This window comes from Trichosurus vulpecula, chromosome 9 (genome assembly GCF_011100635.1).
Source record: "Trichosurus vulpecula isolate mTriVul1 chromosome 9, mTriVul1.pri, whole genome shotgun sequence".
Lineage (NCBI taxonomy): Eukaryota > Metazoa > Chordata > Mammalia > Diprotodontia > Phalangeridae > Trichosurus > Trichosurus vulpecula.
Genome location: NC_050581.1, coordinates 119,841,830 through 119,913,450, shown reverse-complemented (window position 1 = coordinate 119,913,450; position 71,621 = coordinate 119,841,830). Strand labels below are relative to the sequence as shown.

At 45.9% G+C, this 71,621-nt stretch overlaps 1 protein-coding gene across 1 annotated transcript; it reads right to left on the bottom strand.

Moving 5' to 3' along the window:
- Positions 1 to 38,291: 38,291 nt before the first annotated feature.
- Positions 38,292 to 71,309, bottom strand: SLC38A3 (solute carrier family 38 member 3). The gene is made up of 16 exons (XM_036737968.1): positions 71,183 to 71,309; positions 52,744 to 52,935; positions 52,511 to 52,592; positions 51,904 to 52,019; positions 47,971 to 48,044; positions 47,720 to 47,812; positions 47,228 to 47,309; positions 45,286 to 45,368; positions 45,068 to 45,126; positions 44,560 to 44,733; positions 44,290 to 44,369; positions 43,103 to 43,203; positions 42,601 to 42,725; positions 41,684 to 41,828; positions 40,967 to 41,070; positions 38,292 to 40,738 (listed from the first exon to the last, which is right to left on the bottom strand). The coding sequence occupies exons 2-16, from the start codon at positions 52,851 to 52,853 to the stop codon at positions 40,634 to 40,636; spliced, it is 1,533 nt and encodes a 510-aa protein (XP_036593863.1). The 5' UTR covers positions 52,854 to 52,935; positions 71,183 to 71,309; the 3' UTR covers positions 38,292 to 40,633.
- Between the last annotated feature and the right edge of the window lie 312 nt (positions 71,310 to 71,621).

Below are 71,621 nucleotides of genomic sequence, written 5' to 3'. Positions count from 1 at the left end.
AACCATAGGTTCTAAGTCAAGGGAAGAGGAACCAGCTAGGCCACAAAGCTGTAAATTCCCCAACTAGATTGTGATCTAAAACCAGCACTATCTGGGTACATAGGAGAAGCTTAGGAAAAACTGCTTAATTGATGAAAGAAGTGGAAGTGGATATCTAGGCATCTTCAATCTATCATCACAATCTTCATCAATCCTAAACCAAGCAACACAAGGGATAGAGGTGATGGAGCTATTTCCAAATGGTAGCAAAATAAAAAGACTAATCCCACGTGTATTAGATGTGTTGATCTTGAGATGCCTATAAGAAACCCAGTTTGAGACATCCAAAAAGCAATTGGTGACGAAGGACTGGAACTCAGGAGAGAGTATGGTTGGATATATAAATATGGGGATCATTTACACGGATGATAATTGAATCCATGGCACTGATGAGATCAACAAATGAAGATAGTATATAGAGAGAAGAGAATCAGTCCCATGATATAGCCTTAGGAGATATCAATGGTTAGTGGGCATGACATGGATGAAGATCCAGCAAAGGAGACTGAAGAGTGGGCAGATAGGAGGAGAGTAAGGAGAAGACAGTGTCACAAAAATTTAGAGGAGTTAGTATGCAGGAGGAGAAGGTAATCAATAGTATTAAATGATGCAGAGAGGTCAAGAAGGATGACCATTGAGGAAAAGGTATTAGACCTGGCTAGTGATATGATGGGTAACTCTGAAGAGGGCAAATTCAATTGAAGTAATGAGAAGCCATACTACAGAAGGTTAAGAAGACAGTGAGAAGAGAAATGGAGACACTTAATGTAGTTTCTCCAGTTGTTTAGCCAAGAAAGGGGAAAGAGACAAGAGCTAGCAGGAATGGTTGGAGAGAGGTGTGTTTGTAAGTGATAATGAAGGAGCTGAAGATTAGAGATAGAGTAGTGGTGATAGTAGAGACAATCTGCTGAAGATGGGAGGGGATGGGATCAAGGGTATATATAGAGGGTTTGGCCTTAGTGAGAAGAAATGTCATCTCTTCATCTGATAAAAACATGAAGAAGGAGATAACCAGGGGAAGATGTCTGAGTGATGTGAGATGAGGAAGAGGGGAGAAGAGGGAGCTCTCAACCAATGGATTCTATTTTTTTCCAGGGAAATATAATGCAAGATCCTCAGCAAAGAGCAGATGGGGGTGGGGGAACAGATGCCCTGGGAGGCTTGAGTAGAGGTGAGAAGGTTTAGAACAGCTGTGGTGGAGAGTGGGATAGCAAGTCGATTAGGGAGAGCAGAATGATTTGATTGCGGCTGTGAGGGCAGTAAGTTGAGATTAGATAACATAACTTTGTAGTGGATCCAATCAGCATGGTTTTGTGATTTTAATTTAACTCCACTGGGCCTCAGATGACTAGGACTGAAGGAGGAAGATGGTAGGAGTAATCCAGGGTTGGGGTTTGGTAAGGCTTAATAATCCATAGGACAAGGGGCAAGGAATTAGAGAGAAGAGTTGAGTTGAGATGATTCACTAAGGGATCAGGATACAGAAGGGAAGAGAGTGTAGCCAGTGTGCAGGGGTGATGGTCTGGGATCCAATCCCAACTCCAACTTGAACCATAACTCCAAATCCAGTCTTATCCCCAAACCCTGTGAAATCAGAATCCCAATTCCAACTTGAATCTTAACCTCAACTCTAACCCTACTTCTAACTCTAGCTCCAAAATCCCAATCCCAACTCTAGCTCTAACCAAAACTCTACCTTAATCCTAGTAGCAACTTCCCTATTCCCCACTATAATCTAACCCCAACCCTCTTTGACCTTCCTTGCTTCCAATTCCCCCAGTCTATAGCAAACAAACATCTTCCTACCTCCTCTCCCAGAGGAATTTGGGAAGGAAAGTATTGCTGGGAAACAGGATGGAAGATCAGCAAAGGACACCCCAGAGAATGCCTCATACCTTCCAGAAGCCAAAGGTGATCCATTTTTTTTTAGTAAATATGAACCCTGCAGGTCCCACTGGGTTGAAATGTGTTGAGAAAGAAGTATGGTTTTGAGTCAGACACTCACTAAATCATCCCCACTGTCCTCAAGGCCTATGCAGGGACAGTAGTAGTCTTGGTTGGTACCATTTCTTGGTTTCCTAAGCACTCCCCTGTCAATGAGCCTTCACCATCCATGCTCCTAGCAACCACTATTACAGTTCAAGGTTGCCCAGCAACAGAAGATATCTACCAGGCACCTGTATTTCTCTCCTCCAAGGTACCAGCACCATGGACTGCTCCCAGTTCCATGTATATTCCGTTGTTGGAGGGGAAGAAAACTATAGAATCTTTTGGCATAGGTTTAGACTTGGAGGGAGCTGGGGGATCTGTGAACGTATGTGTGGGTTTGGGGAGAAGGGTGGAGGACTTTTCAGCACAGAGTCAGGCTTGGGGGAGAATTCTGAAAGAAATGTAAGCAAAGGGTCAGGCTTGGGAGAGAATTCTGGAGGACCTGTTGCCACAGTGGTTCTCTAACTTGTTAGATATAGGACCCCTTTACACTATTACAAATTATTGGGAAGCCCCCCTCCCACAAACAGCTTTTGTTTCTGTGGGTTAGAGCTATCAATAATTACCCTAATAGAAATTAAAACATCTTAAAATTATTATGAAAAATATTTTGATCTCATGATCACATGACCCCTGAAAAGATCCCAGGGACCCCTAGGGAATCCCTGGACCATACTTTGAGAATTGCTGGATAATGTAAGACCTGGGGGAGAATGCCAGAGCAGCTGTTAACAGAGATTCAAGCTTAAGAGACAATTTGGAAGAATCTGTCCACACGAAGTCAGACTTGGAGGAGAATTGGGGAGGATCTGTTTGCAGGGATTTAGGCTTGCTAGAGAATGCTTAAGATATCTTTCAGCACAGGGTCAGGCTTAGGAGGCGGGGATGCTGAAGGATTTGTTAGCACAGGCTTAGGAGCAAGTTCTAAAAGCACATGTTTGGTGAATCACAGGAAGAAATGATTCTTGGGGCTTTAAAATGGAGTATGAAAATCTTGGGTCAAGGCCACAGAACCACAGGGCTCCCTCAGTGCCAGGCTAGAAGCAAAGGCATCATCACTTGACTGGCAGCTGTGTCAGGGCCATAAAACTTTAGTGACTGCAATACTTTTCAAGATGTCCATTCTTTAGAGTTCTGAGTATGGTTGGAATACTTAGAATTTTGAAACTGAAAGTGCTAATAGCCTTTCTCACTCCGAAGAATGTAAATGGATCAGTATTGCTCACTGTTGAAAATCCATAGACACATACTTGTTTATGCATAGCTTCATTTATAAGGATATCCAGCTCTAAATACCCATTAGACAGCTGATGGTGCAGGATTGGAGCGGAAGAGATACACAAAGCCTGGAAATATAGATCTGGAAATCATCAGCTTAGAGAGGCCAATTAACCCATGACAGATGATGGAGTCTCTGAGAGTAGAGCAAGAGAAGAAAAGATAGTTCATCACAGAGTCTTTTTTGTTCTTTCTTTTAAATAGTATTTTTTTCAATTATATATAAATGTAATTTTAACGGTCATTTTTTATATAAAATTTTGAGTTCTAAATTTTCTCCCTCGTTCCCTCCCCTCCACCCTCACTCAGATGGTAAGCAATTTGATATAGGTTATACATGTGCAATCATGTAAGACGTATTTCCATATTAGTCATGTTGTGAAAGAAGATAATAGAACAAAAGGAAAAAACCATAAAAAATAAAGCAAAAATGTATGGTTTGATCTGCGTTCAGGCTCCATCAGTTCTTTCTCTGGCTGTGAGCAGCATTTTCTATTGTGAGCCTTTTGGACTTGTCTTGGATCATTGTATTGCTAAGAAGAGCAAGTCAATCATAGCTGATCGTTGTACAAAGTTGCTGATACCATGTACAATGTTCTCTTGGTTCTGCTCACATCACTTTGCATTCCAGGTTTTTCTGAAATCCTCCTGCTCATCATTTCTTATAGCACAATAGTATTCCATTACATTCACATGCCACAACTTGTTTAGCCATTCCCCAATTGATGGACATCCCTTCAATTTCCAATTATTTGCCAACACAAAAAGAGCCAGCAGAGAGTCTTGTTATACACTCAGAGTTAAGGGGCACATTCGGTAAAAGAGACTGAGTAGGAACAATCAGGTAGGAGAACCAAGAGACAGCAGTGTCAAGATAACCCAGAGAGGAGAGAGTTTCCAGGAAGAGAGGTTAGTCACAGTGTCAAAGACTAGAGAGGTCAGGAAGGATGAAGGTTGAGAAAAAAAAAACATCAGATTTAGCATTTAAGAGATCATCGGTAACTTTGGAGGGAGTCGTTTCATTTGAGTGATGAGGTCAGAAGCTAGAGAGCATATATTCCTATGTCGTTAGTATTTTGAATGTGAGAGATGCCTTAACCTCCCTAGAATCCCAGCATGGCACTCCCTCTTTCATTAGAAAACTCACTTGAACCTTTAAAGGGAAACAGCCCATGTGCTTGGGCACCTGGGAACACCAACTCTTTGATGGCCAGGCCATGGCACCAGCACGGGCACGCTTTGGTGACACACAGGTTGAAGCCCACAGGGGCATGTCAGATAGTTATAATTGACCCCCCAGGGTCCCCTAAAAGCCAGGAGAAGGTCTTGTGTTGTTCTAGAGGGCCAGCCTTGTACAGAGCAAAACAAGAGTGAAGTTTGGGGGCTTGTCAGGTTCTCCCCACTGGCCTCATTAAGTCTCCTTCATTAATGCCCTGGTTCCAGGAATTAAAGAAGTATCAAAAACAGGGGTAATTAAGCTGATGCAACCTGCAGAATAGTCTATACTGATAACACATCAATAAAGGTATGCTGGAGGGAAGGCAGGATGGATCCAAGAGGGCACTGAGGATTAATCCAGGCAGGCTTCAGGTGAAGAGGCCTCTGGGTGAAGTGGAAAGAGCCTTGGCCTTGGAGTCAGAAGGCCTGGGGTTCAGCTCTAGTTCTAATACTGAACAGCAGTGTGATCTTGGGTTGGTTACTTAACCTCTTTGTATTTCTGTTCCTTCCCCTGTAAAATGGAACCAGAAATACCTCTATTTCCTAAGGTTATTGTGAGAAAAGTGCTTTTCAAGCCTTAAAGCATTATAGGAATGGGACATTATCATTATTATTATCAGTAGACTGCTACAGTAATAGCAGCTACTACTACTACTACTACTACTACTACTACTACTACTGCTACTACTGCTACTACTACTACTAGTAAGATAACTAGGTGGTATGGTGGGATAGAATGCTGGGCCTGGAGTCAGGAAGACTTATCTTCTTGAGTTCAAATGCAGCCTCAGACACTTGCTAGCTCTGCGACCCAGGGCAAACCACTTAACCCAGTTTGCCTCAGTTTCCTCATTTGTAAAATGAAATGGAGAAGGAAACAGCAAACCACTCCAGTATCTTTGTCAAGAAAACCCCAAAGGGGGTCATAAAGAGTTGGACACAGCTGAAAATGACTGAACAACAATAACACACACACACACACGCACACACACACACACACACACACAGAGGTAGGATTGAAATTTGGGTCTTCCTGACTCCAAGTCTAGCCCTGTATCCATTACTTCATCCACTTGCCAGTTCCCCCTCCCCAATTAATTTGTATTTAGTTCCAGGGTGGAGAAGAGAGCTTGTGATTGGTCACAAGGGAGTAGGGGCCCTGGTCACAATTCCAGGGTTGAGAGGAGCACTAGTAATTGTGGCCTCAAGGGTTTACCCAAGGGGTAAAGACCAGCTTGCAGCCCAGGAGAGCAGTGACCTCACCTCTCTCAGGATAAACCAAAGTCAACTGCAAGTTGCGTCATCATTTCCCTGATGCCATGGTCCTCTTTGAAAACGAAGGACAAATACAACCGCAACCTTAGAAGCCCCGAAAACTTGCAGATCCCCAGAAGTAGCTCTGAAAACAGGAGCACAAAAAAGCCTGAAGCTTGGTGCAGTGCTTCCCAAACTCTGGGTGAGCAGAGGCCGCTTTAACATAAAATTCAAAGTCAACCAACAGGCTGGAAAAATGAGCAAACAATAGCAAAAAAAGAACTTAACCATAAAAAGGTACTGTGGTGGCAGGGAAGACATAAACTTAGTAGAAGACAACGATGTGGAAATAGCTACAAGTAAAGGCTCAAAAAAGTTGCTAATTGGACGTAAGCCCAGCAAGAATTCTTGGAAGAGTTAAAGAGATAAGAGTGGTAGAGGAAAAACTGGGAAAAGAAATGAGAATGATGCAAGAATATTATAAAAAGAGAATTAACAGCTTGGTAAAAGAAAATACTGGATAAAACAACACCTTAAAAGATAGCACTGGCCTAATGGTGAAAGAGGCACAAAAATTAACTGAAGAAAAGAATTCCTTAAAAAGCAGAATAGGCCAAATAGAAAAGGAGGTACAAAATTCACTGAAGAAAAGAACTGCTTAAAAGGCAGAATTGGCCAAATGGAAAAAGAGGTACAAAAACTAATTGAAGAAAATAATTCCTTAAAAATTAGCATTCAGCAACTAAAAGCTAAGGACTCCATGAGATATTAAGAAAGAATGAAACAAAGTGAAAAAGATGAAAAAAGTAGAAGAAAATGTGAAATATTTAATCAGAAAAGCAACTGATGTGGAAAATTGATGGAGACAATTTAAGAATTATTGGACTACTTGAAAGCCATGATTTTTTTTTTAAAAGAGCCTAGACACTATATTTAAAGAAATTATAAAGGAAAATTTCCCTGATATCTTAGATCCATAAGGTAAAATAGAAATGAAAATAATCCACTAATTACCTCCTGAAAGAGATTCCAAAATAAACTCCCAGGAATATTGTAGCCAAATTCCAGAACTCCCAGATCAAGGAGAAAATATTGAAAGCTGCCAGAAAGAAAAAATTCAAATATTATGGAACCACAGTCAAGATCATATAAGATTTAGCAGCTTCCACAGTAAAGAATCAGAGAGTTTCGAATATGATATTCTGGAAGTCAAAGGACCTGGAATCACAAGCCAAGAATAACTTATCCAGCAAAGTATAGTCCTTCAAGGGAAAAAAATAGATATTTAATGAAATAGAGGACTTAGAAAATTTGACATTCAGACAGAAGACTCAAGAGAAAGTAAAAAGGTAAACATAAAAAATCATAAGGGACCCAATAAAGTTAAACTTTATATTCCTATATGGGAAGATGATACCTATAACGTTTAAGAACTTTATTATTATTAGGGCAGTTAGAAAGAATCTACATAAACAGAGGGCATGGGTATGAGTCAATTATGTTGGGATGATCTCCCTGCAAAAATGTAGGGGTGAGAATGAAGAATGCACTGGAAAAAGGGGGAAGGGAGAGATAGAATGGGGAAAATCTTTCTTTATTGTAGAGGCAAAAATGGAGGTGGTGGTGGCGGGCAATACTTGAACCTCACTCTCATCAGAATTGATTCAAAGAGGGAAGAATACACACACACACACACACACACACACACACACACACAGAGTTAGTTGTATATAGAAATCTATTTTATCCAATAGGGGAATAAGAGGATAAGCGGATAAGAGAAACTGGGGAGGGGGAGTGATAAAAGGGAAGAGAGATGAAGGGAGGCAGTGGCTAGAAAGAAACAGCCTTTTGAGGAAGGATAGGATAAAAAGAGGGAGAGAAGAATAAACAGATGAAAATAAGATTGGGGAAATGCATATTTAGTAATCATAAATGTGGATGTGAATGGGATGAGGTCTGCCAATCCATGAAACAGAAATGGATAGCAAAATGGATTAGAAACCAGAATCCAACAATATATTGTTTAAAAAAGACATGAAACAAAAAGACACACACAGTTAAAATAAAGGGCTGGAGCAAAATCTCTTATGCTTCAGCTGAAATAACTAAAGCAGGGATAGCAATTATGATTTTAGATAATGCAAAAGCAAAAGAGATAGTCAGGGAAACTACATTTTGCTTAAAGTTATCATAGACAATGGAGTAATATAAAAAATTTTTACAGCAAGTTTCTCTTTACAGCCTCATCTCTCAAATATATAGGGAACTGAGTGTAATTTACAAAAATAAGAGCCATTCCCCAATTAATAAATGGTCAAAGGATAAGAACAGGCAGTTTTCAGAAGAAATTAAAGCTACATATAGTCATATGAAAAAATGCTGCAAATCATTATTAATTAGAAGAAGGCAAATTAAAACAACTTTAAGATACCACCTCGCATTTATTAGAAATGACAAATGGCGGAGGGGATGAAGGAAAATAGGTACATTAATGAATTGTTGGTGGAATAGTGAATTGGTCCAACTATTCTGTAGGACAATCTGGAACTATGTCCAAAGGGCTATAAAATCATGCATACTCTTTGACCCCACAATACTACTACTAGGTCTGTACCCCAAAGAGATAGAAGGAAAAGAATACGCACACACTCACACATATTTATAATAGCTTGATGTGGTGGCAAAGAATTGGAAATTGAAGGGATGTCTGTCCATTGGGAATGACTGAACAAGTTGTAGCATATGATTGTGGTGGAGTACTATTGTGTATGATTGTGATGGAGTACTGTTGTGCTATAAGAAACGATGGGGAGAAGTGGTCTCACAAAACACATGGCAAGACCTATACGAAGTGATGCAAAGTGAAATGAGAACTGAGACATCCTTGTGCACAGTAACAGCAATATTATACAATGGTCAATTGAGAATGACTTGACTGCTCTGAACAATACAATGATCCAAGACAATTCCAAAGGACTTATGATGAAAAAATGCTATCCACCTCCAGAGAGAGAACTAAGGAACTTGGAGTACAAATTGAAATATGATTTTCTCTCTCTCTTTTTTGTGATATGGAAATATGCTTTGCATGATTTCACATGTGTAATTGCTATATTATTTGCCTTCTCAGTGAGTGGGGGAGAGATGAGAGGTAGAGAATTTGGAACTCAAGTTAAAAAGAAAAGAATGTTATACATAAATAAATAATAAAATTTTAAAACACACAAAAAATAAAAATAAGAGCAGAGTAGAAGAAAAGAAAAAGAAAGGGCAAACCAGTGCAGGTCAGAAATGGGGCAGGTCAAGGTTTCTGTGCCAATCAATGGCACTGGATCTATGACTATCCTCTGTACTTTCAACCTGGGCAAGATAGAGAGAGCCGATCTTTAACAAATAAGAAAACAAAACACTTTGACGCCTCATGTTACACCTAGAGCCTAAAAGGGAGAAATAGTAGCCAGGCTCTGGGGACCTGAACTGTTAGTGTGATTGACCCCAGGGTCTGTGTTATACTTGTAGTGCTAACCTCTTAGGGTGCAGGAAAATTCTTGTAAACCCAGCATGATACAGAAAGGTAAAACACTGATTTATTATTACTACTAATAAGTCAAATGAATTCAACCCACCAAGAAAGGATTTAGTTAGAAAAATAGTTGAATCTAGGTGATTTACAGTGATAATAGGACCCATTCCTACTGAAGCTTTTATTTGACAAAATTCCCCACAATAACCTAGAGAGTTAGGTGTCACAAACAATACCATTCCCATTTTGTAGATGAGGAAACTGAGTCTCAAAGAGAAATGATTTTTCCCACAATCCCCTAGCAGGTAAGTATTGAAGCCACAATCCAGCTCATGACTCAAATTCCAAATTCAGTTCCCTTTTTACTATGACATGGATCTATAACTAAACGAATGTAGAGAAGTAGAAAAATTATATGCTATATAACAGTGCTAACAGTGTTACCTTGTGGTCACTTATTCTCTCTAAGCCTCAGGTTTCCCTTCTGTAAAATAAGGAGGTTACGTCAGATTGGCTCAGATGACAGAAAAGGAAAATGACAAGTGCTAGACGGGATATGGAAAGATAGTTACAAAGATGGTGGAACTGGTGGAGCTGTGAATTGGTCCAACTATTCTGGAAAACAAGTGGAACTTTACCCAAAGAGCTATGCCATCTGACTCAGCAGTATTGCTACTAGATCTATACTCTGAGGAGATGAAATAAAAAAGAAAAGGACCTGGTACAAAAATATTTATAGCAGCTTTTTTGTGTGTGTGGTGGCAAAGAATTGGAAACTGAGGGGATGACCATCAATTAGGGAATGATTGAACAAGCTGTGGTATTTGAATGGGATGGAATAGTATCATGCTGTAAGAAATAATGAAGGTTGAGTTCGAGACAAACCTAGGAAGATTTATATGAATTGATGCAAAGTGAAATGAGCAGTACCAAGAGAATAATCTACGTAGTAACAGCAATATTGTGAAGATAATCAATGGTAATTCTGATCAATTCAATGATCTTTCACAATTCTAAAGGACTCAGTATTCACCTCTAGAGAGAGAACTGATGGTTTGAGAGAATAGATGGAAGCATATTTTTTTCCTTTCTTTATTTTTCTTGCTTTATGTGGTGGCAAAGAATTGGAAATTGAAGGGATGCCTGTCAACCCGGGAATGGCTGATAAAGTTGTAGCATGTGATTGTGATGGAGTACTATTGTGTATGATTGTGATGGAGTACTACTGTTCTATAAGAAATGATGGGGAGGGGTGGTCTCAAAAAACGCATGGCAAGACCTATATAAAGTGATGCAAAGTGAAATGAGAACTGAGAGATCATTGTGCACAGTAACAGCAATATTATACAATGGCCAACTGAGAATGACTTGACTACTCTGAACAACACAATGATCCAAGACAATTCCAAAGGACTTATGATGAAAAAATGCTATCCACCTCCAGAGAGAGAACTGATAAACTTGGAGTACAAATTAAAGTGTAACTCTCTCTCTCTCTCTCTCTCTCTCTCTCTCTCTCTCTCTCTCTCTCTCTCGATATGGAAATATGCTTTGCATGATTTCACATGTGTAATTGATATATTATTTGCCTTCTCAGTGGTTGGAGGAGAGATAGGAGGAAGGGAGAGAATTTGGAACTCAAGTTAAAATGAAAAGAATGTTAAAAATAAATAAATAATGAAATTTACAAACAAAAAATAGAAGCAGAGTATCTGGGGGGAAAAAAGAAAAAGAAAGGGTGAACCCACGCAGGTTAAAAATGGGGCAGGTCAAAGTTTCTGTGTCAATCAATGGGACTGGACCTATGAGTATCTTGTTAATGATTTAGAGCATTTTTTTCATATGACTATATATAGCTTTGATTTCTTCTGAAAACTGCCTATTCTTATTTTTCAACCATTTATTAACTGGGGAATGGCTCTTATTTTTATCAATTTGACTCAGTTCCCTATATATTTGAGAAATGAGGCTGTAAAGAGAAATTTGCTGCAAAATTCTTTGATATTACTTCATTTCTATGGCACCTTTGGTACCTTGGTGAGTTAAAGGAGGAGGGGTCAGGTGAGGTGGAGGATGAATATGGCCAATGCACAAATATGTTTTGCATGACTTCATATGTATAATGGGTATTGTATTTCTTGCCTTCTCAATGGGTGGGGAGGGGGAGAGGAAAAAAATTTGGAAATGAAAATTTAAAAAAACAAAAATTAAAGTTTCTAACACACACAAATGAGAGGGACTGGATTACATCATCTCTAATGTTTAGTGGCCTGCAAACTCAGTATGAGTCAACAGTGTGATACAGCAGCCAAAAAAGAGAAGACAGTCTTGGGATCCGTTAAGAGAGGCTGCTGAGTTTCTAGGGATAAGGAAGTGACAACTGGCTGTGCCTTGCCTTGGTCAGGCTTCGTCTATAGTATTATGTTCAATGCTGGCCACCAGAGATTATGAGGAGCTCTGCTAAACTGGAGACTGATGAGGAAAGCGCAAACAGGAGGGTGAAGAATTATGAGGATCAGTTGAAAGAACTGGCAAAGAGAAGACTTAGGGGAAATATAATTGTTTTTAAATATCTAACATGTGATAGAAGGATGAGACCTGTTCTGTTTGGCCCTAGAGAGCAGGACCAGGAGCAATAATGGATGAAGGTTGCAAAGAGGCAAAATTAGGTTTGATTCCAACAACCAGAGCTGTCCCAAAGTGGAATGGGATGCCTCGAGGGATATTGGGTTCCCTCTCACTGAAGGTCTTCAAGCAGAAGCTGGATGACTACTTATGGGTGTGTTATTGTGGAAAATCCTTTGGGGTATATGGTGTGGACTAGATGGCTGCTCGGACTCTTTCAACACTCAGCTTCTATTTCTGTGATTCCTTCTGGCTCTAACATTGTCTCAAGCTAACATCTGATCTGTGAGAAGACCTTCCTGACCCCTCTCATGTTAGTGACTTCCCTCTGCTGATAATGTCCAATTTGACTTGTCTACAGCTTGTTCGTACATAGTTATTTGCATGTTGTCTCTCCATTAGAGTGTAAACTCCTTGAGATCAGAAATCATCCCTTATCTTTCTTTGTATCCCTGACACTTAGCATGGGTCCTAGCATACAGTAGATGCTTCAAAAATGCTTGATTGATTGGTTGACATTCTGTGTTCTGGATTGGGTGAGGGATTGTCCATCAAAACCATGCATCCAAATGCAAGACCATGGGCAACACTTGTATCATCAGGAGATGGCTAGACATAGTGCTCAGTGTAGAAAAGGATGGGAGCAAAAAGATTCTGGGAAGACTATACTTCCAAACAAAATGGCTTCAGCCCAAGTGGCATGGGCAGCTTTATTCTAACCACCTCTAATGATTTAAGAATGAATGTGGGACTTCCTCTCCTTCACTGATAAATATTCTTATGGTTTCCACTTCTGTACCACTGTTCTGTTCCCATGTCCCGCTGTAATCTGGCTTCAGATCTCTATTGAAACTCTCCAAGGTCACCAATGACCTAAACACATACTCTTTTCAAAGACCTCATCCCCTTTGACCTTTCTGTAGCATTTAACACTGTTGGCCACTACCTCCAACTGGATACTCTTTCCTTGGCCTCTGTGCCTTCCAGAACATCATATTGCAAGCCTTCTGATTCTGTACTGCGGAAGCTGCTAAATCTTGTGTGATCCTGACTGTGGTTCCACAATATTTGAATATTTTCTTTCTGGCTGCTTGCAATATTTTCTCCTGGACCTGGGAGCTTTGGAATTTGGCTATGATATTTCTAGGAGTTTTTATTTTGGGATCTCTAAGTAGCCTTTCCTGGTTCATTATCCTCCAGTCTGCTAAGAGTGGGTCTTTGTCAAGGATCTATCCTTGGCACTCTTCTCTCTTATTCACTCCCAGAACTTGAAATATCATTGCTATGAAATTAATTCCAAAATTTATTATCTCTAACCACTGAGCTACATAGTCCTTCATTTCTAACTGCCTCCTGGACACCTCTACCTGGATGTCTCCAAGTAACTGAAATTCAACATGCTCTAAAATGAACTTTTCTTCCTCCTAAAACCAGCTTCTCCACTTCACTTCCTTATTTCTATCAATGACACCACCACCCTCCCCGTCACCAAGGCTTGAAACCTCAGAGTCATCTCTTGTTCTTCCTTCTTTCTCATTCCCACAGCTCATCAGTTACTGAGCCCTGGTGATTTGATCTCCTCAAAATCTCTAATATTAGACCCCTTCCTATATGTGGCCACCCACCCGACTTTTCTGTATTTTAGATCCTCATCAGTTCTCACCTGGATAACTGCAACAGTCTTCTAGCTGTCTTCCTGACTCATCTCTTTCCCTCTCCAGTCCATTTTCTACCCAGCTGCCATAATGATTTTCCTAAAATATAGACCTATCCATGTCATGCCCCTGCTCAATGAATTCCAGAGGCTCTCTATCACCTCTAGGATCAAAGGAAAACTCTGTTAAGCATTTAGAGCTCTTCCCAACATGGCCCAACACAATGTCTCCACAGCCTTAGTACACATGGCTGTGCAGTGGATAGAACAGAGCACTGGGCCTGGAGTCAGGAAGACCTGAGTTCAAATCCATCCTTAGATGCTTGCTAACTGTGTGACGCTGGGCAAGTCACTTAACCTCTCTTTGCCTCAGTTTTCTCAACAGTAAGATGGGGATAATAACTGCAGAATTGTTGTAAGGATTAAATGGAATATTTGCAAATGCTTAGTATAGGATCTGGCCACACAATAGGTACTTAATAAATGCTGGTTTTCTTCCTTCCTTCCTTCCTTCCTTCCTTCCTCCACAGCCATACTGGTCTAAGTGCTGCTCCTCTTATACAAATAGCACCTCTTGTTTTCTTCAGGAATCCCCTCAAGAGCCACCTTCTTCATGAAGCCCTAAGTGGTTCCTCTGGCAGCTGGGCCACTCCCTACCCAAATTACCTTATATTCATTTTTTTCTATATTTCTGAGTGTTGCCTCTCCCATTAAGAATAGAGGCTCCTTGAGAAAAGGAATTCTTGCTTTTGTGTCTTTGTACCCCCAGAGCTTAGCAGAGTGCTTTACACAGAAGAGGCACTTAAGGACTGATGGGTCCCTGTAGCTTTTGTCCATATCTCTTTGTCCCTGTCACATTCTACTTCCCATTGTGTAAATGTGAGTGCATGGCTCATCTCCCCTGGTTGATTGCAGCCTCCTTAAAGACCTGTATTGTGTCTGTCTTCCTCTTGGTGTCTTTGGTCCCTAGCACCATATTTTACATGGAGCAAAATAAACACTTACTAAGTAGTTGTTGGATTAAATTGGACAATCCTTTCACTCTCTCTAGACCTCAAATGTCTCATCTTTGAAAGGAAGAGGTTAGATTAAAATGTCTCTAAGCATTCTTACAACTCTGGGAATCTAGAGCAGGGGTTCTTTTTTTTTAATATTTGTTTATTTTTTAGTTTACAACATTCAGTTCCACAAGCTTTTGAGTTCCAAATTTTCTCCCCCTCCCTGCCCCCCCCCCCAAGATGGCATGCAATTCAATGTAGGCTCTACATAAACACTTGCATTAAACATATTTTCACATCAGTCATGTTGCAAAGAAGAATTATAACCAATGGAATGAACTACATGAAAGAAGAAACAAAACAAAAAAGAGAGCCAATAGTTAGAACAGGGGTTCTTAACCTTTTTGTGTGTCAGGTTCCCCTTTGGCAGTGTCTGGTGAGGCCTATGGATTCCTTCTCAAACCATGTTTTTAAATTCACAAAATGTAATACACAAGATTACAAAGGAAACCTATTATACTTAAATATAGCTGTCAACACTTAAAAAAAAGTTCACTAACCCCAGATTAAGAATCCCTGATCTAGAGAATGGTTCAAAATGTAACCTGACATATAAAAACTGTGATCCTTCTCCTGGCCAATGGGTCTTGAACTCAACCCTCCACCTTCATAATGCTATAACAATTCCCAGTTTCTGACATCTAGAGGCCCTGGGGCTGGAGGTAGGTAGTACTAGTTTGGGCCCAGGACTAACCTGGCCTGATGTGTTAATGAATGAAAGTGAGAAAGTAGAATTCCAGTAAAATATAAGCTGTTGAGGGCAAGGAATAGATTTCATTTTTGCTTTGTAGCCCCAGGACCTAGGGATTAAGTTGGAATGATCACTGGTTGGAGTGAAGAGAGCCTAGGTTGGTTCTGCTGCTAGCCCACAAAAGTATTGTGATTTGGAGGAAGCCCCTTCCCCTCTCAAGAACTGCCCCCACCTCCCATATCTATAAAGTGACACATCCAGACTAAATGATCTCTAAGGCCCTTCCAGTTCTAAAGCCTGGGATTTTCAGATCCTCCTAGAATCCAGGCAGCCCTGGGCTTCTCTCACAGAGCTTTATTCCTCCTTGGGCCTTAGAGAAGAGGGCCAAAGTGAAGATGGCCTCCTTCAGTTTAGTCCCGTCCATGGCCAACACTATTTCCCTCTCTAAGCCCAACTCTGCCTTCTCTCCTCTACTAGAGGAAGAACTAGATGGGTCTATTTATCTGGGTAAATCAAGTCCCCTCATGAATTTCCAAGGTCTTTTTGGTCTAGAGGTGGGCATGAGGGAATGGAGAGAGCCCTGTACCTTTCCTCTTTATTGTGCCAGCACCCACCCTTAGGAAGAAAAGTAGAAGTGGTAAGAGCTGGGATGAGTGGTCCAGGTGGGACCATAGACTGTCAGAGCCAGAGATTGCTTGGACATGATCTAGTCCAACCTCTTCATTTAACATACATGGATGGACACTGAAGACCAGAGAAGGGAAAGATATTGTCCAAGGTTACACAGAGAGTTGGTAGGAGAGGCGAGATGTGAACCAAGGCCTTCAAGGTCCATCCAGGTCCCTCCTTCCCTTCCCTTCCTTCATTTTTCTTCACCTTCAGAAGCCCCAGGGTTCTTGCTCAGTTCACCCACCAGTCTCAACCCTGAGAAACTCTGATACAGCTTCATGGATGTCTCTTGGCTGCCACCCAATGGCCACTGTAAGAATTTCATGCCAGCTCATGGAGTTGAGGGTGGGGGTGATTTCTAACGTCACTCAGACAACATTGGGGAATATAGACTGGAAAGGGGAGAGACTGGAGTTCTTTACTGGGAGTCCAAAGATTTCAAGTGATCCGTGAAGTCCCATGAGAAATAATTACATCCTTATTGCAATATAATTGGTTTCCTTTGTCATCTTGTGCATTTTGTTTTTATTAATTTAAAAATATTGTTCTGGGAGTGGGTCCATAGGCAATGCTAGACTGCCAAGGGGGTCCATGACACAGAGATTAAAACCCCCTGGACCAGAGGCAGGGAGACTCTTTGAGAAGCTGTCTAGTTGAGAAACTATAAAGACAGATGCAGTATGAGTGGGGAGGAAGGTGAAAAATATTTCAGAAGTACAAACAAAAAGTTTTAGCACCTGATTTGATGACTGAGGCGAGAGAGGGGACAGTCAAAGGTGATACTGAGATTTCAAGCCTGGTTGACTAGAATAGAAATAGAGGGGTTGGAAGTAGTGACACATTTAGAGGAAAGATGAGTTAAGTTTTGGTCACATTGAATTTGAGGTGACAGCAGGATGTCTAGATGGATGTGCCCAGTGGCCAATTGGAAATAGGGGATTGGGGAAAGGTGGGGGATGGAGGCAGAGGTTTGGGAGTTACCTGAATAGAATTGATGGTTAAAGATAGGGGAATCGATGAGATCAGAAAATGGGACAGAGTATACAGAGAGAACAGATATGAGCCTGGTAAACTTTACTCTAGAAATGTGTTATTACAGTTATCATTCCTATTTCCCTTCACAAGACAGAGAAGTTAGCTGACAGAAGCCATCACCACCTGATTACCCCGCTCATTACTTTGCCTTTTAGCTTTTCTTTTAAAACTTCTAGTTTTCTTAGCCCCCGCCCCCACCCCAGGAATGAATAATCTCAGAAAGGAATCCCATTGGAGGCTTTTCCAAATAGGAGATCTAGGTCACTCCTAAACTTCAGTCTCATTCTAAAGCTTCCTTTTGATCTGTCAACCAAAGCATCAAGGAATTGATGTCCCATGAGGTATTTCTTTGGCCTGGGACTGTGCTATGGACAAAAACTTCTTGTGTGTGTGTGGGGGGGGGAGGGGAGGATCTTGGGTAGCTCTGCTATAGGAAACTTAAATTCCTCTTTCACTAGTAGGTAAAAAAGAGAAGTTGGGCACGAAAGTACAAAATGTTCTTGCGATGTATTTGAAGTAAAAATCTCTTCGTAGAAGCTAATTGTTGTTAATTCGTTAAATGGAACCGGGCTTTAGCCACTGGTAGCTAACAATGAGGTGGGGGAACACGGAAAGGGAGCTTGATAGCATTGGAGAAAGAAATCCCCAGTTCCTCAAAAGTGCTCCTCAAGAATCCCCAGAGAAAGATATAGCTATCCTTATTTTGGGATCGAGGCTAGAACACTTGCTACAGATTCTATTTTTAACAGTGTGCTTCTGGCAGTGCCAAGAAACACCAATATATATTTAAAATGTAAAGTGATCTCCCTACTAGAGAAGAAGGTGGGGCTGGAAGGATAACTCTCTACTTTCCAGATCATCAGGGAGACTGAAGTGTTCCTTGGAAGGAGAAAAATGCTTCAGAGATAAAGAAACAGATTTCAAGGCAGAGGAGAATCCTCACCTATGTCAGAAGATTGAAAGGTAGAAGATAATGATACTAATAAAAAAATAACCCTGAAGTTATGTCATAGGTATGAGGCCTTTCCCACAGAGGAACGAGCCTAAACTTATGAGAATGAATAATGTAGCTCTGCAGATGTGAACACCTGCAGTGTTCAGTAATAGATGAAGAAGATAAGAGAGGTGGCTTGGAGCTGCTTGCTAAGACCTGATATAAACAGTGGAGAAGCAGGCTGTCTTTCTGCCATGTGTAGATGGAACCAGAAGGAGAGCCAACTGAAAACTACCAATTCTGATCCATCCTCCATTTCTGGCTGTTCATTTTGGAGACAAATGGTACCCACAGAAAGATCACGCTGTTGGGAAGTCAAGATACAAAGACAAGAGTAATACAGTGCGAAGAAACTTATGTTCTCTTGGAAGAATACAATGTGTTCATGGATAAGTAATATAATAAGTAAATATAAGATAGATACAAAGTAATCTGGGGGGAAGACACTAACAACTAAACAAATCAACAAAGACTTCATGCAGGAGGTGGCCCTTGAGCTGGGTCTAGAAGGAATTTCTAGGGCTAACAAAATCCTGGAGAAAAAACTCATTAAAGATAAAGCTTCAAAAGGTGAACTTGCAAAGTGAAAAGCTGGTTAAGAAGATAGTATCAGCCCGGTGTCGTGGCAAATACCTGGAAACTCTGCTACTGGGAAGGCTGAGGCTGGTGGATCATGAGTTCGGCGATTCTGAGCCGCTTGCAGTAGAGCTAAAGTTAACTTGATATTCACACTGAGTCTAGCACCAAAATGGTGATCTGCTAGTCACTGGGGAGGAGTACCAGCCTGTGTAAGGATGGAAAAACCAGACCAGGATGGAAACAGTTCAGGTGAGAATGGGAATGAAATTTATCTGTTGTGGCTTAAAATATCCGAATGATGAGCTCTTGACCAGGGGTTGAGTGCACCTACTGCGAGCAGGTAAAATCTTTATTTGCCTGGAATCTGGAAAACTTCATTAGGTACTTTAAACTGAAAGTAGGAGTAGGCCTAAGAAGCCAGGGAGAGAGAATCAGTGATTCCCAGAAGGCAGTTATACATATGTGTGGGTATGTGTGTATGTATATATATATAAATATGTATGTATATATGTATGTGTATATATAAAATGTATGTATGTGTGTGTATATATGTATGTGTGTGCTCTTTCCTAGGCATCTTCAATAACCTGGCAAGTAAATGAGAGATGCCAAGGCACGGAACATAGAGTAAGTTTATTACACACAATGGAGACTATGGAAAGTACTTGCATCCAAATCTGTAGGCAGCCGAGGAAACTTTCCCCTTTGATGGGTTCTGAGCTCTAGGGATATCTACAGTCATTTCTGATCTATAGCATTATAGTATTGAGGCCACTTCAACCAAAGGAAAGGCACTAGAATGCCCTGGAACATTTGTTGGTTTTCAGTTGTATCTGACTCCATGTAACTGCAAAGATACTGCAGTAGTTTGCCATTTCCTTTTCCAGTGTGTCCCCATTTTACAGATGAGAACTGAGGCAAATAAGGGTTAAGTAACTTGTCCGGGTCACACTACTAGTAAGTGTGTGAGGCTGAATTTGAATTCAGATCTTCCTGAGTCTAAGCTTGGTGCTCTATCCGCTGTATCACCTAGTTGCCTGCCCTGCCACACAGTAAATTTTCATTTATGTATTTGCTTGTTTGTTTGTTTGTTTTTATTTTGGAGCTGAGAGGAAAGGCAATCAGGGTTAAGTGACTTGCCCAAGGTGACAAAGCTAGTAAGTATCAAGTGTCTGAGGCTTGATTTGAGCTCAGGTCCTCCTGACTCCAGAACCAGTGTTCTATTCACTGTACCACCTAGCTGCCCCACATAGTAAACTCTTAATAAATGTTTTATCAAATCTAATCTAGTACACTTGTTCGAGTTTTTCTGTCAACGCACACTTGTGAACATTGTGTTTATAGAGGAAATAAATAGCTGTCCTATATCTGCTTTATATTGTACTTCTAATACCTTTCTATTACCCTTTTTGGGGAGGCCCAAACATAAGCCAAACCTAAACTTTAAATACTTTTCCCTGGGACTTTGAGATGGAAGGCATAAAAAGTCAAGGATCTCTCTGTGGGAGCTAGATTTCTGTAGACATGAACCTGGTCCAAATGGATCCAGAGCTGAGTCGACTCCCTTAACAGAGATGGAGATGGTGAATTCTCTGAGCCCAGCAGCAGTGGGTATTATAGTTACACCTCAAAAGGTGGTGAAAGTAAAAAGAGAGACTGCTGTTCTGGATCTGACTCTTACCAATAAAAATGTTGATTGATGAGATACAAATGATAGAAACTCTGGGGACAAAACCCCCCTATATATATGTATATATATGTATATATGTATATCAAGCTTGTGATATGAAGGAGAAAGGAACCATATTTAGTCAAACATACAGCCTATGTTTGGGGAGAGCAAATTTCGAAAGGTTCAAAGAAAGGGTAAGCAGGATCCTCTGGTCTAATATTTTGAAAAGGGATATGGAGATAGGACTGTGACTCAGTGGAAATATGATGATAGGCAAGGGTGAAAAGGTAGAACTACTCAGCTCTTCTACCTAGGAAAATGATGTTTGGTTTGAGAAGAAGAGAAGAAAATTACCTGCTTAGCAGGCACTTAAACACAAGATAAGACAGCAGATGCTGTAGTAAGACAGAATCTCGCTACTCTCACAGTTTCAGTCCCCAAGGCCAAATGTACTCCTTTCTGGGGTACTGAAAGATGTGATGTAGATGTGATTTTGAGCCACTGTTTGAGCTCATTAGAAGAGTTTGGAAGATAAGAAAAGTGCTACAGGCTTATAGTTGGGTGCATTACTAATTTTTTTTTGGAGGGGAGAAGGCAGGGCGATTGGGGTTGAATGACTTGCCCAGGGTTGCACAGCTAGTAAGTGTCAAGTGTCTGAGGCAGGATTTGAACTCAGGTCCTTCTGACTCCAGGGTGGATGCTCTATTCACTGTGCCACCTAGCTGCCCTTAATTTTTTTTAAAAGAGAAAAAAGTGGCACCTGCAAACTATAGACCAATGAACTTGACTTCTTTTCCTGGCAAAAAGCTAGATTCATGGGACCATGGATTTAGAGCTGCAAGGGACCTCAGAGGTCATCTAGTTCAACCCTGTCTTTTTACAGATGAGGAAACTGAGGTCCATGAAGGTGAAGCACGTTGCTCAAGGTCATCCAGGTAGTAAGTGTCAGAGGAGGGATTTGAATCCAGGACTTCAGAGTCATTGCTCTTCCCTTGATTTCCTGCACCATGACACTTCCTCTAAGACTATTAAAGTGATAGTTTGGGAGCAATTAAGAAAGGAAAAAGGGAAAATTATGTTTGAACTTGGAAGGACAGAAGAAAAATGGTGGGCAGGTAAATGAGACACGAGATAAGGGAGGAGATGATAAGACAGCATTTAGCCACTCTTTTTGTTGTAGTATAGTTGTGTCTAGCTCCTTGCAACCCTGTGTCCATGGGGTTTTCTTGGCAAAGACATTGGAGTGGTTTGCCATTTCTTCTCCAATGGATTGAGGCAAACAGAAGTTAAGTGACTAGTAAGTGTCTGAGGCTGGATTTGAACTCAGGTCTTCCTGACTCTAGGCCCAGCACTCTATCCACTGAGCCCACCTAGCTACCTTGTAGCTACCCTTTTAGGAGTCTCTAAAAGCCTGATGGTTTCATTAGGAACAGATCTTATCATACTAACCTCATTTCTTGTTTTGACAGAGTAACTAGACACCCTACACCACAGTGTAGTTTCAGAAAGGACTGAGGAATGGTTGATATGGGGTTTGCTGCCCAACAACTCCAGGAGAAATGCCAGAGGTCTGTCCACAATGTTTGTAGATCAGAAAAGTCAGTCGTGTGGGCTTATGGAAAATTATGTCAAAATTTGGTTGCCCAGAGAAGTTGATCAGCATCGTATGTCACTTTCATGACGGCACGCTTGCCTTGGTTCTGGGTAATGGACAATGCTCTTGTGCTTTTCCAGTCACCAGTGGAGCGAAACAAGGCTGTGTGCTTGCTCCCAAGGTTTTTAACACGATGTTTTCAGCCGTGTTGTCAAACGCCTTCAATAAGGACAAATACGGTATCAAGGTCAGCTACCGTGTTGATGGTAAATTCTTCAAACAAACAAATAAAAAAGCCCAGTTGTTTAGGACCTAATCGGGGCACTAATAATCGTCTAGTTTTTCCACTATCTAGAAATATTAACTTAGCTATTGGTCCTCTGAATGTGCGTTCCTTGTCCAGTGGCCAAGAAGCAGACATGCTAAAGGAATTGAATCATATCATGTTGAACACTCTTGTCAGAAATTAAGTTAGAGGACAAAGGGAAATTGCAGTTCATTGGTAAGATGACTCAGGAGTTCTCTTTGAAGAAGCTAATAAAGACGTCGGTAGAGTTGTTGTGATCTTGTGACCAAGGGCAATAGGAGATATCATTTCAAGGGATATCTGGTTATTGCGTCTTTAGTGCTTATGATAAACAAGTTGCAAAAAGACCAACATGAAAATAATCACAGTCTGACTTCCCTACATCTGTGTCAAAGGATGAGGAGGTAGGGAAATTCTTGAACAGCTCGGGAGGCTGCTCTAAATGAGAAGAACATGCATGTTAATATTTCGTATCTTCAAAGCTGCAAAGGTGAGCATAGAGGAAGATGGTAGAACATGGTGGAAAACATGCATTAGCAGTTCAAAACAAAAGCAGCTTGTAGACAATACAGAAGCCCCTTGTCTGTACAGCATTGATTTTTTTTTTTAATTTGTAAAAGCATTTGGGAAGCACCAAACCTGACAAGCACTTGAGAACAGCACCAAAAAATGAAATTGATTCTATTTTACCGATGCCTTGTTACCGATCTGGAAGTCACTTCCAAATCAGTTGCCTGAGGAGATCCAGACCACTGGCTCTGACTTATATGGATAAAGACAAAAATCAAGATCAAACAAGAAAGCAATAAAAATGATGTTGGTATGGCATGGAATTAAAGCATCTCCAGTCTGACCTATTGAAACAAGCTGTTGAGGCTGAAAAAAAGGGAAATGGAGATCGATAGAAGAACAAATATTCACAATTACCATTTCCAAAGGAAGTTTAATGGATGTAAATCACTTCCCATAAAAGAGACCAAAAGAGTCTAGAAATTGCCTCAGAAGGTAAATGCTTGATTTCCTTGATTTCCTCCAGAGCGATATGGCACCTAAGGGCAACATAGGCTCAGAACACAGACTATTTTGTTAAAATCATATGGGAGGGGGTGGTGGAAGATTATGAGCATAATCTACTGATAAAATGGCAAGAAAAATAACTTTACAGGAAGTTGGGGCATCTAAGGATGAAATTAAAAAGAGGGCAACAAAAAGATGAAAATGAAAACTATCTCTGGTGGGGATTTATAGGTTTTTTATTACCAATGATATTTGAACTGTTATATTTGGATTCTAACACCACAGTCCCCAATGTGCTGCCTTAACAAAATGAAATGGATATGGCAATGAAGGAAACAAAGAGAGGACAGCAACTAGCCTAGAAGTAGGTAGGTGGCACAGTGGGAACAAGTTTTGGACTTGGAATCAGAAAGGCCTGAGTTACAGTCTTGCCTCAGATAGTCACTTAGCTGTATGACTCTGGGTAAGTCATTTACCCTCTCTCAGCCTTAGTTTCTTCATATGTAAAGTGGGGGTCATAGCACCTACCTTTGCAAACCTCGAAGTACTATATAAATGCTAGCTATGGTTGTTGTGGTTGTTAATAGTCCAGGCTCACCCAGCTAGTAGGTGTCTGAGATCAGTTTTGAACTCAGGTCTTCCTGACTCCAGGCTCAGCGCTTATCATCAACAAAGAGATTTGCATTTTCATATACAGTTGTCTTTTTCTGCTGGGCTAGGCGGTGGAGTAGTTAGAATGCTGGACCTTTGGAACTTATCTCATTCACTTAGTAGCTTCGTGAGCCCGGGCAAAATCACTTAACCTCAGTTAAGTGACCACAGCAGGTCCCTTCCTCAGGCTCTGTCCTCTCACATCCTCTTCTAGCTAATTTCTGCCTTTTGTATCATCTGGCCCTAGGCTTTGGGAAGCTGGTTCTTACCACTGGTTGTTTGTTGTTCAGTCTTCTTAGTCATGGCCGACTCTTCGTGATCCCATGTGGGGTTTTCTTGACCAGAGATACTGGAGTGGTTTGCTGTTTCCTTCTCCAGCTCACTTTAAAGATGGGGAATTTGAGGCAAACAGGGCTAAGTGACTTGCCCAGGGTCACGCAATTAGTAAGTATCTGAGGTCAGATTTGAACTCAGGTCTTCCTGACTCCAGGCCCAGCACTGTATCCACTGTACCATCTAACCACTAGGCTCTGGGAACTTCCAGGGGCTTGGCTAGGAACCTGAGGCTTGCCCTATCTGTCCCTTTCTTCTTTCTGTTTTACACATAGGTTTGTTTTTACCAAACCTGTGCCTGAGCTATAACAGCTGGGAACAAATGGCCCAGGTTGGGGGATGGGGTTGGGGGAGGGGATGTCCTCTCTGACTGAACAGTGACTGCTGTCCTCTGGCTTCATCTTACCACCCCTGAGGAACTCTGGGGAATAGGCTTCCCTCTCCTCCATGACTGTACCAGAAGGTGAGACTGACTGTTCTCTGCATAGCCTCACCCTTCCTTGGGTTGAATTTGTACAAGGTGAAGTTTCAGCAAGTTGTGGCCCTGCTGCAGGCTGCCTCCAGCCAGCCTTAACTTTACTGGCCAGATTGTGACCATCCCCGACTGACTTTCCCTGTTTCACCTCTATCTGCCCCATGACCATGAGGGCCCAGAATAGTCTTCGTCCTCAGGAGGGAACCCATAACCACCCCAGCCTCTTTCTTCTGCTTCCAAATCACCACCGAAAGTTCCCCAGCCTGGTATCCATGGCCAGAGCACAGAATTCAGGGCAAAGAAGGGAATCTGGGCTCAAATCCTTGCTCCAGCAGTTCTAAGTGACTGAGGGTCAGTCACTGAATTTTCCTGAGCCTCAGTTTCGTGACCTCTATATCAAAATGCCTCTAAATTAGTACCTCAATCTGAAAGAATGGTCAGAGGCTCAGGGAAATAATTGGCCCAGGGTGACCAAGTTCTGAGCTCTGTCTACTACCGAGTTACCTCCCTGGAAAACAGTGATAATAACCTTCGGACTCCTCAGTTTAAGGATATTAGAAAGAAAGCACTTTGAAAACCTTTGCTGTATAGCTGTTTTCAGTCATGTCTAACTCTTCATGCCCTTCCCTTATTTTGGAGTTTTCTTGGAAAAGTTTGCCATTTCCTTCTCCAGCTCTTTTTTTTTTACAGATGAGGAAATGGAGGCAAACAGGGTTAAGTGACTTGCCCAGGGTCACACAGCTAGTAAGTATCTAAAGTCAGATTTGAATTCTTTGAGTCTTCCTGACTCCAGGCTTCTCTATCCATTGTGCCACCTAGCTGCCCCATTGAAACGTTCTAGCCCTACAGAAATGTAAATCAGTGGTAATATCTTTTGTTCTGTTTGCACCTCTAGAATTCTTAGGATCTCTCCAGGTCCCTGAAACTGGGGGCCCAAGTCATCCCCTTCACTTCTCCTGTTACCACCTACAGATAGTCCTTCTTCAAGGTTTAGCTCTAATACTGTCTCTTCCAGGAAGCCTTCTATGAATGTCTCTTCTTATAGATAAGAACATTCCTCCTTTGGACCTTCATTGATGATTAGGTTTATTTTTAGTCATCTGAGCTTTATGGGGACAGGGTCTATGTCTTATCTAAATTTTGTAACTTTGCATCCTCCCCAACTCCCAGCCCGCCGCCAGGACAGACTTCTGCACACTAGGGTTATGTAGTTGAGTAAACGGAATTGAACACGAGGATATCTGTCTTCTCTGAGTACCTCTGGCACTTACTGACCATGCCCCTGACCCTGTACTTATCACTCTCAACCTTGTATGTTGTTTAACGTTTTATTCTTGTGAGTCTCAGATCTTTCTCCCTATTGGCCCTATTATGTCCCACCCAGTCATCCTGATCTGTATCTGGACCCAGATGGCTCCGGAGGAGAAAGTGAGACTGGTGACTTTGTACAGCCCTCTCTGACTTAAATCCAATTCACCTGACTGTCACGGCATCACCTCCCTGATTTCATGGTCCTCTTTGAGAACGAAGGACAAACAACAACCTCTGTGAGTAGAACTAGGAGTTGTCCCACTGGGGACCCAACTCAAACTGGCCATTGAACAACACAGCTCCTTCTTTCCTCCCTTCCTTCCTTTCTTCCTTCCTTCCCTCCTTCTCTTCTTTCCCTCCCTCTCTTCCACCTTCTTTCCTCCTCCTTCCTTCCTTCTTTCCTTCCTTCCTTCCCTCTCTCCCTCCTTTCCCCTCCCTCCCTCCTTCCCTCCCTTCTTTCTTTATCTTTCTTTCTTTCTTTCTCTCTCTCTTTCTCTTTTTTTCTCTTTCTTTCCCTCTCCTCTGTCTACAAAGGGTATTGTATCATGGCCTGTGGGTGCTCTGCCCAAAGGAATGTAAATTTAGGTTGCTGAAACCTTTTTTTTTTCCTTAAGGACCATGCCTTAACCCAAATTACTCTGACTCTCATTGACTTGTCAACAATAGGTCCCAGGCCAAGCCCTACTTGAACACTGTTTGGACCCTGATTGGCTCAGAGTGACTATAAATAGCAATTATTTCTGTTTGGTCCAGAAACTCTGAGGATCTTTCCCTCCCAGATTGATTTTTTTTAAACAACCAGGTAAAGAGGCCATTCTCTGCCTCATTTCTTACCTAGTCTTATCACTGAATGGGCATTGCCTCCATCAAACTGAAACCTGTTAAAGACCTCAGCTTAAAAAGGCCAAGGTCTCCCACTGCATCCTGGGCCATCTCCAGTTGTCCTGATCTATATCTTGCTACTGGACCCACATGACTCCAGAGGAGAAAGTGAGGCTGGCGACTTTGCCCAGCCTTGCCTCACTTAAATCCAATTCACTTGCATGTCACAGCATCACCTTCTTGAAGTCATGGTCCTCTTTGAGAACGAAGGACAGACAACAACTACCAAAAATCATGACTTCCTGAGGTCAGGCCTCTGGTCTGTTCAGATTGTAAACCCCTTAAAGTAAGGGCTACGTGAGAAATATTTTCCATACGAAATAGCCTGGGACAGCAGAAAGAACTCTGGATTAGGCACCAAGAGACCTGAATTTGATCCCAGCTTTTCCACTTAGTATTTTGGAAAAAGATGTCAAATCCCTTTGGGCCTCAGTTTCCTTATCTGTAAAATAAAAGCCTTCCACTAGATGACCATAGGCTTATAGATTTAGGGCTGCAAGTCCAACCTCCTCATTTTACAGATGTGGAAACTGAGGTTTAGAGAAAGGTTAATCACTCCCAAGATCAAACAGGTGAGGCAGAAGGACCAGGTCCACTGACTCCAAATCCTGGGACACTGCCCAGTGCTCTCCATCTCATGATCTTACAGATGCTAGAATCCTATGAACCCCAGGAAAGCGGGGTCTGAGCATAGCTGGCCAGTCTGGGAACTGAGTACAGTTGCGTCTCTAGTTTATTGGTCAGGCTGGAAAAAAGGGGGTATCAAATCGAACACCAGAGGGCGCCACAGACTCAAGCTGGGACTGGTCACTTAAGCAGATACAGGCTCTGGCTGGCTCAACTGGCCAGGGAACGGAAGGAAGAGGGATGATCATGTGCCATAGGAATGAGAGAGATATCAGACCCTGTCTTACAAGCCTGAATCTCACTAGCTTTGAGTACCCATGGAGAAATCAGACTTTTGACTGAGCTTGTGGTAGAACGCTGACGACTGAATGGGAAAAATTACCCTGAGTGTTTTTTTTTCTAGAAGGGCTCTGAGAGATCATCTAATCTAGGAGTTCTTAACCTGGGACCTATGAACTTGGGGTTTTTTTTTGGAGGGGGGAAAGCAGGACAATTGGGGTTAAGTGACTTGCCCAAAGTCACACAGCTAGTAAGTATGTCAAGTGTCTGAGGCTGGATTTGAACTCAGGTCCTCCTGACTCCAAGGCTGGTGCTGTACTCAATATGCCACCTAGCTGCCCCTGTGAACTTGTTTTTTTTTTTGTTTGTTTGTTTGTTTTTTTTGCTTTTTGGCAGGGCAATTGGGGTTAAGTGACTTGCCCAAGGTCACACAGCTAGTACATGTGTCAAGTGTCTGAGGCCGGATTTGAACCCAGGTCCTCCTGACTCTAGGGCCGGTGCTCTACTGACTGCGCCACCTAGCTGCCCCTGTGAACTTGTTTTTAAAAAATATTTTGATGACTATTTCAATATAGTTGGTTTTCTTTGTAATCTTACATATTTTATTTTATACATTTTAGACATTCTGAGAAAGGGTCCCACAGACTGTCAGCCTGCCAAGAGTCCTTGGTACACACAAAAAAATTAAGAATCTCTGGCCTAATCCAACATCCTCACCTTATGAATGGGGAAACAGGTCCAGAGAAGAGAAGGGGCTTGGACTGGTGATTAATTAGTTAGTTATTTGTAGAAGATGTCACAAATAATAAATTAGAAGGGCTAGGAAGACAATTGGCATGTGGTGGACAGAACACAGAGAGACAAAAGGCCCATTTTTGAGTTGTGGCTCTGTTATGAGCTTGACGTATGACCTTGGGTGAGTTGCTTCCATTTCTCTAGGCCACAGTTTCCTTATTTGTAAAACAAACTGCTTCGACTACATAATCTAATGCTACAACCCCTTCCAGCATTGGTACTGCATATTCTAAAGCTTCTTCTAGCTCTGACATTCTATTTTCTAAGATCCCCTCTAGATTGGGCATTTTTATCCTAAGAATGTGTCTAGTTCTGATGTTCTGCAATTTGGATGTAGTGGAATGTAGTGGCTTTGGAGTCAGAGGACTTGACTTGAATCTCAGCCCTAATATTTCATATCAATGTGGCCTTGGGCAAATTATTGAAATTCTTGGGCCTTCCCTAAAATAAGGAAATTGAAGGAATGAATCCTGTTTCTCTCTTTTACTCAAGTTTATTTTTGCTGTTGCCTTGTCTGATATTGTGACCACTACCCTTGACTATTTTTTTTAACGTTAGCTGAAGCATAATGGATTTTGTTCCAGAATCTTATTGGAACTCTACTGTGAATCTTTATGTGTCAAGTGTATTTCTTATAAACAATGTATTATTAGATTTTGCCTTCTAGTTCATTCTGCTATCTCTTTTTGTTTTACAGGCAAATTCATGTCATTCACATTCATGGTTATACATACATGCTGTGTATTTTCCTTCATCATATTCTCTTATACTTCTCCCTCTTTGCTTCCTGCCTTGCTTTATAAAGAAGAAAGCAGTGAAAGAGGAACATTCTCAGCATCAGTGTTCTAGGTTTGATGCATTCTGCTTCTACCCCCAAAGCCTTCTTCTCTTCCCTCTCCCAGAGCCCAACCATAGGCTCTTACCCTTATTTCTTTCCTTTTAACCCCCACTTTGCAATCCACTCTCTGTGGTTAAAATTGGTTTTTGCTACTCTGTCCCTGAATCTCTTGTCTCTTTTATTCTCCCCTCTGCTTCCATTTTCCTCCAGGTTCCCTCTTCAGTGAAATGCATTTCTGTACTCAACTATATATATCTTCTTCTCTCCTTCCACCTATTCAATGAAAGTGAGGTTCAAGTGTCACCCTTATCCCCACCCCTCCCTCCTTGTTTGTACAGTGTTCTACTTGCATATCTGATTACGTGAAATAGTTTCCCCCACCCTTCCTCTCCCTTTTTTTTCCAGTTAGTGAATTCCTTTCCCCCTCTCTTTTCTTTCTTTTTAAAAAAATCATTGAAGCATAACAAAACCACTCCCAGGCCCTCTATCTTATTTAACTCATTCTATGAACCCTAATGATAGGCTCTCAGGAGACACTTGTATCATCTCTCCCTGTTAGAATGTAAAAGCTTCATTCTTGTTTAGTCCCTTATGATTGCTCATTCATATTTACTTTTCTCTGTATTATCTTTATAATACTGCTGTGTTTGTACTTCGAAGTTTCTACTCGGTGTTTTTTTTTTCACCAGGAATTCTTGGAAGTTTAGTATTTCATTAAAGGTCCATTATGTTCAGGATTATACTCAGTTTTCCTGGGTAAGCTATTCTTGGTTGTAAGTCTATGTCTTTTGCCTTTTGGAATATCACATTCCAAGTTCTCTGCTTCTTTGTATTGGTGACTGCTAAATCTTGTGTGATCCTCACTGTGGTTCCTTAATACTTTAATTATTTCTTTCTGGCTGCTTGAAGTATTTTTTTCTTTGACTGGAAGCTCTGGATTTTGGCTATAATATTCCTAGGAATTTTCATTTTGGGGATTTTTTTCAGGAAGTCACCAGTCTATTTTCTTATTGTCCTCTGGTTCTGAGAGATCTTAGCAGTTTTCTGTTAAGATTTCTTGAAATAGGATGTCCAGGCTCATTTTTTTTTTGGTCATGGCTTTCAGATAGTCCTCTGAGTCTTAAATTTTCTCTTCTTGATCTGTTTTCCATGTCAGTTGTCTTTGATGTAAGATATCTTACATTTTCTTATTTTTTTCCCCAGTCTTTTGACTTTGTTTTAATAGTTCTTATGGGGCACATGGGATGAGAGGACTAGGACCTCTGGTGTGAGGGCTTGCTAAGCCCTTTTCAGGGCTGTCCATTCATCTTTGGTGTTCACCTTTTCACCTAGGACTTCAGGAAGCTGTATCATGCACAGCAGCCACACCCCAGTAAAACCGTCTCCACAGATGGGCTAAACCAGGTTGAGGGTAAATGAGCCTGTCGATGAGTTAGTTAGGGGAATGTATACCCCAAGCAGGTGAAGAGTTCTATTGGTGGAGTGGGTGGATTAAAACAATTTGTTCTAACAGTCATGAAAGTGGCTGAAACAGATGCTATGGAGCCCTTAGAGCTTGGTCAGACATCAAAGATACCAAATTCATCCTCTGTATCTGGGCCATCACCAGTTGTCCTGACTTCCATCTTGCCACTAGACTTTGATGACTTAGGAAGAGAAAGTCAGGCTGATGACCTTGTGCAACCATGCCTTGTTTAAATCCAATTCACGACAAGTCAAAACTTTTCCCGTGATGTCATTGGTCTTCTTTGAAAATGAACAACATGAACAACAATAGTTCTTATTGCCTTGTGGAATCATTAACTTCTATTTGGTCCATTTTAATTTTCGAGAAGTCTAATTTTCAAGGTTGGGTAAGGTTTTGTATCTCTTCTAAGAAGAAGAAGCTTACTAAACTTCTAATTCTTTTCCCAAGTCTTTATTCTACATCTCTCATTTTTTTCCTGCTTTTATTCCTCCAAGTGCTCTCATTTCATTTACAAAATCATTTTATCTCTTTCAAAAAAGCTTTTGCTTAATTTCTTCCAGAAATTCTAATTGAACTTGTCCCTAATTTGTGTTTTTATTTGAGGCTTTGCTTGAAGATATTTGGCATTATCCTTTTTTTCTGGGGGTTTTTGTCTTGAACATCTCTGTAGCTATAATAGTTCTTTATGGTGGGATTCTGTTTTTGTTAACTCATTCTTCCAGGCTTACTTCCCAATTTCAGACTTTTGCTAAGGCCAAGCTCTGCATGCGTCTATGCTTGGTCCTGTTTTGTGTTCTCTTGAGTTCTGCTGCAGATTTGTCTGGGTATTTAGTGTTAGATTTTTTCCAAGGATCTCAAAGACAGTTCATGCTACGGCCCTCCAAACTTTCATAGCACCTAAAGCAATCTTACCCAGGGAAAACTCTGATTGCTGCTTTCCTGGGCTGAGTTTTACAAGCTCCTGACCTGGGTTTGGGTCTGAGCAACAGAACTGTGGGCTTATTCCTGGTTGTGGGCTCCAATAGACTGTTGCTAGCTGAAAGGTTCAGAGAGATATAAATGCAGGTTCCCTCTTAAGTCTGAGCTTCCTGCCCTGGTTTTCTGCTGCAAGCTTCAGACTGGCCTGGGGCTGGATCTGAGACCTGGATTCATTCCTGGGATCAGAGCCACACAATTGTTCCTCACTTTTGTTCCTGCTTCTTGCCAAGAACACAGCCTCAGACCAGAATTGGTCCTTGCCCATGTCCACCAATCTTAGCACAATCCCCTTCTCAGACCTGGAATCCAGCTCTGGGCTAGGAGTAACAGAGTTGCCAGTTAATACCTCTCCTTAGTGCTCTGCCCCTTTAAGTCAGATCTGGGAAGTCAATTTGCTCTAGGGAATAGCCATGGGCCCTTGCTCAGCTCCCAAAGCTTCTGAATAGACCCTATCTCCCATATCTGCAGTCCTTTCTGTCTCCCTTTGTTGACCTGTTCTGAAAAAAATGACTCACCTTAATTTTTTTTCTTGGATTTTCTGATTGGGACTTAGTACAATGTGTTTTCTAGGCCTTTGTGGAGTGGTTGTAAAGGGGAGGTTGGGTGTGCTGCTTCTTCCTATGCCACCATAATGGCTGATTTGATTAGCTGGAATCCAGGCCAACTCAGAAGCTTATGACTTGCGTGACTGTGGAAAAGTCATTCTGGGCTTCAGTTTCCTTGTCTATAAAATGGGGAGGTTGGAGGGCATGGCCTCTGAAGTCCCTCCAGTTCCAGATCTATGACCTTATATTATAAGTCTTTATTAAGCACCTATGGTTTTCAAGTCACAGTCCTAAGCAGTAAAGATAAGGGTAGGAACTGGATCTCTGATTTCATTGGTATAGACTGAAGTTGTCAAATGCCAATGGGCTACAAGCCTCAGGCAAAACTCTTGAGACTGCCCAAATCAGATTAAAATGTAATTGGCAAATGTCTAACAACATAAATAAAAGATAATACAACATAGATAATGATCATTGGTGGTTTTCTAAGTCAGTATGAGGCCATGGGGGATCCTTTCTATTTGAGTTTGATGCCATTGGTATAGCAAACTCTCAGATGAAGAAACTCCTATCAAAGCAGATTGGTACCCTCTCTACAATTTACAGAGCTCTGACTTGCCTGAGGTCACGCAGCCAGTATTTGTCAGACATGGGACTTGAATTCAGGTCTTCCTGACTTCTAGGTCAATTCTCTATCCACTCTGCCAGAGAAGATACTGAGTTCTGTTCTGGACATGCTGAGCTGGAGAGGCCTATGAGATATCTGATTGAAGATGTCCAACAGGCAGTTGGTGGTGCCTAGGTAGGGCTATGAAATTACCTTATATCATTTCATGCAAAGTTATTATTTCCTTATGCATTTCTGTACATGTTGTGTCACCCTTGTAAAATAAAAGTTCCTAGAGGACTTCACAAATAGCAGACACTTAATTACTTATTGGATTGAATTGAATAGGTAAATCTAAGAGTTATCTGCATGGAGATCATGGGAGCTGATGAATTTACTGATGAGGGCATGGAGAAAGAAAAGAAGAGAGCTCAGAACAGAGCCTTGGGAGGACATTACAATTAGGGGATGAGACGAGATGATATAGCAAAAGACACCAAGAAATAGTCAGAAGGGTAGGAGGAAAACAAGGAGAGAGTGGTAGATTTCAGGGAAGGGAGTGTTCAACAGCGTCAAATTGTGTGGTGAAGTTAAGATGAACGAGGTCATTTTTGTTCTGCAATATTCTCCCTCTTCCTCACATTATCCCGTATGTACTTGTCTGTATACAGGTTGGATTTCCTTTAAAAAATGTAAACTTCCAGAATTTAGAGGTACTGGCGGAAGAACAAGATACTGTAAGCAAAGCCCTGCTTTGTGAGTTGGAGAAAGGCCTCATTTAGCCCATCTTATCCAAGAATTCATTGTTGGGTGTTTGTTTATGGGTGACCTGTTTCCCTCTGTCTAAACAGAGGGGAATCTATATAATAATATATAATATATATAGTTATTATGTATATGTCACATATAAATATATAGTTATATAATATATAGTTGTATATTTGTGTGTAACATAGAATATATTATATTGTAATATATAGCTATATATTTGTGTATAACATATAAATATATTATATTATAATTTATAGTTACATATTTATTAATATATGGTTATATATTGATATGTGATATGGAAATATATTTATATAATGATATATCATTATATATTTATGTGTGGCATATAAATCTATATTTATATAATAGATAATATCTATGGCCCAAAGGACTTGGCTTCTGGCAAGCCTATCAAACACAAGAAGTGTAGAATGTCAGAATTGAAAGGATCCTTTGAACATAGAACACTGAATATCAGAAGAGACCTCAGAAGTTATATAATACAATCTATCTATTTAAGAACAGGAATATTCTTTGTAGCATTGACAAGGGATTTTCTGGCCCCTGCTTGAAGACCTCCAGTGATAGAGAACCCACTACCTGTGAAGTAGGCCTTTCCTTACCTTAAAAACCAAAAACAAAACCACAGTTATTTCCTAACATAGCACCCCCACATTGAAGCCTTCCTAATAACAAAGACAGATAATTAAGTAAGAGCAATAAACCCAATGGCAACTGTAGGTGCCGATGAGTTCGACATTCTGCATCTGTATTCTCTCACCTCTCTTCCAAAAGAAACAATGTTTCATCATTTGTTCTCAGGGTCCAAGGCTGTTCATTACAATTTATCCTAGTTTAGCCAGTTTTCTGTGTTGTTTTCATTCGTATTGTTATAGTTCTCGTGTATACTCATCTCTTGGTCCTCTTCCCTTCATCCTGCATCAGTTCACATAAGCAGGTAGGTCTTCCCAGGCTTCTTTGAATCCCTTCTATTCACCATTTCTCATGAGTCAAGAATATTCCATAAAGTTGTTGTTGCTGAGTTGTTTCAGTTGTGTCTGACTCATTGTGACCCTTTTTGGGGTTTTCTTGACAGAGATACTGGAATGATTTGCCATTTTCTTCTCCATCTCCTTTTACAGATGAAGAAACTAAAGCAAACGGGTTAAATGACTTGCCCAGGGTCACACAGCTAGTAAGTGTCTGAGGCCAGATTTGGACTCCAGAAGATGAATCTTCCTGCTCCAGGCCTGGCTCTCTATCCACCTAGCTGCCTATATTCCTTAACATTAATATAAAACAATTTTTTCCAGTGTTTCCCTGATCAATAGGCATTCATTTTGTTTCTGGTTTTTTTTTTTGCTACCACAAAAATTCTTCCATGAATAGTTTGGTATATATATATATATATATATATGTATATATATAATATGTGTGTATATATTTACATATAAACATGTATGTGCACACACATATGGATATATATGCATTTGTATATATGGAAATATACACATATATGTGTGTAATTGTGTGTATGTGTGTGCATATGTATGTATGTATATCTATATATAGTCTTGTTGTCTCTGAACTCCCTGAGGTATATGCCTGACAGTATAATCATTATTCAAAAGGTAAGAACGGTTTAGTGCCTTTCCCAAAATAGCTCTGAGTTGTTTTCCAGAATGGTTAGACCAATTCACAGCTCTGTGAAAAATATACCAATGTGCCTCTCTTTCAACAACACCGACTATTTCAATCTTTTGTAACTTAATGGGTGTGAGCTGAAATCACAAGCTTGTTTTAATTTGTATTTCTCGCCTTAGTGATTTGGAGCATGGCTTCATGTGGCCGTTAATAATTGTAATGTTTCCTTTGAAAATTGTCCATAGGCTCACAGATTCAAAGCTGGAGGGGTTGTTGGAAGCTAGTTATCCCACCCTCTCATTTTACAACTGAGGAAACTAAGTCAGAGTTTCAGTTGCTTCCCCAGGGTCAAAGTTTGAGTAAATGTTAGAGGATTTGGGCTCAATTCTTTCTGGTATTGAGACCACAGCTCCATCCATTATGTCATTCTAGCTGGTTTGTTCACATCTTTTCAATCACTTATCTCTCAGGGAATGGCTTGTGATTTTACATATTTGCATCCATTCTCTCTCTACCTTGGCTATCAAATCTAAACCCTAAATCTACCACTTTGGAATTTTGACCCTTTGTCCATAGTTCTTCTGTCTGGGGACCAATAGAACCAATGTAATGCTTTTTCAGATGCTTGAAGATTGAGATTAGGCCTTCCCCTTCCTTATTAGTGAGGATAAGTTTATTGCTTTCATAAAACTGACTCCATTTTGTATTAGGCTGCCATTTTGTGAAGTATTTTGCTATTTGGTTTTCATAACTTGTTTTTTAATATTAAGATAAGCACAGCTTGTCTTGGTAAAGACTAGTAAACAACATGTGGTTGTTGTTTACAAACAACTACCAATCTTGGTAAAGATTGGTAAACAACACATGGGTGTTCACAAACAACCAGTAAACATATGGGACCCCCGAGATGGGACAGACCACCAATGGGAAAATTTGGTAAACAACCCTATTATTAATTTATGTCCTCAGGCATCAATTAAATTAATTGGTGAACAAATTAGGTCACTGGCTGCCAATCAGAACTAGAGTGTAACCAGCTGACACCCATAGCTAGACTATAAGAACTACTTCATCCCCCTCTCACTCTCCAGACCTTGAGCCTTCAGTCTGGTCATGGATGTCAATAGAGATTGACTCTTGCCCTACTCCTACCCTTGAGACTCAAGCATCCTGAATGTTTGCTTTTGGGCAGGGCTGATTGACAAACTGAGACTTGTTAGACATCTTCCTCTAAGGGAGGCACACAAACTCTGACTGGGCAGAGAGGGAATCTTGTCACTCAGTCCCAGTACGAGACCTATTTACTGGGAACCCTGGGGAAATCAGATTACAGATTTGTTCCTGGAGGGGTTGATGATTGTGTTGTGTGATAATGTAGACTGATGTTTGTATGCATTCGATTAATAAAGTTTGATTGCTAGCATTGAAAAGTTTAAGCCTAATTAGTGTTTCTGCTGCACAAATTAGCATTAATAGTAAATTGGTTTTGTGCCTGTCTTCCACCCTTCCACTCCCTCCAGTCTGAAGAGCTGAAGGCCCTCCATTTGATGTCTCCAGATCCCTCACCATCTGAGGTGCCCTCCCTCCTGATCACGCCAGATTATCTAGACCTCTCCTTTAAATTTACAGTTGGGGAAACTGAGAAAGGAGGAGACTTGTCCAAGGACATGAAAAGCTGACTTGATCAAGGCTAGATCTGAGAACCTCCAGGGGTCCCAGAGATGCTGCTGCCCAATATTCATGAGGTGGTAAGGGTCAAGATACACTGGTAACCACAGTGCTGGGGAATTCCATGGAGCTTCTCTGCCGTGGAATTAAACTGTGCCTTTGCTCCATTCCCCTGGCATGACACCTTTCTCAAGGTGGGGTATGGGGAGGGGAAGAGAGGGACGGAGAGATAAAGAGAGAGAATGCTGTACTATTTATTCATCCCCTTTTTTTAATTTACATCAAGTTTAAGAGTTCTCAAAGTGAATATCATCTCATTGGAAACCTGAAGAAAAGAAGATCCAGAGAAATTGTGACTTGCCCATGGTCACACAGCATCAGAGGGATCTCTATTTTTAAACCCAGGTTTTCTTGACTCTCCTGTACCATTCCACCTTTGCACCAAACCCCTTTTCAAATGGGGCCCTGGGGCCCAAGAGGAGTTGGGGTAATCTGTGAAGGGATGGATTTACCTGAGGGTCACAACAGAAAATAGTGCCTACTAGCCTCAGGCCCCCCAGGGAAGGCCCTCCCACAAAGATGGTCCTGTGCCCTTCCTGCCAGAACTTCCTTGGGGCAAAGCCATCATCAGGGCCCTGAGAAGGCCTTTCTTTTGGGATTTCCCCAGCTGGCAGTCATCCAACAAGGCTCAAACTGGATTTTTCCTGTTGCCTTTTCCTCTGGCCCCTTAACTAACTGACAGGTGCCCCAAGATCCCTTTGTGGCGCCCGGGACCCGGGCTCTAATTAGAGCCTGGTGCCAGCTCCTGGGGCTGTCTCTGCCCCTGGGAGAGGGTGGCCCAGGGCCAGGCCAGGCAGGGGAGCTGGAGGCTGGGAGCTGGGGGGACCCAGAAATTAAATTATCCACAGAAGCCTGCTTCTTGGATTTATGCTTAAGACCTGAACATGAGTAGCTCTGAGACTCCTGGCCACTGTGCCCATATCCATAGACTGATAGATACAAGGGGCCTGTCTCTGAGGGCCCTGCACACCCCATCCTTCCCCCACCCCTCAGCAGTTGAGCTTCTTGCCTCTTTGAAGAACAAGGCCTTGACACCAACCAGGCTGGAAATGACATTCCCCCCCCTCCTCAGACCTTCTGCCAGTTTCCTGCTATGCCTGGCTTTGTCCCCCATCCTCAGAGTGGGTGTCAGCCCAGGGTCCACAGAGAAGTTTCACTTAACTTCAGTTTTCACCAACTTTTATTGTTCTTAAGAAGGTCTGTGGTGTGTCAGTGGGGCTGGATTTCAGTGTTTCCAAGTTTGGAGCACACTTGGATAGAGGATTGGAAATGCAACCTGTGAGAAAGGGTGCTGGTCCCTCTCAGGGCCTGCTCAGCAGGGAGGCAAGCTTGCCAAGCCTCAGGCCTTCCAGCGGCCTGGGGGAGTGGTGGTGAGGAAGCTTGTTCCCACTCTACCTCCCCCCTCCAACGTTTCCCACCTCCCTGTTAGGGAGGCTTCTCCATGGCCTGAGTTTCTCAGAAGTCAGAGCTTGGCTCACAAAGCTAGTCCTGAACTCAAGGGAAATGCACCTCACGTCTCCTCAGCCCACTCCTCACTCCCCTCCCTCAGGGATTGGGGAGGTGGGAGGGAAGGGGGCTTCCGGCCGAAGGCTGCCAGCTCCCACCCTGAAGGCTATTTCTCTCTCCATGCTGCTTCCGATGCCTTTGGAAGGGGTTGGCACCAAGCACTCTCTCATCTTCCCACCTCCGGGCTTAAGACCAGGCAGGGGATTCTCCCTCCCAGGGTGGGAGGTGTGTGTGTCAGGGGGAGGGGGATGGCTTCGAGAATTCAAAACTCCCAATGTTTCCCCCTGCTGGGGCCTCCTGCAGCTGGGCATTAGGACCTGTTCAATTCTGAGAGCTGGCTTTTCTCTCTGCTCATCTCGTTTTGCCTACTGGGGCTGTGCGGCCCAACCTGAGTGAACCACCGGGTAATACACTCAGGGATGTGTATTGCTTGGATACCAGGCAGCCCAGACACATCCCAGAATATAGACAGAAGGATGTCCTTGGATGGCATTTCTAAAAAGTTTTTGTCTCATATGTTACCCCCAGGTACCTTAGGTACCCTCTTACAGAATTAACCACAGCCAATCTAGTTATAGCCCTCCAGCTCAGGGTTTCAACTTTCCCCCTACTCCCAATCATAAAGTGCCAACCAGTCAGAATTGGGGTATTGGCAAGATGGCACAGCAGAGTGGCAGCATAGGGGTGTCTGCCAGGGGCCTGATCTATTCCTGTCACGCAGACCCAGAAGAGCCAGATGAGCCTCCGAAGCCAGCCGTGGTCTTGGTTTACCTAGCTTAGGTTGAGGTACAATGGAGACCACAATTTTCCTAAAACAGCGGGGAGATTCCTGCCACACATACCTCATGCTACCAGTGGAGAGCAGCATTGACTTGGGAGGGAGAACTAGTGTACACGAGAGTGGGAAAGGGGAGCCAGAAGAAGCTCTTGCAGGGGTCTCCAGGCCCCATCCCCTTCAAGGCTAAGGGGATAGATGTGGTGGGCCAAGCCCTCTGCCCCCAGGAAGAGCACAGATGAGCCTTCTTGGGGAAGGGCAAGTTCAGGGTCAGTGTAGGAGGCATCCCCTAGAGGCAGGGCCTGCCCTTGCCTATGTAAAGGGAACATGGCTCCCACCAGAGAGTCCTCCTTCCCTTGATTCTCCCTTCCCTGTCTGAGAGCAGAGAATCTTTCCCATCCCATGGAATTCCCTTACCAATGGTGACATTGGGGGTGCCATGATGGCTCAGCTGATCTCCAAGGCAGCCTCTTACCAGAGGTGATAGAAACACATTTTTCTCCCAACTGTCTGCATGAGGTGTTGGCTGGAGGTAACTAACCTTTCCCTAGCTGTCTACCAAGGGCTGAACCTCAGGATTTTACAAATAGGATTCTCCTCAGCCCCAGTGATGAGAAGCAAATAGGGCCAGGAAAAAGTCTCTGGACTCTAATCATCTCCCTCCCGTCCCCTACAAATTGGTTTCTAGACCCTACGTGGAAGGGGGGACATGGTGACAGGGTAGAAGATGCCTTTGTTCAGCAGACAAGAGAGGAGGCCTGGGAACCCAGTGACTCAAGAGCATGAGGTGGATTCGGCCCATTTTTACTGAAGTCACTGGATCCTGTCCTCTGCTGAGCCCCACCTTTCCAGGCAAGCAGTCAGTGGTGGAGATATCAGGGGATATCCTAAGAGGCGTCAGCCCTCCCCAGACCGCAGGAGGGAAGACGGAGATGCCCAAGGCCCGGCCTCTGAGGCCTCCGTGCCCCTTAGGGAGGGAACCCAATGTACTAGCCTTTCCAGTTCTATCCCCTGCAAGGCCCGGTCCCTGCCCCCTTTTTTTTAAAAAAAGATCCTCGATAGGGATAACAATAATTAAAGACAAAAACACACATCGAGTGAAAAGTGTCCTCCCTTCCTCCTCCCCCCCCACCAGCCTAGGGCCTTGGCAGCTTAGCAGTCCTGGCAGGCAATGGCACAGGTGGGTGGGTGACGGGCGACCCCAGGCCATGCTGGGTCCTAGTGGTTACCACCACTCTTGCTGTTCCCAGAGATCCAGTCAATGATGATAAAACTCAGGCTCATGGTCATCAACAGAACACCTAACCCTGCAAAGCATGCAGCCTGTAGGTAGAAAAAGGAAGAGGTCACTGGGGGAGAAGACTCAGAGCAGACCCTGTCCCCTCCAAGCTTAGAACCCCAGTCATGTCTATACAGGCTGGGGTCTCTGCCTGAGGGCCCAGGGCCCCGAGGTACTTCCATAGGTGCAATCCCTTTCCTCCCTTGCTTGATTCAGGACCACACTATCCTTGGAGGCTCCTGCGGGGGGAGCTAGGGGTGACAGTTATGTACCAATATTTTGGGAGTGGACTTCAGTGGCTCTTTGTCCTTGGGCACAATTCGGATATAGAAGATTGCTGGAAAGATGAAGATCAGGCAGGGGGCAGAGGTGGCACCTAGGAGAAGAGATAATGGGGGGAGGGGTTAGAATCTCAGCAGGCCAGCAAAGGGAGCAGGGACTATCTTCCTGCTGATGTTCCCAGGGCTGGAGACTCCTCATTTTTAAAGATGGGGGAAACCCAGCTACCAAAAGAGGCAGCGACTTTGCCTAAGGTCACACAGATAAGTAAGCCGAGGCAGAGACAGTTTTCTAACCCAAGTTCTCTGACTAAATGTAATCCTCTGACCAACACACCACTCTAATTTTTATTGTGCTGATGCTTTGGTTATCAGCTGAATGTTTCAGCTTTTTTTAAAAATTAATCTGCCCTATTTGGTCTCTAAGAACGTCAAAGAGGATTAAAAAAAAGCCAACAGTTAGTGTTGGATCAAAAAGTCAACACAAAAATAATGAGTTACTTATGGAAAGAGACAATGCTGATGTGTGCTAATGGGCCCTAATATGGTGGCTCATTAAGTCAGCAGCCCCTCAGACTGAGAAGAAATGTGTCGATGTGGGTGGGGCCTAGGAGTGTGCCAAGGGTTAGGAAGGCTCAGGAGGCACTACCCGTTCTCTGCTCCCTCTGCTCCCCCAGAGGCAGGTTGGCTGGCCCGGCCTAGCATCCTTACCGATGATTCCGAAGATGCCCAGGATGTTGGGGGCAAAGATGACTAATAGGTTGATAAAAGTCAGCAGGGTGACAGCGATGAGGGTGTGCCGAAGCCAGCTGAACTCTTTGTCCTGGAACAGCATCTGCTGGATGGCCCTCCGAACCTGGGGGTGGGAGGTGGGAAAGAGTAAATGTAATCCCTAAGCGGAGTTGTAACTCCACTCCCTCGGAGTTCCCAATTCTGGAGTGAAGCAAGGTTGACAAAGTGCTTCCTTGGTAGATGTCACAATCCACCGAGAAAGGTCACATAAGCATTGTTCCCCTCCTGCATATTGGCCAGGCTCAGTGGGATGGAGTGAAAAGGGAAACGCAGCTTTTCGCTGACTTTTACAAGTTTATGAAGCACTTTCCTCTTAGCAAGCCTGTGAAAGTAGGTGGTTCAAATGTGTTTATTTCTATTTTACCTATGGGGAAATAGGCTCACACAGCAGGAGACCAGGATTTGAACCCAGGTTTTTTGACTCCCAAGTTCTGTGTTCTTTTTACTCAATCCCACTGGCTCTAGGGCAGAATCCATCACAGAGAGCTCTGCTTTCCAGGGCTGGTTTTCCTCACCTGAGAACCTGGGGTGCTTTTTCGCTATCCCTATCTATTCCCTCAACCCCATTAAAGGGCATGAAATCATGGTGGAATATAAAAGTTTCTTGATTTGGAGTCAGAGGACCTGAGCCCAAATCCTGGCTCTGCCACTTACTAGCCATGTGTCCTTGGACAAGTTACAACCTCTCTGAGCCTCAGTTTCCTTAGCTGTGAACTGAACTGGCTGGACTAGGTGACCTCTAACGTCCTTTCTAGTTCTGAATCTATGATTCTATGAGTTATAAGCTTATGGTGTATGGAGCCTGAGCTCTCCCTGAGGGACTGGGGCCAACTCACCGGGAAAAGGACAATGGGGACAGTGAGGGTGACAGCTGTGAGCACGGCCACTCGGACACACAGGATCAGCACGTCAAAGGGGTCCACTTTGTTATAAGTGTGCAAGAGCTCCGACTCCACCCGATCTGTGGGATATAGCTCCTGACACACAGTCTCATATACCCAACCCAGTCTGGGACTGGGACACAGTCCCTGATTCAAGGCTCCCCACCTCCTGCTTCCACCTGAGTCTGGAGGAAACAGCATCAACCCAAAGCCTCCCAGATCCACCCAAGTCTAGGGGATGTAGCCTCTGACCCCTGCCCTTTCAGACCCAACTGAGTCAGGGATCGCCAGCACTTAGCACTGTGCCAGGCACTTGACTGACTGATCCTTGGCCTTAAACGCTCGCCTAAGTTTTGGGAATATAGCCTCCGAGCCCTGGCTTCCTTTCCCCCAGCCCATGGGGACCCACATCCTAATCTGGCTTCTTTGCCAGCCCCGTTGCCCACTTTTCTCGTACCATAGAAGGTGAGGTAGCCAAAGAGGGCAGCCAAGAAATACATCACATACATGACGGCAATGGACAGGTTGGATATGTGCTGCATCTTCTGCTTACTGGGGCTGTAGGGGAGCAAGGGTTCGATTAAGCGGGAGGGGACTCATCTTGCACTAGAGATCGCTCTCCCCTCCCCCCAAAGAGTCAATGCCTGGGAAGCAAGTCTATTCTTGGAGGCTGTAGTTGGGGGATGGGGTGGCAAGGAAGGAGCAAGATTAAGCAAGAGACAAATGTCATGGAGTTCTAGAATATCAGACCTGGTCAGGTCCTTAGGACAATAATAATTACTGCCGTAGATGTGTCCCACTTTCAGGTTTGGGCTTTACATATCCTGTCTCATTTAATCTTGTGAGGAAGGCATCACAAGTAATACCCCTTTGTAATGGGATGAATAATTGTATGGATGAGGAAACTGATTCAGAGAGGGTAAGCGACTGACCATGGTTATACAGCTGGGAAATATCAGAGGAAGGTTTTGAACTCAGGTCTTTTTACTCCAAGTCCACTTCCTGGTCCACTATATCTCTTCATAGACGATCAGAACTGGAAGGACCCTTAGAATATAGCTGGAAGGACCCTTGGATATGGAACACAAAGGGTCCAAGCTGGAAGGACCCTTGGATATGGAACATAAGAGGCAGAGTTGGAAGGACCAATCCCCTCAATTTACACACGGGGAAATTGAGGCCCAGAGATGAAAAATGGGCTTGCTGTACTCACAGCTGGTACGTAAGAGACTGGACTCAAATTCACTTATCCTACTTCTCAGATCAGGGCTTTTCCCATCATATCCTACTGCCTTTCAAATGGCAACATGGTATCACAGATTTTACAAATGAGGCTTAGGAGGGAAAAGGACTTGGCCAAGGTCTTACGGCTAGCTAATAAGTAAGAGTGCAGATGCAAATTGAGCTTTCTTAATTTTCATTCCCTCCCATTGCCTCTCAAATGTGTCACAGGGTTACAGATTTAGAGCCAGTAATTCAGAAGTCCTTCTGGTTCATCCCCCTCATTTTAGAGATGAGGAAATTAGAACCTATCAAGGTTAAATGACTTGCCCAGGGTCACTTAGGAAGTAACAAAGCCAGGATTTGACTCTAAGTCTTCTGACTTCTAACCCAGTATTCTTCCCATCCCCTGATCATACTCACCCCCTGAGCTCTGTATAGATGGGCAGCACCTCTGGGTGGCAGACGAAGGCGAAGGCCATGATTGGGATGGTGTATGCTGTCTGTGGACAACAGGAAGTGTTGTTGGCCCTTAGCAGTGTGGACCTACCCCATCTGCCAGAGGGGCCCCCAGCCAGGCCATGATACAAAGCCCTGACCCTGGAAGAGAGGGACCTCAGTATTCCAAGACCCTCCCTCTCCCATCTTGAGGGCTGGCACCCACCCACCTGGCCCCATCTGGCCCCAGCACACCTGTGTATTGAGGGTAAAGAAGCTGGGAGCACAGCTCTCAGTGTTGGAGGCCTGGATGAGGGGATCCCCACCCGAGGAATCCTTCATGATGATTTGTACATGGCTGGCATTGCCTGTCACATTGGCAGAGAATGTGGACAGTGGACATGGGATCTGGAACTTCTTGTAGATGACCTGGGAGAATAAGGATGCTACTGAGTGCCCAACACAGTTGCTATCAGGTCCCCTATACTCATGAAAGGTGATGGGGATATATGGAAGCCCATACTGTGCCCAGCTGGCAATGCCCCTATTGTCTGGTCCTAGGTACTCAGAATTCACCCATCATGACCTAGCTTCCTGCTCTTCCCCAGAAATAAACCAGCAGTTATCTCTCCCCTGACATTGGAGTCTCCCACAGTTTAGGACCATGTCTTCCCCCTTGGTGGGGGAAGGGATCCCTGGAGATAGGGGCCATGTTTCCACCTCAGAGGTGGGTGCAGGGCTGGGGGCAGGGGGCCTCACTCACTGCAATCAGGAAGAACACCATGCAGCTGAGAGAGAAGCCACTGGAATAGCCCAGGTATCCTAAGGGTAGAGGTGGGAGGGTGAGAACCAAAGGCCTTTCCTCTGTCCTCACCCCAGCCCCACCCCATTCCCTCAAGGGCACCAGGACCACCCACTTCCCCACCCTCCCCCAGCAACCAGCATCTCCCCCTCTGGCCCAGCCCTTGCCCCCCCTCTTACCCAGCTGTCTCATCAAAGCCAAGGGCAGGATGATGGTGACTGAGACCAGGATCACCAGGTAGTTCCCATTCATGTACCAATCCCTGGAGGGAAGGGGGAGGAGAGGGCATAGAACAGAAGGTGTCAGAACTGCCTCTGAAGAAGATGTGTGGCCCCCAACTTCAGGGATGCCTGGTGTGAAAGAGGAGACATGGTCCTGTCCTCTGGGATCCCTTGCTTCCCACCCCAGGAGCCCTGGCCCCCTTGACCTTCTCCCTGGATTCGGCCTCCCCTAGTGCACCATAGCAGCCCAGAATGAGCCCCCTTGCAGGACATGGGTGGGGGGAGGTCAAGGCTGGGGACCCTGAGATGTTGAGGGAGCTGGGAAGGGGTCAAGGGCTGGAGGAGGACTCAGGTAGCCTGCGAATGAGGATTTGGGAAGGAATATTGCTCCTCAGGAATCTCCTGGAATCCTGATCCCACTCCCAATTGAGTTATTTGTTCCCCCATCCCTACCCCCACCCTAAGGGCACATGCTGGTCCTCTGCCCTCTTGTGGCCAGGACTGGAAGAGAGCAGCCTCTGAGGTCCCCTTTCAGGGTCCAGGGGAAGGCTCCTTATGTGGGCAGGAACAGGGCCTTAGACCCAGTAGCCTGCAGAGATGTAGAGCCTACATCATTGGGTGTAATCTAGGCTATGGGGGGTTTAACCCCAGAGGCCTAGAGTTAAAAATAGAAGGAGCTTAAGAGCTAAACCCTCTCCCTGACCTCACCCTTTCTTGGGCCAGTCATCCTCCTCCTCTCCCTCCCACTCCTCCCCCATGACAGTGGGGGAGCTGGTGTTGGGCCTAGCTCCCATAAGCCTCACTGCACCCCCTCCCCTGCCCCTGCTCGACCCCTGCAGCAAAGGGAACAGGGAGCAGAGACATCTATCCCTGGGCCAAAGGCAGGCCCTTCTGGAAACCCTGGAATTCTTGGATCATAGAATGTTACAGCTGAAGGAGCCTTAGATATCACGCATTCCAGCCTTCCTCATTGTACATATGGGGAAACTGAGGCCAGAGAGAGGAAAGGGCCTTCACAAGATCACAAAATCAGTGAGCAGAGAGCAGAAACTCCAATGCAGGCCTAAAAATGCTAAATCAAGTCATTTTGCCTCAATGTTGCCTTGAAGTCCTCAGCTTTAACTTGACATCCCCCACTGAAAGTGGGGTAGGAAGGAGAAGAGGAGCTGAGGGTCTAGAGAGGGCCCAGGGAATACAGAGGGGAAGGAGGGGAGGAATCAACAGAGGAAGAGAAAGAGGAGAAATGCAAGGGAGAGAGGGTCAGAGGAGGGGAAAGGGCACAGAAAGGCCATCAGGAGTATTAATAACTAGTACCAAGACCAAATTGTGCTTCCTTAAAGTGACAGGCCCCATGCATGGCACCTGGCTCAGAGGGAAGCCAGTCCCAGTGAGGGGGAGGGGTGGGGAATTCCTGGCTCGTGGCCCCAGGCCCAGGGGTGTGAGCCTGGGAGCAAATGAGCTGAGCAAACCAAGGGGAGGTCCTGGCCTGGAAATAGTCTGGCCTGGGCTGTCACATCCCCACCTCTTCCTCCTTCCTTTAGAGAGAAGCAAGAATCTGAGGCCTCCCTCAACACTACACCCCCCTCTCCTTCTGGGTTTAGGCAGAATGGCAGCCAGGGCTAGACCCCACACTCTGAATTCTCAAAGACAGGCCTTTATTCCTCTCCAACTCTGGACTAGTCCATCTCCCCTCCCCAGTATGGACACATCCCTCCTATGGAACAGGATGATTCCCAGCCCCGCTTTCTCCCTTATCCACTCCCAGAACCCCTCAGTTCTCAGGACAGGTTCAACCCCTGCCCCTACAGCACCCTACTTCCCCTCCCCACCCAGAGGACCATCCTCACTGTCCCTCCCCCTGTTCCCTGGTTCTCAGGGTAGGAACAGGGATGACTCTTACGAGGTTTTCTCTGGTAGATTGAGGAAGGTCTGGATGACCAGGGGCACTTCAGATTTCACGATGTACAGGTAACTGGACATGGCTAGGGAAGGAGGTAAACAGGGCAGTTGGGGGGACATGGCAGGAGAAGTATCAGCCATGTTCCCCATTCCTTTCCCAAAAGCTCATAGGGATATTAGAGGGGGAGGGATGTCGGGGGCTGGAGGGTTGGCGTGGTAGCGGAAATGAGCCCAGACTTGGGCACCATCGGGTTGTCACAGAACCCCAGGACTGGCCCTAACTTGAATGAGAAGCAACCCTAGGTGAGCGCCCATTCCCATTTTACAGATGGTAAAACTCAAAGGGACTTGTCCAAATTCCCACAAGGACTTAGTGACTGTCCACTCTCTGTCCCCTGGGCCCACCTTAGGGAAGTGTAACTCAGGGAGGTTAAATAATTTGCTTAAAGGGTGTGAGTGAATTGGGACACAGAGCTAGCACCCATTCCCTCACCTCCGATGTTCTGCAGGGTGATAGCTATTGCTGCCATCAGCTTCCCTGGTGTCCCGAAGGCTCGATAGCCCAGCTGCTCATAAGCCCGGATACCTGGAGGATGTGGGAGATGGCTTTAGGCGGGACATCAGGAGCAGTGAGGTGTCGTACTGGTGCCTGGTACCCAAAGTCTGGACCTGGGGCCTTCCCACCCCCGGGCTCTGGGAAATCGACGGAGGCTTTTTGGAGGTAGTAGAGACTGGCTTTCTTACCTACAATCCCTGAGGACTTGAGCAGCAAGTGGATGGAATAGCTAGAGAGCAGGGCCACACAGGTGAGGAGGAACCTGGGGGGAGAGGGGATATTAGTGGGGGAAAAGCGAGCCTGGGTTTGGGCACCCAGGATGCCAAAGCAGAATTTTCATCGTAGCTAGCATTTCCATAGTGCGCTTGGGCTTGCAAAGCCTGTCCTATCTGATCTACACAATGACCCCAGAGAGGAAGGGGCTATTATTCTCCCCATTTTACAGACGAAGTAACTGAGAAAGGCAGAAGTTAACTGACCTAGCCAGTGTCTGAGGCTGGATTTGAACTCAGGTCTCCCTGACTCGAGATTCTGTGCTCTAAGCACTGTACCACTTAGCTGTTTCTAATGGAAGAAAAATCCTGAAGTGGAAGTAAATAGAACTAAATCTAAGCCTCAGCTCTGCCCCAACTTCCTATATGATCTTGGATGACAGGGATGAGGACAGTAACCCAGAAAGGAGGCCTGGTATAGTGGATAGAGGGCCAGCATTGGGTTTAAGTCTTGCCTCTGACACATACCTGCCTTGAGACCCTGGGCAAGTCCATTACAAGCTCCCAGTGCCCCAGGAAACTCTCCAAGATCATCAAGGATGGAATGATTGCTGATCTGCATCAATGAAGGGAATTTCCATGCTGGGAGTTCCTCACATTGATGAAGTCATATATGGACAAGAAAATACTCACTTGTATCTTTTTCAAGCTACAAAAACAGGTTCCTCACAACCGCCCTGCAAGGCCTGTGAGCATTGCTATTCCCCCCTTTACAGATAAGGAAACTGAGCCTGAAAAAAGGGGCAGTGGTTTGTTCGGCATCACTCAGCCGGAGAATTCGGGCTCTACATTCGATGCTCTTTGCTTTATACTAGACTGCCTCTCCAGGTCCCTTTCCCTCTTTGAACCTCTTTGCACCGAGTAGCCTCTAAGGGCTCTCCCAGCTAGAGCACTCTGTGTCCGGTGTCCTCTGGACTCTTCCAGCTCAGACACTCTGTGTTCTGAGGCTCCCTCCAGCTCTAGCGCCTAGCCTACACCTTGATGAGAGGCGGCGTACGAGATAGTATGGTTCATTGTCCTGGGTCCTGTCCAGGCCACCTCTGAAGAACTGTGTTCAAATCTAAGCACCACATTTTGTGAAAGGGACAAGCCGGCAACTAGGTGGTACAGTGGATGGAGTACTGGCCCTGGAGTCAAGAGTTCAAATTTGGCCTCAGACAGTTACTAGCTATGTGACCCTGGGCAAGTCACTTAACCTGAGTGTGAAGGAAGGAAGGAAGGAAAGAAGGAAGGAAGGAAGAAGGAAAAAAGGAAAGAAGGAAGGAAGGAAGGAAGAAGGAAAGGGGGAAGGAAGGAAGGAAGGAAGGAAGGAAGGAAGGAAGGAAGGACGGAAGGAAGAATGTGAAAGAGACAAACTAGAGCATGTCTCCAAAACAGTGTGAATGGGGTATTGAAAAGATTAGAAGGAAAGAAACAAGGATTTATTAGCACATACTATGAGCCAGGTTTTGTACTAAACACTCTATAAATGTCACTTGGGATCCCCACAATGACCCTGGGAAGTAGGAGCTATGATTATCCCCATTTGACAGTTAAGGAACCTGAGGCACATAGAAGTTGAATGACTTGCCCAAGGTCAAGCCTCTAAGTGTCTAAGGCCAGATTTGAACTTAGGTCTTCCTGACTCCAAGCCTAGCATGGCATATAAGTACCAGAAACTCAGGATGCTTAGCCAAAGTGGTCACCATAGCTGCGGAAGAAGGATCAGATTTGTTCTTCTTGAGGTCAGAGGGCAGAATTCGGAGCAAAAGCTGAAGAGGGGCAGATTTGGGTTTGATGGGAAAGAGAAATTTGCTAATAGAGCTTTCCCAAAGTGAAATCGGCTGCTGTGGGAGGTGGCGGGTGGGCTTTCCCGCTATAGGAGGCCTGAAAGCCAAAGCTAGATGTCATCAAAAGATCCCTGGTCAGGCAATGAGTGGCCTTGGACAGCCTCTATGGCCCCTCTGAGCTGTTCCATTCTGCAATTCTAAGGTCCTTTCAGTGGAAATCCTATCTTCTAAGTGTCCTTCTAACTCAAGTATGCCAGAATTCTGTGAAGACAACAGCAGGGTCCTAGCTGGAGATGAGTTTTGGAGTGTGGATCTGGGATGTCAGGATCCCCCGTGTCTTCCCAATCCTTGACAGAAAGACCGTCCCGGCCCTAAATCCCATCCATTCCTCTCTCCCCCTCATACCTGAGAGCCTGGAGAGGTATGGGATTCACGCCCACCTTCAGTGCCCAGGAAAACTCTAGCTATTTCCCTTTCCTTTGTTTTAGGGGATGAGAGATGGACAAATGTGCTCCCAAAGGGTCTGCTTAGCAATCATCTTTTTTTTATTATACTGTGTTATGGAAACGCTTGTTTTATTCCATAAATTAAAAATAAAATAAATATTAAAAAATTTTAAATGGGGGGAGGGGAGGAAACTGAGGCAAGTGGCCTAGACGGAACAGAGCCAGGGTCATCTTGTGGTATGCTAGCAAGGCAATGTGGGAATCTGGGAAGGAAGTCGCATGCTGGAGTCATTACTATCCTCTCTACTTAGGACTCTTCTGGTCCTAAGAAAGATATTGAATGGAGCTGTCAGTCGTACCATCTGGGTAGGGCCTAGGAGGAAAGAACATCAGACTCCCTCCTTGAGAGATTTCCCCAAGGGGCATCTGCAAAGATGCCCAGGCAGCAATCCCGAGGTATGGTGAAGCCCATCCCTGCTAGGAAGCCCAAGAAGTTTGCATGAAAACATGTTCTCTGTGTGATGCATGGGACATATGTACACACACACACACACACACACACACACACACACACCAGATCTTAAGGTTAAAGCTGAAAGGGGCCAGAGATAGTCTATCTAGTCCAAAGTTCCCTAAGCTCTTTGTTCCCTTTTTAGTGTCTGGTGAAGCTTACGGACTCCTCAGAACAGTGCTTCTAAATGAATAAAATAAAATGCTGAGAATTACATAGAAAAACCAATTCTATTGGAATAGTTATCAAAACATTTTTAAAAACCAAGTTCACGGCTTAAGGTAAGAACCCCTGATCTAATCTTTCAGGCTCGAAGAAATATGATTTGCTCAAGTTTCTATAGCAGAGGCAAGATTTGAATCCAGATCAGTGGGGTTCACATGTACATGTTCTATGCACACAGCCCCACACAGCCCCATACCCACACAGAGAGTGATGCAAAGAGCTCTTCATGGAGAAAGAAGCACATGGAGATGCATGGGTCCAGCCCTGCCCACGTACACTCCTGGCCCAGGGAGGCAGCTCAGGTCACTCTGGGGCCCTCAGGAGGTGGCCTGCTTTACCATCACCCCATGTTTTTCACGTCTCTGGTCCTATTTTGGTCTGTTTTTATTTGAGGGTAAAGAAAAAAAATCCCAAACTTTTTCTGGGAATAAACAGCCCAGCATGGACACAGAGACAGTGTACTGTCTTCCCCCGCCCTGCCACTTCTCAGCCTAGGATCAGGGCCCAGCTTTGTGTGTGTGTGTGTGTGTGTGTGTGTGTGTGTGTGTGTGTGTGTGTGTGTGGTTGGGGGCAGAGGCTGGAGCCAGCATCTGGGGTGGGGCTGAGGCTAGGGCTGAAGCTGTTGCTTATGTTAACATTGGATGATTCCAGCCTCAGTCAGAAACCCCATTGCCACCCTTAGTTCCCATCCCTTGGCCATGGTCCCCTCCCTCCCTTGCCCTTGGTTCAGGCAGACTGCCCAGGCCCTGCTCTAGTCAGGGGTCCCAGAAACTAGGGTCAGGCCAGGCCAGGCCAGGCCAGGCTAGATTCCAACAGTAGAGATGCCTGTGGGCTTTGGGTGGAGGGCTGAGGGAAGAGGCCATTTGGGGGACAGTATAGAAGACATGGGGGCACTCACAGGAAGAGCAGGATGCCAGTATTGGCCATGGCATATGCCAGCCCCAAGATGCCGCTGCCCATGATGGCATTGCTCAGGTTAAACACAGACATTCCGAATGAAGTCTTCCCTTCAAACTGCAGAAACAGGTGGGGAGAGAGGAGGGGATATTAGGAGTTCTTTTCCCACCCCACCACCCAGACAACAACTCCTGAGCCAAGAGCCCATTCTCCATTTCTTGCCCCACCCAATATCCTGAGATCACTCTCTCAAGCCTTTGCTTTCTCTGAAGCCCACCATCCCTCCCAGATCTCTCATCCATGACCTCACTGTCAACCCCCACTCCTGGGTTTAGTCTCAGCTTCTACCCCTGCCCTACCTGGGATCCCTATTCCTCCCTAGGGCCCATATCCACCTATCTGAATACAATCCCTACCCCTACCCCTGCCAGAACCTCTCCTCCACGAATCTCTCCTCCTCCTCCACCCACCTTCTACCTCTCACTTTCGTGGTCTCCCATCCCTGTGGCTATTTCCCATCCCTCCATTCTTGGGCCAAGTCCCCCCCAAAGCCTCCATCCCTAATCCCCAAAGCCTCTCATCTCCCATCCACCCCGTCCTGGGCTCACATCTGTGAAGTGTGTCTCTTTGCTGACATTTTGGGGCAGGAATCCCTCTGCTTCCCCATGGCTGGTTCTTCCACCCTCACACCTGTGGACATAAGGAGGAATAGTGTCCCCATTCATTCCCCTCTGAGTCAAGAAGAAAAACCCCAAGTGAGGCTGGGTAGGGCATGCCTGCCTGGCATCTCTTCCTCATTCCCTGTCCCATCTCCCCACCACCCCCTTCATGACGGACTAACCTGTCAACTCCTCCAGTGGGCAAAGCCACAGGGCACAGCCCTTCCACATGTTTGCCATTGGGCACAAGCTCCACCATCTCTGTTTGTGCGGGCGCCTCTGGGGGGTTCATGGTTGGACTGGACACAGACGTGGGCAGCAGGGGAGTGAGAACCTTTGGTCCTGATCACGTGCCTTCAAGGCAGGTAAAATCTCTAAGGGGAAAAGGGGTGGGGTTCATTAGAGGAAACCAAGGACCATGAATTCAGTGCAACTCCATAAAATAACAATGATAAATATTTATTAAGCACTTACTATTCACCAGACACTGTATAATATAAGTATACATAAGTATAAGGCTTATATAAGCATGTACTTGTCAGTATAGAGTATATACTGTATATAGTATATGCATAAAGAATAAAATGACCCCTAATGGCAAGCTGCAAAGGGACCGTAGAGCCCATCAGGCCCAACTTCTTATTTCGAACAGGGAAGTGATGACGTTCCAGGGTGAGAAATGACTTGTCCAAAGTCAAACGGTCAGTAAAAGTGACAAAGCCAGCATTCCAGCCAAGACTTCTGACACCCAATGTAGTGTTCTTGCTGCTAAGTCACAACTAGCCTTGTTAGGCCTCTTTTTGTAACTGCAGTTCAAGCTAACCACCCTGCCCCCTCCAAGGCTGGAAGGGGAGCAGAAACGCTCATCTGGCTGTCCTAGGGATGACCACGGGCTGAGGTCTTACTCCATTGAATAGGCTTCTCTCTTATTCTCCCCAACACTAGTCCCCAGAATTGACCCCCTCCCCAGCCTCCATAGCAGCATCCAACCTGATGCTATCTGAGAAAGTGGTCCAGGCTCCAGAAGAGATCTCCATTCCCACAGGTCCTGGCCCAAGGATCCCCTTGCCCCCTGCCAAATCCCTGACTATGTCTATGCTCCCTTCACTCACCAACCAATCATTTACCAAGCATTTATTGAGTGCCTACTATGTGCCAGATATTGTGACTGTCCCTCATGCCCCTGGGGCTAGGATGAGACTTGTTTCTCTTGGAACCATTGGATAGAACTAGGAACGATGGATGGAAGGCGCCAGAGCAGCGATCTCTAGCAGAAAACAGGAAAAACTTCCTTCACTCAGAGGTGTCTTGTAGTGGGATGGGCTGCTCTGGAAGGAAGAGGGTTCCCCCGCACTGGAGGTCTGGGATGTTACAGTTACACTTTGGACAAGATGTCCTTGGAGACCCCTTCCTATTCTGAGATTCTGTGATGCTATGGCTTAGGGAGGGGAATTCCTGTAACCCAATGGGGCCTGGATGGTCAAACACCCGGATACTTGGAATAAAACTCTAGGGATCCCTGGGGGGGATGGGGTACAAATTAAGGAGACCCGGGAAGATTCCTGGATTAACTACACCCTGAGATGGGGCTCTTCCTAGATGGGCAAAAGGTTCCAGGAAAATTGCTGGTACACAGCAGGAGCTTCATAAATGCTTGTTTGATCAACTGATTGACTGATGGGCTAAGAGGAATCCACCTGGGCTGATGCTTCTGCCTAGGGGTTGGCACGGGGCAGATTCAGTACCTGCTATAGACTGGACATGGCATTAGGTCTGGGCCGGGGAGTGGGAGGTGAGGGTGACCAGGAGAGAATGAGGTCCCGCCAAGAAAGGCCCGGCAGGCAGTTGGGGAGGGCACCCGGAGCCGGGCTGTACTGGCATGAAGAACAATAGGCCCTCTGTGCACCAGGAGCTGGGCTCTGGGAAACTATCCCTGGGCTGGCAGCTTGGTCAGGCCTAGCCTCCAGCCCCATCCCCCGCTCTAGGCAACTCTGCTCCCGCTGGGAAGGGGGGGGTCTCTACCTTGGGGGGAGAGGGTGGAAGAGAGCGTGGATGTCTGGTTCCTTTCCTGATCTCATGTGGGATGAACGACCATCACAAATAGGGGGCTCTGTGGGCCCTAGGGGGTCTCATTTAAATCTGAGGTGCACTCTAGTCCTGGAGGTCACCATAGGGTCAGTTCCCCACAGCACCCCCATCCATCTCCCCATCAACTTTTTCTTACTTAGCTATGTGACTGTGAGCAGATCACTTAACCTCTCTGGGACTCGGTTTCCTTACCTGCCAAATGAGGACATTGGACCTGGTGATATCTAAGACCCTTCCATTTACAAATCCTATGATCCTAATATTTTCATATTATTTCTGAGAGGGTAAGCAGAGGGACATATTTGTCCTCATCTTGCCAAGCACTGCAATGAGACCCCTCTACCCACCTTGGCTAGGACCCAACATCCCAGCCTGTCTCTGCTCCTCCTTCCACTCTTCAGAAGCCCTGAGAGTATCTCCCCTAGATCCCCACAGTCCTTGCTTCCTAACATTCTTTCCTCTCCTAAGGGTCCCAGGGGGCAACATGCCCATCTTCCCCAACCATTAGTGCCAGCCTTTGCCTGGCAGCCTGGAACAGAGGAAGGACAGCTGCCTCCCTTTGGCCCCCACTGCCTGGACAACTCTCTGTACCTTTTCCATTGCCAGCCTGGGGCCCCTCAGGGGGCTCCACCCAGACCATGCCCAGAAGGTGTCTGGGCAGAGTGCCCGCCCCCTCCCCACTCCTCCAGGCAATGTCAGGCCAGGAGGGCCACTCTAGCAGGACATCCTGGGCTGGCTCAGCCCCTAGAGGAAGGGAGCCCTGTCCAAAGGGAGGCCAGGGCCATGGGCTGTCACCCAGGGGGCAGGCAGTGCCAGGTGCTGTGGGCTCTGCCAATGTCCCCAGGCTAGGATGCAGCCTCTGTGGCCCTCCGAGCTTCCTGTGGCATCAGAAGGCAAGGATCCTGGGTGCTAATGACCCTTATTCCTCACTGAACACTCCCCTTGCCTCTCCTGGAGAATCTCTTAGAGTGTAACACTTTAATATCAGGGTTCTAGAACGCATTGGCCTCAGTCCCAAATCCAAATAATAATAGCTTCCACCCTTACAGTGCTCTAAGGTTTATAATGTGCCCTCCTCATGCTACAAATGGGGGAACTGAGGCACATTGAGGTCAAAGTGACACACTCTGTAAATATCAGTGCTGAGATTGGGAACCAAGTCTTCCCAATGTCAAGTCCATGCTGCTTGTTGTCTCTAAGGGTGTAGGGGAAAGAGGGCTGGGTTTTCCAGTCAGCCTGGTAAGCTCGGGTTCAACCCTCAGACCCTTTGCTTTGCCAGGCCCAAGCTGAGCCTTAAACAGGTAGGTGCCATCCCCCTCCCCCTAGAGTATGTTCTCCCTCTCCCTAGGTCCCTGACTTTCCTCCCTGTCCAGCCTCCAGCAAGGGCTTCAAGACTCCCTCCCTCCTCTGTCACCCTTCCTGGACCACAAAGGGTAGTGAGTCCACCGCAGAACTCCTGGGCCAGTGAGAGGAGAGAGGAAGCAGGCTTGGACTGTCAAGCCTCAGACCCAGGGCAGTCTTACCGGTGGGCACCAGGGATTCTGCCACAGAAGGCTCAGCTGATGAGGGCTCATGGGGCCCCAACGGGAGAACATCGGGGGACATGTCTTCCGTCAGGGAAGTGACAAATGCCTGGTCAGCTGAAGAGGAGGCCTTACTTCTTTGCTTTCCTATAGATTAGTCCCCTACTTGGAAGGACTCTTTAGAATCCACATCCTCAGGTTCCTTCAAAATCTGACCATGAATCTGACTCCTTCCCAAGAAGCTTTTCTTAAATAAACCTACCTAGCTTTATCTCCTAACACTTATCAACTTAGTCTTTTGCTGGTCCTGAGTTTATCTGAATTGCTATGTAACGGTTCTCAGAATCACTTGCTAGGTGAGTCCCATCTGATCTGGCCCCTCCCCAAACCAGACACAGGAGGGCAGGAAGTTTGATTCACCCTCAGGCTAGAAGCCTGATGGAAGAGATGTTTTCTCCCCTGAGACTAGAGGACTACTCAAAGGCAGGGGCTATGCCTCTCTCTCAGACCAGAGATTCCCTGAGGGCTAGACTGTCTCCTCTCAGATTGGGGACTTTTAAAAGGCAGAGGGCACTTCTCACCTCTAAACTCCTCCTCCTGCACCCAGTTGAGGCCAGGCCAGGTTTGGCTCTGTCCAGAGCCTGGATTCCCTGAAGAGTTCCTTTGGCTAAGGAGTTCCTGGGCCCCTGGCATTCCCTAGGTTTCTGAGAGAGAGGAATCCAGGCCCCACCAGGGCTCCTGAGTCCTTGGCCCCCCAGGCCTGGGCAGGCTGGGACAGGTCCCCAGGCAGTGTTGATCTAGGCTCCAAACAAAGCTGCTACTTCTCTGTCCTAATACCTAGTCTTAGCACACACATTGTGGGCTCCTGACTGTGTTGTGGGGTCAGCAGGTCACTGGCTCCAGAGAGGCCATAGGCCAGAGAAGGGGGAAGACTCCTTGAGTACCATCTCTGAAAACTCACATTCTCTGCCTACTAGGGCTGGAAACTATGTAGGGCTCTAGCCCGCCACACCAAACCTAAGACCCCCACTACTTACTTCCATCAAACCCCATGAGTCCCAACCTCCATTACCCTGAAGACCTTCAGCTTCCCCTTCCAATTCTGGCCCTCCCCTCCCCTCCTCCTCTCTCCTCCTCTCCTCTCCTCTGTCTCAGGTCCCTGGGCCCAGGCACACCCCCTTGAGAAAACCATGGGGTCTGGCATCCTTCACACACTTCACAAAGCACCTTATATCTTCTTCTGCCCAACCTCAGACTGAGAAGTATATGCTCAAGCATAGTCCTGGGTTTTGAGTCAGAAGACCTAGGTTCAAATCCTGGTTCTGTGTACCTTTAGACAAGTCCTCTTGAGGCCTCTTCAGGCCTCATTTTACCCATGTGAAAAAGGAAGTGGGGTTAAAGGAATGTCTCTTCCAGTTCTAAATGCTGTTACTTTATGATCTCAAAGCACCTAACTTGTCCATATTTCATCAAATCTTCTTACTGAAGGAGAAATGGAGACGCTCACCCCTTACTCCATCCCCAACCTCTAGAGTGCCGTTAGTTCTCAATGAGGAGGCATATTAGCAGGGATTTGGATTAGAATCAAAGAAAATGTTGTCCTACGTCAGGTGGGGAGGGAGAAGGATTCTCTTCTTCCTCCTTCTCTGAGGATGAGGCTTATATGGAGTCGTGTCTAGAGGCAGCCAGAACATGACCGAATGAGCTCCCGGGTAGCACACATACTTCAGAGGGGCCCTAGACCAACAGGAATAAATCCCGGGATTATTGATTTAAAGCTGAAGGACCTCAGAAGCCATTCAGAACAGCCCCCTTGTTTTACAGATGAGAAAGTCTCAGGGCTCTCAGAGAAGTCTCGGAGAAATCCCGTGACTTTCTTATGGTCACACAGCTAGTGACAGGATTTGAATCCAGGCCTTCCTGACAATGTGTACCACTACCACAGGCTGCCTCCCACCACAGTGTAAACAGAACACTGTGCGGGGCCCAAAAAGTAAAAGACTGCTTTTTTTTTTTCTAGCAGAGGTGGGGGTGGGGTGGGGCAGAGCTTAGGGAAAGAGGTGATCACAGAATCACGGAAGAGTCTTCTCTACCCCAACCCACATCAGCATCAGCAGGGAGCTCCTCGATAAATCAGGGCTCCTTCCCTCAGAGTCCTTGGGTGGACTGGGGAAGCCCATGGGCCCCTTCTCACAAGAATGCTTTTCAATGCACAAAATAAAGTAAGTAGATAACAAAGGAAACCAATTCTATTAAAGTTCAGCTGTCCAAATATTTTTAGAAACAAGTTCCCAAGGACCCCAGGTTAAGAACCCCTGTTCTAGAGGTATGGGGATGTTTGGCTTGGAAGAAGAGAAGATCTGGGTGGGGAGGGGCAAGATATCGGTCTTCAGGTGTTTGAAGGTGAGGGGGGTGGAATGGAGGATTAGGTCAGTTCTGTTTAGCCCCAGAGGGCAGAACCACGGGTGATGGGGTGAGGGAGGGGGAACTACAGAAAGGGAGAGCTCCATATTGAAGGAGAGCCATCCAGAAGGGCTGCCCCAGGAAGTTCTTGTCGTTGAGTTTTTCAGTCGTGTCTGACTCTTCATGACCCCGCTTGGGGTTTTTTTTATGACAGAGATACTGGAGTGGTTTGCCATTTGCTTCTCCAGCTCATTTGACAGAGGAGAAAACTGAGGCAGACAGGGTTAAGTGACTTGTCCAGGGTCACATAGCCAGGCAATGTCTAAGGATAGATTTGAACTCAGGAAGATGACTCTTCCTGACCCCAGGTCCAGTGCTCTATCTGGGAAGTAGGGAGCTCTTTTTCTAAGTCAAAACTGAATGACTACTTGCCTGGGACTAGGGCTCCTGTTTAGGTAAAGTTGGACTGGGGGCCCTCCCAGTGTGGCCTAGGGGGAAAAGCAATGGTTCTGAAGTCAGAGAACCTGGGTTCAAATCTTACCTCCACTACTTACTGTCTGTGATGTTTTGGGCAAATTACTTAATCTCTCTGGGCTCAGTTTCCCCCTTTGTAAAAATAAGAGAGGTGGACTAGATGACCTCTGAAGGCCCTTCCAACTCTGGACCTTCGATCAAAACAACTTGCTTTTTAACCTTGAAAAACCTCAGTTTCAAAAACTGTAAAACGGGAATGTATTCCCTACAGAATAGGAGACTGAGGGCGTAGCTAAGGACACGCAGAAAATCAACAGGGGCAGGATTTGAATCCAGGTCCTTGAACTCCAGAGTCAATGCTCTTCACTGGGCGTTGTCGTTAGAAAAATGCTGGGAGGGGAAGCTAGGTAGTGAAGTGAGTAGAGCACTGGACTTGGAGTCAGGAGGACCTGAGTTCAAATCTAGCCGTGGGCAAATCACCTAACCCCAATTGCCCTGCCTTCCCCCCTCCCAAAAAAGGAAAAAAAAAGAAATGCTGGGAAAAGAGAAAATTGCTAAAGAAATGTGAACTTTTGTTATTGGGAAGGGGTTGGACCAGGTGACCTCAGAGGTCCTTCTTACCCTATAATTCGATGAATTAAGTCAATGAGCACGGCCTATGGGAAAATATTAGCAGTGGAACATGGTGGATGGGAAAATCAATGGGCAGGGGAAATGGAACCGACCCACTCAGATACATACACACACTACACACCCCTGTTTACTTTGCCCGGGAAGAGATAAAGTCGGAAACAAATAGGCAGGACGGCAGACGGGGTTGGGGGGGTGGGGAGGGGTAGAGACAGAGAGACAGAGAGAGAAGACAGCGGAAAGAGAGAGAGAGAGGGAGAGAGAGAGAGAGAGAGAGAGAGAGAGAGAGAGAGAGAGAGAGCGAGCAGATCAAGGACAGGTATGGGGAGGGCCCCAGGCTGGAGGGATATAGTAAAACAGGGAGTGGAGAAGTGGAGAAGAGGAAAAAACCAGGCAAAAATGGACCTTCATGGCCAGTCCCTCCCTCTTTCCCTCCTCCCGTCCTCCCGTCCTCCCGTCCTCCCCTCTGCCAGCTTGCCTGCGTGGGAGCAGGTGAGAATGCGTCAGACCCACCTCAGAAGGGGTGGGGGATGGGGTGGGGGGGGTACGGTGGGCTGGGGAGGGCATGGATTAGCTAATTAAAGATTGCTAAGCACACTGAAAATCCTCACACCCAAGCTCTGGTTGCATCATCCAGGGTGGGAGGGGCTGTGGGTCTCCAGCAGCCACACAGACCAGTGAGTGTTCTGGGTATGCATACCTTGGTGTTTGGTTTTGTGTGTCCATCTCTGTGTGCCTCTGTGTCTCCAGGACATCCCCTGGAGGGGCCATATCCATTCACGTGGCTGAAAGCCCAGGCAGGGAACATGGAGGCACAGCCTTCAGCAAGTAAGCCTCAACCTTTTCTGAGCCCCAGGACCTTCTCCTGTTGATTTGGTCCCACCAGGAAAGGGCCAGCAATGAGAGCTGAGCCCCTGGGCTTTCTTCTAGAGAGGGGGTTCTTAACCCGAGGTCTTTGAACTTGTTTTTAAATTTCAATAAAAATATTTCAGAAGAGCTATTTCCTTTGTAATCCTATGTATTTTAATTTTATGCATTCAAAAAAATTATACTGAATAGGGGCTCATAGGTTTCACTAAACTGACAAGAGTCCCTGACCCACAAAAAAGGTAAGGACCCTGTTTTAAAGAGCACCAGATCTGTCCTGGTAATACCTGCCACCATCCTTCCCAGGCCAGCCCCATTTCCTGTCTAGGGTAGCTGTTTCCTTCTTCCAGCAGTGGGGATGGGGTGCCCTGGGCCATTCGTGCCTTCTTGGTTGGTTCACTTTTAACCAATGATATTTGTAAGACAATTAGAGTCAGGGGTCAGTTGCTGCCTGGCTGCTACCAACCCACAGCCCTTGGGTGTCAGTGGTTAGGGTCAGTTTGTTGTCATAATTAGGCCTTGGTCTGTGGCTAGAGTCAATGGATAATATAGCAAGACTCCCTGAATGGGGTTGGATGACCTCTGAAATGCCTTCCAGCTCTGAGATTTTACAATCCTAAAATTCTACTTTCCAGCCTTCTCTTCCCTTCTTGTCCAGGCCTGTCTCCTCGGCGTACCCCAAAGAGGCCAGGCTCATTCCTACCTCCTGACCTTTAACTGAGATATCTCTCCCTACTGCCTCTCTCCCCTCTATTTCTCTACCTATCCAAATCTTACCTATTTTTCAATGCCTAGCTCAAAGCCAGTCTCATGGATGGTCTCTTCTGAATTCAAAGCTTCCTTATTCCTGTCTTCAGGAGTTCCCCCATTGGCAGTAATTTATAGCATTTAGACCTAGAATGAACCTTAAAGATATTCTTGTCTGAGTCTATCTATCACTAGCATTTATTAAGTGCCTACTATGTACCAGGCACCTGACAAATGATGATCCACTAGAGAAGAAAATGGCAAACCACTACACTAACTTTGAGAAGAAAATGGCGAACCACTCCACTGTCTTTGCCAAGAAAACCCCGTGGGCAATATGAAAATCCTGAAAGATGCGAAGATGTGGGCCATGCCTTCAGGTCAGAAGGGCCTGAAGGAGTCTAAAGGAGTCAGATATAAATGAACCACAATATGGACCATGTGCCAGGCACCGTGCCGAGCACAGGGTACAAAGAAAGACAAACAGCAAACAGCCTCTGCCCGCAAGGAGCTCACGATCTAATCAGGGAACTGAATCCCAGAGAAGGAGAAGGGACTCTTGCCAAGTTCGCACCAGTGAGAATAAATGGCAGTTGGAATCTAAATCAGACCCATTTTCTCCGAATCTCATGCATCTCAAAGACTAGTGAGCTCTCTGTCCCTATTTAGAAGAAACAAGGCAGACTTACCACCAGCTACAACGACATTCGGCCTTTTCCCTTAAAAAAAATGTTTAACCCCGAGGAGGGTGTATCTAGGGGAAGCAGATGACTATTTTATTGATGGACCAACATATCGATTGTCAATTTGAAGGGGATGATAATACATTCACATAAGCGGACGTCCTCAAAGTCAGTCACTAGTCATTTATTCAGTGTTGACTATCTGGGCTAAGGGACAGGTGAAATATCCTGAAGGTAACATGACGTCCTAGGCCTTTTATAAGATCTATGGTAGCGCACACACACACATACGTATACACATACACACATATACATACACACATACACACATGTGCACACATATACACGTACACACATACACATGTGTGCGCACATGCACATGTGCATACACACGTGCACACATGCACACACATATACACACATACACACATGCACGCACACATAAGCACATACATATACACATATACACGCACACATACACACATACACACATGCACACATACACATACACACGCACACACATATACACATACATATACACGCACACACATGCACACACACAAACACAGCTATCCAGACAGATAGACCCAGATACCTTCCCAAGTCTGCCTTTTATGAGCTTACACTGACTCACAGCAGCCCGTGCTGGGCTCCAGGAGGAAGCCAGCCTAGATCATTCATAGATAATCCATAAGGTCAATACATGAGAACACACCATGTTTGCTAAAGCTTCAAACTGCTGTTTGTTCACATATCCGTGCTCTTCAAATACTTTCTTCTTAGCACCCCAGACGGATTCTCGGACGTAGGAACCCTTTTTAGTTCAGGTATTTATTGCACTGTTCTGGGACCAGCCCTCAGGTCAGGCACCTAAGTTGGAGGCTGCTCTTTAGGCCTGCTTTGAAAGATGCACCATCGGGGACCGGTTATCCTTGAGGACAACAGGCCCCTTGCCTGGTGGGGGAAGGTGTGTCAGTAAGGCAAGATTCATGACCTCAAGGATGACCATTGATGTGCCTGTGTGGTTCAGAATTGCAAAAGATGAAAAATTCTCTAGGTAGAAAGCACAGGAAGTATAAAGTCGCTTTCCTTAGAAAAGAAAATCAAAGAACCTGTGATAGTAGCCCTCCTGTGTGCCGGTGTTGTTGGTCTTACACAGCCACAGCAGTGAGGCAAGTAGCACTGTTGTTACAGAAGGTCTGGGGAGACCCTGCCTTGTCAGGGAAGAAGAAAATCTGCCACCAGAGATGAAAACCCCACATCTCTGAGAAAAGCTTCTCAGGGAATGGGGAGAGAGGCCTTAATTTACCAAAGGTCTTCTTGTACACAGCCTTTTTTTTTTTTTAAGGAACATGTGAGGTATGGTTGTCCTGGAAACAGGAGGAGACACAGAGGAAGGAGGTAAGGCTCAAGCCAGGGTTGGGAGGTGGGAAGAGATGTCTGCTCAGACTCCAGAACTGCTCCTAGGTCCCTCCTGTATTCTGCTCCATCCTCTCTTCTCCACACCAGGACATCTAGTCTCTCCCAAACTCTGCTCTTCATTCAACAAATGTTTGAAGCATCCGCTGTGGGCAGAGAACTGGGCTCTGTGCTGGGGGGTGGGTAAAAAGTTCAGATAATACATAATTATGGATTACCTCATGGAGCTTACTTCAAATAGGGAAGAGACACAGCAGGGTGAAAAGAGCTCTGCCTTTGGAGTCCTCACCCTAATTCTTTCTAGTTTTCTGGCTGTGGCAATGTAGCATCTCCCCTTCAAGCCTGTTCAATTGTGTCCGACTTTTTGTCACCCCATGGGGGGGATTTTCTTGGCAAAGATACTGGAGTGGTTTGCCATTTGCTTTTAGAGCTAATTTGACAGAAGAGGAAACTGAGGCAAATGGGGATAAGTGACTTGCCTAGTAAGTGTCTGAGGGCATATTAGAACTCAGGAAGATGAGTCTTCCTGACTCCATGCCCAGCACTCTATCCACTGTGCCACCCAGCTGCCCTTCCTCATCTATAAAATGGTATAATGACACCTGCCATTTGGGTTGTTGTGAAGAAGGCACTTTGCAAACCTTCACATGCTGTAGAATGTGAGGTGTCATTGTTAGGGCGACAATACAAATAAACCCGTAACTATAATTTACAACAGTGCAATGCCTCAGTTTCCTCAAGTGGAAAATAAGGCAGTTGGGCTGGGTGGCCTGCAAGGTCCATGACCCTGTGATTATCCTCTGGGAGCATTTGGGAGGCATGAACGAGTGTAGCTCACTTTCGGCCAGGGGAGTGAGGAAGGCTTCCTGAAGTTGCTGCCATATGAATGGGGTCTTACAGGACACGCAGGAATTCAGCAGATGAGAAAGGGGAAAATGGACAGGACAAAGGCCCCAGATGTTTTCAGGAGAAAGAAGGCAAACTTCATGGCATCACCGGATCACAGATTCACAGCTGGAAGGGACCTGAGGAATCACGGTGTCCAATCGCCTCATTTTGCAGATGAAGAAACTGAGGCAGCAACATGGACGACAAACATTCCTTGCACACCTACTTTATGCAGAGCCATGTACAAGGGGATCTAAAGAGGAACGTGAAAAGAGAGCTCGTAATACTAGGCCACTGGTGCTAGGAGCCCTCGGAGGGGCACAGTGAGTTTTGTGATAGGTCACTTCTGTGCAGTGGGGTTCATAGGGTCATAGCTTTTGAATTAGAAGGGGCCTTAGAGGCCAGATAGTCTAAGCCCCTCATTTTACGGATGAGGAAACAAGTCTATATAGGGGAAGTGACTTATCCAACATCACCCAGGTGGTAGGCATCTGCGTGGCATTTGAACTCAGGTCCTCCAAATCCAACTTTCTTTCTACTCTACCATGTTAGTTGTTGGGAAAGGCTTCCCACAGGAGGTGGGTTTTGAGTAAGACCTTGGAGAAGCAGAAGCAAGGAAAGGTGTGACCAACCTGGCTGATGGGATGTTGGAGAAGCTGGCCAGGACTAGCTAGCTTACTGAGGGCCTCCAATGCCAGGATGGGAAGCCTGGACTTGATCTGGTGGGTAGTAGGGAGTTAGTGAAGCTTCTTGGTTACAGGGTGTCATGATCATTCCCACCCCATCTCTGCTCTGAGCACTGTCACTATGTTAGCAAGTATAGTATCGTTAACAAGGCCGCTCACTCCTTTGCTGCCTTTCCCCTCTCCCCTGAGAGGTGATGATGTGGCCCAAGCTAAGGGCCCTTAGATGCCTGGGTTTTCAGTTTGAACCACAAAATTAACCCTCCCTCTTCTAGCCCAGGCCTGTGCCTCAGCCGCTGTGGGGGGAGCAATACCAGTGTTCCTTCCCTCAGAACTGAGCACGTATGGGGCGGCAGAAAGAGCATGAGATTTGGAGCTGGCTTGAATCCCAGCTCTGCCACTTGCTAGCTGGGTGACCCTGGGTGAGCCCCTTCCCCCATCTGGGCCTCAATTGCCTCATCTATAAAAGGAAGGGATTAGGCTAGATGATCTCAAAGGTCTCTTCCACTGTAAATCCTTTGATCTTGTGGGGAGAACTCAGCTAGGTGAGGGGGTGGACACAGAGATGCAGAGAGGCTGGCCCCTGGGTGCCTTGGGGGCTCTAATCCCCTTCTCTGCTTTGAGGATAAGCTCTCCTGATCTCCTGATGCCTCGCCCTCCCCGGGCAGATGTTCTCCCTTAAATCTGCTCAGGATTGGAGGGAGTAGGAGGTTTAGAGGAAACTTTGTAAAACTACAGTTGCCCAGGTCAGGGCCTGTTCCCAGAGGTAGACCAGAAAGCCCTTTTATTTCCCTCCTTGATACCCACACCTTAGAGGTGGGATGGTACAGAAGACCCCCCAGGAGGTCCAGAACCCTGGCTTTTGGTCTGGGCTCTCTCACCACCTCCCCGTGGGACCTCTGAGCCTCCCACGCAACCAGGGGAAGGTAATCCCTGTCCTGCTTTCCAGGCTGTGCTGGGGATCAAGTGGGATAATGAATGGGAAGGCCCTTTAGAAATGGTCAATTGTCGTACAGATGGGAAGTGATTGACTGGAATACCTCACTCCACAAAAGCTCTGGCTCGAGAAATGGTTCCAGACCTAAGGGAAACCTTCAAGCGACTTAGATGAGGGGATTAAAATGTCCAAACTCACAGCCTAGCAAAGGCCTCCCCCTCAGAAATAAAAGAATCTGAGCTCACAGCATGGGCTCCAGAGAACCCCCACAGGGACAGGGGAAGTTATTTTGCCTAGGCCCCATGGGGAAATGAGGTATCACATGCCTGCAGCTCCCCCCTCCCCACTTCTGCAGGGAGGGGATGCCTGGCCAGGGACCCAGGCGCCCAGACCTCGGGAGAGCCCGGTTCTCAGGCAATCACCCCCTTGACCCTGGGATCCCCCGGAGGTGGGCCAAATATTTGGACAGCCGGACGCCTGGCGGAGAAGAAAGCCAGGATTTGGGCTAGGGGTGCCCTGGAGGGTTTGTCCCCTTCATAGACCCGGATGGGGTGGGGAACAAAGGCAAGAGGTCAAGGGGGCCTGTGAGGGAAGGGGGCTGGCCTTGAGTTGGGGTGGGGGGAGAAGGAGGCCTTCCAGGATGATTGTGAGCCAGAGAGGGAACAAGTGAGCCAGGCTCAAAGAGAGAAAAAACAAACAGCCGTAACTGGATAGACCCACATAGGTTCCTCTTAGAGGCTAAGCAGTATTCCCACCACCCAACATTAATTAACCACCTAATTACAGCCTGAGCTAGAATGGGCTCCAAGACGCAGCATGGCCACAGGGGAAACGGCACCCAGGGGTTGAGTCAGAAGCTCATGGGATCATAGATTTAGGCTGGAAAGGTCATCCAGTTCAACCCCTCATTTTCCAGATGAAGAATAAGGGTAGGAATCCCAGCTCAGCTACTTCCCATCTACATGACCTTGACCTTGGGGAAGTGGATGAGACTCCTTGGGTGTCCCCTTGTCCAGAAAATGAAGGGGCAGCCCCGGATGACCTCTTAGGCCTTTTCCAGTTCTAAATCACATGAACACAGCTCCCACTCCGATCTCAGCTCCTTTTCTGGCCCTTGGTTTCTCTAACTTTAAAATGGGGATAATAACCCCTGTTCTGCCTGCTTTATGGGCTACAACAAATGAGTCATGCTGCACAGGTTAATGGGAGGGGGGTTGATAGAGATCATCATCACCATAACATCTGACATTAATATGCAAACAGCAGGACAGAAACGTGAAACCTGAGTTCCCAGAGATTCCTGGGGTTTGGGGGAGCCAGGCTAGAGAGAAAAAAGAGCTGGTCCTGGTCCTCACCTAAGCTGGTGCCGGCAGCTGGTCGACCATTTGTCAGGGATGATGTGGAGGGAATTCCTCCTCAAGAATGGGTTATACTAGTTAATACCAAAGATGCCTACCAACTTCTGTGAGTTTGGGGTTCCTTAGTCCTTTGCTCCTCTTGTCTCCTATCTCATAGCCCAGAACACAGGGAGGTTAGAAGCAGAGGAGCCCTTAGAATATAGATCAGAGAATGTCAGAACTAGAAAGGCATTAAGGGACCCTATAATCCAATGTTTTTATTTCAGACAGGAAAGAGACTTGGTCAAGGTCACATAGTGAGTCAGCAGCTAAACCTAATCTTCTGCCTCACATGCCTGGGTTTTCTCTGTTTCACCCTTACAGACTCTGTGGTCTGGCCTTCAGATCCTCTCCAAGATGCCCCATCTCAGCCCCTTCATTCTTCTTTCCCTCCAAATACAGGTCCCAGATCCCAGGAAGGCAGACCTATTGCCCAGCCTCACTCAGGCCATTTCCCTTTGGAATGGCTTTTCTCCTCCACAGCTGGATCCCTTTCTTGCATTTTCAAATATCCTCAAGTGACCAATTATCCACAGTAGGACACAGGGAAATGAGCGTAGGTAGATGTAGGTCCTCCAATACCCAGGCCCCCAGCTTTCTTTCCCAACACAGACAGGGGGAACAGTAGTTCAAGACTGAGAAACAACCTGACATATTAGAGGATCACGGATCTACATCTGGAAGATACCTTAGAGGTCATCTAGCCTGACCCTCATTCTGCATTTGAGGAAACCAAGACCCTCAGAGGGGAAGGGATTGCAACTAGTAAGAAGGAGATTCAGGATCTGAACTTTAATCTCCAGGGAGTGGAGAAGTAACATTGCTTGATGGGAAAAACTCTGGATTTGCAGTCCAAACACCTAGGTTTGAATCCTGGCTCTGGCAAGGACAAGTCACTTCCCCACTGGGCCTCAGTTTCCTCATGTGCAAAATGAAGGGGTTGAACTAGATGACCTCGAAGATGCTTTCACCTCTAGATCTTCTGACAACAGGCCCAGGGCTATTTCTATGTCAGCAAGCTCCCCTTCAGGTAGGAGCCATGGGGCAGGGGGCAAACTCCTGTGCCCTCTGCTTGGTCTCCTTCCCTCCTCGGCCCTGGATGCTTGTCTGTTCTACCCCCAAAGTATGTATCGTTCAAAATAGCTGAGAAGCCTTGAGCTCCCCAAATGATTCACACCTGCTGACACTGACGTAATTTCCAGTTTTATCCCAGCTTCCCTGAGGTTGTCACCTCTGCCTTCTGTCTCCGGTGCTTTTCCTCACCTCCCATTGTCCCTGACCTGGATTCTTGGAAGACTCTGTCCAGCCTTCAATCCCTCGCTCAAAAGTCACCTCCTCTGGGAAGCCTTCTCCTGCTGTTTCACCCCCAGCCCAGCCCAGCTCACCTTCATACTGAGTCCTCTTCCTGAGCTAAAACAGCAAAGCACATTTTCCCTCAATCAGACAGTTTTGTCTTGTTTTCTTGCCATTCAGTATGTGGAGCTGACCTCCTTAGCCAAATTAAGAACTCCTCATGGATAGGGCCTATGTCTGTCTCCTCTTTCTTCCCCAGCCTGGGAACTTGCCGAGACCAGGACCTCAGTCTGGGCTTCTGTCTCTTCCAGATTGGGAGGAGGCCTGGATCTATTCCTCCTCTGTTTTCCCTACTTCTCAGGCAAATACAGGTCTGAGCAAATGGAGGAGGGACGGAAGAGTTCCAGGATCAATGATTAATTCGTCTGATCAAATTCAATGAACATTTACTAAGTATTTGCTATGGGCAAAGCATTGATTTTTCTCAAATTTCAGTCTTCAAAGTTACTCCCACCATAACTGAATGTAAGAAAGCAACGCGGACCTCTGGGGAAAGAGGATAGAGATGTTCATGGTAATTCCAAAGCTGGGAGGTGGGGGGAGATGATGCCACTGATTCATTCACCACATATTTACCACCTACTGTATACATAACACTATGCTGGCTACTAGAGGCATAAAGGTTGGATGAGATCTATTACTGATGAATTTCACTACCTAGCAAGGGAATAAGATACCACACACACACACACACACACACACACACACACACACACACACACCATCGCATACTAAGAACATCAGAGAGCTGCAAATCAAAATGCTCTGTGAAGTTTGGGGGTCAGGGAGGACTCCTAGGGGCCCAGATGGGAATCAAGGAAGACTTTCTCCATGGAGGCTACAAGTACGGATACCTGGGTTTTGGGCTCTATTAGACTGTCAGGGCAGCCCCTCTTCTCTGTGCCTGTAACAGGGCTGGAAGTTCTTAAGGGAGAGAGGCAAGTGATGGATCTTTGGAGAAAACTCAGAGCTTGGATTCTGAATGCCTGGGTCCTGCAGATCCTGGAGCAGATTCCTGCAGTGTTTGGGAGGCTTGGGGGAACGGCTAGGGAGTTAGATCTAGATCTAGATCTTTTCCTAGGCCCAGAACCAGGGGGGTGGTATTGGGGTTTCAGGGGCCTGGGTTGGGGATCCTCGTGCAGGAGCATGTTTTGCAGAAGCAGGTCTGCACCTTTAAGACCAAAGAAGGCTAGGCTAGGTTTTGGGATACTTGACCCGTGCCCTGCTTGGATCCTGTTTCAGTCCTTCACTACTTCACAATCCTTCGCTACAACAAACCTCTCCCCCCCCAACCCCAAATCCGCTTTCTGGTGTATGCTCCTTTGGTACATCCCCTCCCTTTAATGCGAGCCTTCTTCCCTTGCCCCAGAGCTAAGATCAGGCCAAGAGTTTATAGGGTACAGGGGGCAAGAGGGCACGACTCAAAGGAGGCCCTGCTCCCCTGGATCCCAGGTGTAAACAAATGCACGCAGTACTCTCGACCAATACAAGGGGAGGTGGGTCGGACTCATGCAAATCTATCGCCCCGCCTACAAACCCCCTCCCCCTCCCGCTGCCCTTCCCCCTCCCCCATATGCTCCCCGACAGTCAGTTACATTGATAAAGTGGGAGACTCGGCGTTTGAGGAATGCGCTCTGCGCACAGGCAGGACCGCGTGCGCTCAGTGCCCAGGCCACCAGACCCTCTGCAAATAACCTAGCGTGAAGCACACTGTGTGCCCAAAAAGCCCCGGGGGTCAGACGCTGTATAAATATATCCCTCCGCCTCTCGCCCTCACCGGTTGGGCAGGCCTCTGGGCGCAGGCCCCAGGCCGGTGGAGCACCCCCAAAACCCGGCTCCTGTCCAATCCCGTCGGGCAGTCAGCTCCTTCTCTCCCTGCCCAGGCATGGGAACGCTTTTCCCCGCACGTCCAGCTAGAGCCCCCTGGACAACGCGCCGTTGTCTGGTCAGGGGGGGCGTGCTCACACGGAAGCACTGAAACACGCTGCACACTCACAGACTTACACAGAAGCATACACACACTCCTACACAGACGAACTGCCACACATTCATCCACACAAGCACACGCACTCAGACACGCGGGGGCACAGACACACACACAGACGCAGATTCCCACACCGTCGTCTCCAATGCTGTCCAGCTCCTTTCTATCCTGTCCATTTCTTTCGAACCTCCTCAGACCCGGAGCTCCAACAGGGGGTCAGGACTGTCGCTTAGGCTAGGGAGGAGAAGCCGGGGCTGGCCCTCCTTGGAGTCCCCAGGGACTGGGAGTGGGGGAGGCGAGGACACATAGAAAGTTGAAGGAATGGAATTAAGCGTTTAGGGGAAGGGGGGTGGGGAGCCGGCGGCCGAGAAGCTATCCCTGCTCTCCTATGTCCGTCACCTCCCACCCCCACACCAGGAGCTCCAGACTTGGCCTGATCCTCCCCCCAAGCTTCTCCAAGTGCCCACCGCCATCTGAAAGTCAGTGTGCTGGGGGCGGGGGGAGGGGGCAGAGAGGAATGAAGTGGGGGCGTCCCTGCTCTGTACCTGGGGCTCCCGGGATCACGCGGGCCGGACAGGGGAAGAGCTATAGGCTGCTGGGGACCAGAGGCTCCGGGGTTCGCTCCAGGGTCCGCTCCGCGATCTGGCGCTGTCCGCTCTGATCCCAGACTACACAGTGCTGTCAGGCAGCTGAGATGAAGGGCGGCCGGCCCCGCCCCCGTTCCGCTTGTCTCCGCCCCAGGGGGTGGGCCCAACGAGGGGGCCAGGGTCCAGAGCGGGAGGTGCAGGGGCCCGAACTGGGCAATGGAGAAAGCGAGAGGCCCTTGTTAACTTGCTAGAACAGGAGCTGTCCCAAGCAACAGCGGCCTCCCCAGAAAGAACTCACAGTCTGATGTGACAGGGCCAGGGAGAGACATGACCCAGAATACCAAGGGATCTCCCAGTCCTGCCTTACCTAGGGAGAATAGGAGCCCCTGGAATGGGC

What these genes read in the sequence shown, in the direction of transcription:
- SLC38A3 (XM_036737968.1), bottom strand. Translation starts at nt 52,853, where the DNA reads ATGAACCCCCCAGAGGCGCCCGCACAAACAGAGATGGTGGAGCTTGTG. An exon ending in CAAGTCCTCAGGGATTGTAG is followed by an intron (nt 47,813 to 47,970) that starts GTAAGAAAGCCA and finishes CACATCCTCCAG; the next exon opens with GTATCCGGGCTTATGAGCAG. An exon ending in AGTCCACTCCCAAAATATTG is followed by an intron (nt 40,739 to 40,966) that starts GTACATAACTGT and finishes TTCTACCTACAG; the next exon opens with GCTGCATGCTTTGCAGGGTT.